This window comes from Rhinatrema bivittatum, chromosome 2 (assembly GCF_901001135.1).
Source record: "Rhinatrema bivittatum chromosome 2, aRhiBiv1.1, whole genome shotgun sequence".
NCBI lineage: Eukaryota > Metazoa > Chordata > Amphibia > Gymnophiona > Rhinatrematidae > Rhinatrema > Rhinatrema bivittatum.
The window spans coordinates 453,734,830-453,806,918 of NC_042616.1; the positions used below are offsets into that span (position 1 = coordinate 453,734,830).

The 72,089-nt window shown below is 46.0% G+C and overlaps 1 long non-coding RNA gene across 1 annotated transcript; it reads left to right on the forward strand.

Annotated features, from left to right (window-relative positions):
- The first annotated feature begins 4,142 nt into the window (after positions 1-4,142).
- On the forward strand, positions 4,143-47,389 carry LOC115084941. The gene is made up of 3 exons (XR_003854680.1): positions 4,143-4,439; positions 46,630-46,683; positions 47,223-47,389. It is a non-coding gene; the product is annotated as an uncharacterized LOC115084941 (long non-coding RNA).
- Positions 47,390-72,089: the final 24,700 nt, after the last annotated feature.

A 72,089-nucleotide genomic window follows, 5' to 3' on the forward strand; every position in this document is an offset into this window, starting at 1 on the left:
GGTGAGGTGCCTTTGGTGCTTTAGTAGATATCACCAGAATAACTGGGCCAGTTGCTTCCAACTGTGGAATTCAGATGTAATACTGAACACTCCTCAATGAAAACGTTGCCCTCTTTGCCAGTGGTGGATTTCATCCTTGGTTCCACTCAGTAGACAGACGTATGACAGTCTAGGGTCTCAGCTGTGGCACAGTGGACCAAGAATTTGAAAAAGGTGCATGCTTAAGTTCAACATGCTCTGAAAAGGGCCGAAGCACATCAGAAGAGACATGCAGAATGATGGCGACAAAAGAACTCCCTCTCTCTACCCAGTCACAGTGGGAGATGAAGTGTGGGCCTCAACAAGTCACCTATGGACAAGAACAACCACTACCAAGCTTGAAGAGAGATTCATGGGGCCTTTCATCTTCCAGAAATGGATAAATCCAGTGACCTTCAGGGTACAACTGCAAACAAGCCTCTGGATTCACCCTGTTTTTCATGTGGCCTGGTCAAAGCCATACAGTGAGAATCCATTCCCAGGTTGATGGATACTTGCAGTCAGTAATGGCGAAAGGATAACAAAAAATAATTATTAAACAGATTTTGAACTCCAAGGAAATTCTGAGGACAACCGCATTATCTACTAGAGTGAAATAGGGTGTAATCCAGAAGACCACAGCTGGAAGCCAGTTCAGAATATAAATGCCAACAATCTACTTAAATAGTTCCACCAAAACCATTTCAATAAACAAGACCCCGAGGCTCCGAGAGGGGCCAGGAGCAGAGGGGATGTATACTGTTAGGATCGGGGCTTGAAGTGGAAAATCAAGTTGCCGTGATACAGAGACAGGAAAAAGCCAGGGGACATTTACCCTCTGGTTGCCAGTCAGACATGCCTCAGAAGATCCCATTGGCTCAGCATAAGGTGTGCTCTGATTGGTAAAAGCATATAAGGAAGAATAACAGAGGCACACCTTTGCTGGTACAACAGATTCCTGGGATAATGACCTTTGGAACTTCTGCTGGTCTGGCCATGGACCCTGAGCTACATCTAGCTCTGCAATCCTGCTCAGTGTTCTTACCCCGCATCCAGTTCTGCAGTCCTCCTCCAGGGTTCCTGCTCCACTCCCTTCCCCCAGTGTTCCTGATCCTGAGCTTCTCCACTGTTTCAGCTGCATGCCTAGACATCTCACAAGTTAGCCTTGGTTTTACTGGCCTTGGCTCAACCTTCACCAGCCATCTAGGCTCTTCAGGCACGCCTTTTCATAATGTGCCATTCACTAGCAACGGAACATACCCTGACACTGCGGGTAAAGATAATCTAAGCCAGCACCGCACAAGTATTTTTCAAACTTGTGGGCTGACTGTGCTAATCTTGTGCATCACAAGATCAACACAGCCAACCTGTGGGTTTTGTAAATATTTGCAGGTATCTGACTAGCTTAGACTGTCTTCAGCCCTACATGGGGAAGAGAAGGAGTAGATCAGATGAATGCAAGGAGGAGGGGGGGAGAATGCGTGTGTGTGTGTGTGTGTGTGAAAGAAGCTGGGAAGGGGTCATGGGTGTTGGGAAGAGCACACAAACAGAGGCTGTGGGAAATGGTGGGGTTGGAGGGAAATTCAGGTCTCAGGCCTGCCATAAAGGTCATGCAATCACTGCTGTACTCAAGGGTGATCATTCCTGTCCCCCTCCCCCCATAGCTATCTGAAGGGGAAAACATCCCCTTCCCCTGAGCTAGGGTGCTATTCCCTCCAACTGCAAAGGGGCTAAGGTCAACTCTGACAAAACTCAGCAGTGACCCGCATAGCCCAGAAGGGTGCAGAAACATTGGCCTGCATAACCAGGAAATGAAGGAAGCGCTGGTGGCAGCTGAATGGTCCCAGGATCAGACATAGCTTCAGAGATGGTAGTGTTAAAAGCTGGTGGGGATGTAGCTGCTGCAGGAAGGGGGAAGAGTGCTTGAGTTCATCGTGGAGAGATGGGGGGTAGGGGGCAAATGTTTGGATCTGTCCTTGGGGTGGGAAAAGAGAAAAAAGGGGACCCCAGAATTCTCCCCTTTCCTAGGGCTGTCCTTTTCCTAGGGACAGCCCTAGGAAAGGGGAGAATTCTGGGGTCCATCCTGGGAAGGGACGGTGGGAATGGGGAGAGTGCCAGGGTCCATTCTGAGGAGAGAGAGTGGGGAAGGGAAATGCTGTAGAATGTTCTGAGGAGCGGGGATGGGAAGGGGATAATCCTAGGGATCAAGCTGGGGGGGAAGGTAAGGAAGAGAAGAATGCTGGTGTCCATTCTGAGGAGGGGGAATGAGAAGGGGCAGAATGCTGGGGTTTGTCATGGGAGGGGAGATTCAAAGCTAGAGAATCTTGAGATTCATCATGGGGAGAGAGCAGGGGAAGGGGGAGAATCCTGGGATTTGCCCAGGGGAAGAAGGTGGGAAGAAGAATGCTGGGGTCTGTGCTGGAGGAATGGGGAGATGCATGGGAACTTGGGAAGGGGAAAGTATTAGGGTCATACCTGAATGAAGGCACAGTTTGTGAGAGCTGTATAACTATTTAGAATTTGAAAGTTCCCGTGTGTGGTGTTGCTGCAAATGATGCTGAATCCACATGGTTTGTGTTAATATTTTACTAAGATGACCTGTGTACTTGGGTAATATATTAAATAAGTACCAGCGAGCTCTACCTACTTTCCACCAATATAAAAATCAAGTGCCAAAAGCCTAAGCCCCAAACATTGTTGCCAGCACAGCACAGGAAAGGTTGTCTCATGTTACAGTGAGCATTAGGCTGACTCGGCTTTCCCCTCCTTGATCTTTACTTAAATGTTTCACATCCCTGGAGTTATTATTGTTATTGTCATACTTCAAAATGTAATGCTGCTGTCAAGTAACAATCTGTCATCCCGGGAGTTGCATTTACAGGGAGCTAGTGACCTGCATATGTTGACATGTAAAGCTCCAAGAGCTCTTAAGAATGATATCATATAATCAGGGATCTATGTTTTATTTATTTATTACTAGGATTTATTACTTGTTCCTCTACCATAATACTCAGAGCAAGGTACAGAGCTATTTAGCAGCATACATCTGTATATTAGAAGATGTAAGGTAGATAGTGCAAGACTTTATTTATATTTATTTTAGATTTGTATTCCTCCTTTCAGCCACTTCAAAGCTGCCTACATTCAGGTACTGAAGGACTTCTAGGATAAAATGGCAGTGCAGTGCATGTAGGATATATTGAATAGGGATGGGGTAAGGAAGCAAAGTGAGGCAGTTCAAATAAGGGAAAAAGTCAGTGTCATAGGACTGGAATGGATTAGGGGGGGCAGGATTTATAGAATGGAAGAGTAATTCATATCTTTTTTTTAATATGCTTTCTTTCTTTCTTTTTCCAACATTTCTTTATTGAATTTTTTTAACATAAGTGACAACAGTCCATACTTATAACAAGAAGAAGAAGTACTTCTTTCTTTCTTTTTAAATGTCTTCAAGCACGTGCAGGACTCAGGCTTAGACAATAGCCTAGGCCTAAAGTTCCACAGAACAGCAGATTCTCAAAGGAAGAAACTCTACTAAAAGATGGCGTACAAATTCCAGAATGCTCTAGAATAAGATGAAAGAAAAACAGTGAGTGGGTTGTTTTAGGCCTCTCTATAAGTGCTATCTAAAATGGTTACCTCCCAAATATGACATTTCAGTTGAATAGAACATCTGAATAAAATGAATTTGACTGTAAATTATTTTGGCACTTTCATATTGCTAGACAAAATAAATCTCCAGAATTTATAAATCTTGAAAATGCAATACAGAAGTGATACTTGTATGTAGGAGGAGAGGACCGTTTATGACTCAGGAATAACAATGAAATAAGAAAAATAATTTTTGTCAAATAACTCCTTTAAGTCATCCATACACCGACTTCCACATCAGAAATCCTTGTGAGGAGTGAAAATTCAAGGCCTGCTGCCAATTTAAGAGACCTATGCGTAAGAAAAGGGAAAAAGAGATTCAGTCTCGACCAGGCAGGCTCCGGCTTTGCTTGAAGCAAGGATTTTTTTTCTTTTTTTTTTTTAAAGCAGCCTCCTCTGCGAAAGAGGAAGAGAGGGGGAAAAAAAAGGAAAATACAGTAGGCGGAACTCATTGACACCCGGGCCTGCCTCTTCCTTCCAAAGGCACGACTGCAGGAACCTCGAGCACCTCATCACCTTCCAAAACAAGCCGCCAGCCAGCACCTCCTCCTCCTCCTCCTCACCCCCCTCCCGATCCCAGCCTTCCCCTTCCCCTCATCCCCCTCCGCGATCAGCCAGTCAGGCCTGACACATTGAGGCTTGATTGTTCTGAGCCCAGCGCGAGAGCAAGATAAAGAAGAGCCCAAATTCCAGCAGGGAAAGCCGATGAGGCAGGGGACGGGATTGCGCCGAGAGCCCCGGTGAGGGCTGGCTCGCTCGCAGGCTGAGAGGTGAGTGACGGCCCCGGAAAGGTTTCTCTAGAACGGGCCGGGATCATTCCAATCATCTCCCCCCCCCCCCCGCTCCCCCTCCTCCCACTTCGCGGAGCCATGGCGTTGTCCTGAGATGATTGTAAATATCTAGATGTTTTGGAAGCGATTGTGTTGTGTTTTGGTGATCAAAGGCTGACTTTTATTATTTTTCTGTTTGTGTGGGAGTGGTAAGGATGGCCCCCGCCGCAGCTTTTTCATCTTTCCTTCTGTGGCAGCAGTGCAGGTTCTGAAAACCAGAACCAAAGGAGAAGTTTTCTGGGGTTTGTAGTTTTTTGTTTTTTTCCCCTGTGCTAAAAGGGGGAGGAGGAGGAGATGGCAGAAGCCACAGAGAAGGAAAGGTTAAGATCGGTTGGGGTAAAGAACTAACAGAGGAAATCGAATCCCGCCTGGAAATATCTTTCCTTCTGTTGTTTTATGGGGATGACCGAATAAGCCTTTTTTTTTTTAAATTTATTTTTCCCTTAAGTTCCCCCCCCCCCCCCCTTTCTTTTGCTATTTAATGTAAAGCCTAAGGCCTTCATCTCATCCCTAGAAAACGGTTGAAGGTTTGGATGGCTAATTTCAAGGGAGGGAAGCGTCATGTACGAGCTGGCTCCGATTTCACAGCTCCTGAGCCACCGTCCACGGCTCTTAAAGGGCCAGGCAGCTCGCTCATTGCAGTGACCACCTAATCGTGCCCCTCCCCGCACCCTCGCTCTTTTGTAATAACCGAAATGAAATGGGGATGCCAAAAAGATGTGGTAAATGTTGGAAAGGCTTTACTCCCATCACAAAAGCATATTCTTTTCAATTATTTTAATTGACTGAGGTGTTTGGAGCATGGTTAATGCTTGATAGCAGGAAAACATGGCTGTTGGGAGAAAATGGAGCAATATCTTCCTGGCTAACGCTTTCCACATGCCATGCGCCCCCCCCCCCCCCCCCCCCATGCGAAAACACCCCAGAATGAGCCTAGATTGTTTGTTTGTTTGCATTTGCTTCGCTCCGTTGCTGCAGTTGTTTTTCAGTATAAACCTGTACTGGATTCTTAGGTTCTCTTAAAGTATGGATTTTCTTGTCTTTGCCTGGAAGGGAGGGGGAGAATCAGCCTAAAACAAACATCCCCTTTTAAGCTTGACCGCGCTTTTCTGGACCCGAGCATTGTTTGTTTTTTTTGTTGTGCGTTTATAGTTCGTTAGATTTCAAGAAATTGCCAGCCAAGCCGTTTTTCTTCTGTCTGCGTGGGGAGCGGGTCCTGGCTAGACGATGTAAAGAGAGAGAGGCAGGGAGCTGGACCTTTGTGTGACAGGTGGCCGTTTGCCTTTTTCCTTGGGAAAATCTTGGGGGGCGTAATCCCGGTGTAGCGCCCCCTCCCCCCCCGCAAAAAAAAAACAAACCCGGGGCACTTGGGCATGTGCCACAGCAAATTATCCCTTGTGATATGCGGGTCACGGCCTAGAAAAGCAGAGGGAGGCCCCAGATGTTTAGTCCAGGAACTCAGCAGTGGTTTCCAGTGATTAGTGTGAGCACTAAGAAGTGACTTTGCCTAAAACCAGAGTAGCCGTGCGAGGGCTCCTTTTTAGTAAGAGGATGCTTCGTAAAATATCTCCGGCCTGGTCCTCTCGTCTTCTTTCCCTGTCAGAAACGCATCCCAGTTTCTCAGGTGTTTAAAAAATATCAACATTTGAGGCGTTCTAATAAAAAGTTAGAAACCTGGAACTTTTTAAATTTTTTTTTTACTTCTAGTTTGTGGGCTAGCACTTTGAGCCGTGGTGAATCTCCATACATACATATGCGGGGATTCTTTTTCTGTTTAAAGAGAACAGGCTGTTTCGTTTTTTTAATTATTCTGGTGGGGCTGGGAACAGGCTGCACATATACCTGGAAAAGCTCCCTGCTGGACAAATGGCAACCCAGGCTTCACTGTTTCCCCCAAGGGCTGGGGAGAAAAGGAAGAGGAACGTGTTCTAATGTGATAATAGCTTCGGGCTACTTACCTAGGGACCGATGCAATACATTGCGCTCAGTCGAGTGCAGTGTTTAACCCGCTATCGGACGCGGGTTAAATATTTATTTATTTAAAAGTCTTTTATACCGATGTTAGTCGAAACATCACCTCGGTTTACATGGAACAAAAGCAACGGAAATTACAAGTAACAGGGGAAGGGTAAGGGGTACAAAAAACCATAAGGAGAGCAGAGAAGCATAGGAACAAACAACAAGTGAACTATAATGTCATAGTCAAATTCAGGTCATGATCCATCACAATTCAATATTCATCAAGGGTGTTGGGGAAAGGCTTGTTTGAATAGCCAGGTTTTGAGCTGGGCTCTGAATTTGGTGATGCAAGGTTCAAGTCTGAGGTGGGTTGGGAGTGAGTTCCAGTGCATAGGTCCAGCAATGGAGAGCACCCGATAGGCGCTAATCCACCCCTAATGCAATAGGATGCAGAGAAAATGAGTTAGCGCTCATCACATGCAAAAGCATTCACTCTGGACCAGGCATTAATAGCTGAGCGCATGTAGAAGAAGTACAGAAAAGCGGAAAAAGCTGCTTTTTGGTGGTACTTCAATGAAAAAAACCTCTGCAGACAGACGAGGATAAACTCTGTGTTTTTCATTACTGGCAGACCGCTGGTTATGAAAACCGAAGCAGAGTTTACCTGCGTCAGTCTTCATAACTGGCAGCTGTCGCGGGGTTGCGTTAGCAAGGAGGCGCTAAGGTCGCACAAGCGTGACCCCCTAATTTGCATATTGCATGGCACCCCCCCCTTTTGCGGGGATCATGCATGTGCTAAGAAAGCAGGCGCTGAAAAAGTCAGCGCCAGTTTTCCGCAAAATTTATTGCATTGGCCCGGCCCCTTAAGCAATGAAACACCGTCGCACTGTAGGTAAATGCCAGCCCCGGGTGCTGACTGCAGCTGCTTGGAAAAGGGGATGAAACGTTACCTGTGGGATTTCTTTCTTTTGTAAAAGGTGGAAAGAATCTGGCAGCAGCACGCGGGTTTCCCTGGGCATGCGTGGAATTGCAGAGCCCTGCATTTGGAAGGCGTATTGGGTGCCCTGGGGGGAGGGAGGAAAACTCCGGCCACAGCAGCACCCTTTGTAAAAGTTCCCCCCCCCCCCCCCCGAGATACAGAGCCTTTGCCTAAAAATAGCAGCACTACCCCCTTACCTGAAACTTCTGGGTGCTATGTTGAGCTCGCGGAGTGACTGCTCGCTTTCGGGCTTCTAGGAATGCATTGGGTTGGCGGGGGTCCTAATCCCTCCTCCTGTTTACACTGGGCCTTTCCGTTGGGTTACGCTTACATTTGTTTCTGCTAAGGTTCCAGTTTTGCTTTCTCTGTTGTGAGGACATAAAAGAAGTTGGAACGCGTACTTGCTAATATCTTTCCTAGATTCAGGATGGCTTTAAATTTAAAGTTTTGTTTCACTCCTTGGCATGCCTTGAAACACGTGCCTAGAGTTGTGACGAAGATCCATACAGCAGCGTCTTTCCCGCGCCCGGTTTTGGAAAGATGGGGTTTGGCACAACATTTTGAAGACTTTTTTTTTTTTTTTTTTAGGTGTACTTGTCTTTTCAGGGAAGAAAGAAATACCAGATTTGAAAAGAGCATCTTGGGGAATTATTTTATTTTTCAGGTTTGCATGCTCCCTGCAGACTTGTAGCTAGCGCTTTACTACTGTGCAGAGATTTCACTCTAGAGCAAGAAGGTTTAGGCAGCCTGGCTTGTATGGTACATGCTGGCAGCCATGGCTTTGGATTGGTTTCCTCACTTTTTCTTTTCTTTTTGCACAGCTTTCTCTGAAACATCCAAGTATTGGACACAAGTTAACACACACACACACTTTTTTTTTTTTTTTTTTAGTAAAGCTGAATTAGCACAAGTTGGAAACTTGTGAGCAGCAGTGCGGATCATCGAGGCTTCAAGCTTCGCTGTGGAAATTTTCGCCTCTTCCACTGCTCCCCAGCCCTGTTGATACTCACGTTTTCCCAATGTAGCCCTTAAAACCACCAAATTTAGCATCCCCTGTCCAGGCCTCCAACTATAAAGGGGAATGAAATATTAAATATTTATTTACTTTTGTATTTTTTTTTTAAGGTAATCAAACTTATATAAATGTTTGTTTATTTATTTAACAGGTTTTATAGACCGTCATTTAGTTACTACTTTCACAACGGTTTACAAACAATAGGAAAATGAATACAACATTTATAATATTAAAAGGCATAAAAACAAATTAACACGGTTGTTAATAATAAAATAACAAGTAAAAAGATAAAACAAATGATAGATAAAAGAACTAATAGATAAAAAGGTAAAAATGTTGAAGCCTTGATTGCTGAAGACCACTCATAGGTTTCAAATTTGCCTCGATTCAGCCTTTTTTTTTTTTAACAGATTTCCTAACAGATTTTCTGAAAGAAATTTCCAGGGGAGTTGAAGAACAAACAAAAAGTGCTCAAATTCATTGTGCCCTGCTTTCCAGGCCAAATGAGCTGTGCGCGAGGGGCTGAATAGTCTCATTGCTCAGGGGGTGAGACTGACACGCCGCGGCCTGTCTTCTCCCTGATTTATGTGGAAACGTGCGGCGTGGCAGGATCCCCTCCGGAGCTCGCCGGTCATTAGGTCACCTACTGATGAATAGTGGGCGGCCAAATCATGTTTTATGGTTGCCATCGGCCCCTGAATTTCTTCTTCACTGTCTCTGGAAGCTTGGCGGGCCACCTACAAGTGAAAACTTGGTGACCGGATTAGTTTTTGGGTTTTTTTGTTTGGTTGTGTTTGTCGTTGGCCGCCTGATTTACTTGATTTCTGCAACACTGGAGGGGGGGGGGGAGTCTTAAAAATTCCTGAGGTTGGAAGAGTGTCTTGGTGTACCGCATATTATGAAAAAAGGTTAAAAAAATAAATACCCCCCCATCTCCCCTTGATTTAAGAAGTAGAAAAAAAGAATTTATGGAGGCCTTTGTTTAAAACAGTACTAAATGCTAGATTTATCAGCATGTCAACTAAACTGTCTCCTCTTTCAATTTCACTGTTAAGTTTCATAAGTCTCCCCTCAGTATGTTCGTTTGTTAATATGGAAGGTATAAAGCTTGTAACCACTCCCCCTGCTTCTTAAAATCCCCTTCCTCCATGCCATCTGTGCAGTATTCACATGTTATATGTATTGCTGTAATACGTGCCTGGGGTCCTGATAAGGAACAGCACACCAGCGTCCCCTTCCCTCTCTCTCTCTCCCCCTCCCGATTTCAGAAGGATGGGCTTGGCAAAACATTTGAAGACCTTTTTTTTTTTTTTTTTTTTTAAAATGTGCTTATCTCCTCGGGAATCAAACAGCAGATATGAAAAGAGCATCTTGATTTATTTATTTCTTACATTGATCTATGACAGTTGAACATTCTCATAAAGAGAGCTTTTACTGACAGTTAAAGCAACATCAATTAAAGTCCCTTGTCTCTCATCCCCTCCCCAAAACAAAGATGTTTATGGGTGCTGTTGCACTCAAAATCCAGTATAACATTTTGAATATGTAATTTAAGCTCATTTCCACTGTTCTGCATGTCACCATGGTGCCAATAAGGTAGCATATATCAGGGATTCTTAACCTGGGCTCCATGGTGCAAAAAATGTATGTTGCTTTCAACAATTTAAAAAGGATCCATGACCCAAAAAGGCTAAGAACCACTGGCATACATATATAACATACAGTTGCTATAGAAAGTCTACACCTCCTTTCAAAAATTTTTGCCATTTGGTTGTCTTATAGCCTGTAAGTAAAATACATAAAATCAGTGTTTGTTCCTTGCATCCACACAAGTGCTAAGAGAAAAATATATTCCTGTATACTTCAGGAAATGAAGTATAAATCTAAAAACAGGGAATAGCTTGGTTGGATAAGTGGCAATTTCCCTTGTATTTCTGTAGCAGTCCTAAACAATTGAAGCTCAGGTGTAACCAGTTGCTTTCAGAAAACCCCACAAGTGCCCGAACTGTACTGATTCATGTGACAGGATACATTCAGCAGTTCTTATTGGTTCTCTCTGCTGGGTAAATGCATTTGAAAGCAAACACCCAACCAAAGACAGTGCCAAGGAGCTGGCAAAATAATTCCAGGTCTAGGGTTGTGGAAAGGCAGAAATCTGAGGATGGGTATAAAAAAATTGCAAAGCACAGATGATTAAGAAATAAAAGGTAATGGCCACCACCAAGAAAGACCCTGCCTAGATCAGGCCAATCCCTCCAAACTGGATGACCAAATAAGGAGGAGATGGATAGAGAGACCAGTGACAACTTTGAAAGAGCTATGGGTTTCCATGGCCAAGACTGAGCAAGGCCTGCACAGGACACCATCATCCCAAGCATTCTTCACATCTGGCCTGTGTGATAGGGTGGCAAGAAGGAAGCCAATTCAAAAGTCCATTTTGAATCCTGTTTGAATATGCAAAGGAACACTGAGGGGATACTGTAGCTATCTGGCAAAATGTTTTGTGATGTGATGGAACTGAAACATAACTTTTTGGACTAAAGGCAAAGTGTTTGGTGCAGACCCAACACAGCTCATCGCCCAGAGAACACCGTTCCTACTGTGACTCATGGTGGTGGCTGCATCATAGTATGGGAAAGTTTCTCATAGGCAGGGACGTGGGGTACTTCTTGGGATAGAAGGGACAATGAATGGGGAAAAGTATGGAAAAGTCCTTGAGGAAAATCTGTCTTCTCCAAGAAAATTGGAAGTTCACCTTCAGCATGGCAATGATTCGAAGCACACAGCCAAAGCTACACTACAGTGGCTAAGGAATAAAAAGGTAAATGTCCTGGAGTGGCCCAGTCGGAGACCCAATCTCATTCCAATCAGAAATTTGTGCCATGACTTGAAGATTGCTGACCCACACTCCCCAGGGAACCTGACAGAGCTGAAACAGCTTTGTTAAAAATGAATGGTCTAATATTGACAAATTTTACTGTGCAAAGTTGGAGACCTATTCCAACAGACTCTCAGCTTTAATTGGTGCCAAAGCTGCGTCCACCAAGATTTGATTCTGGGGGTGGGGTGGATCTTTTATCCAGCTGTTGGATTTCAGTTTTTTGGATACGTATATGCTTTCACCCTCAAAATGCTTTTGGACCTGAAAAATACGAAATGTGGTGTTGAGTGGAGGAAAAGCATATAATGCATGGAAATCTGATGCACAAAGATGACAATGTGAAAAATATATATTCATGGGGAGGTAGACTTTCTATAGCTGCTGTATGTAATGTGAATATAAGGTATGTTTTATATTTACATAATCAAAATGTAGCAATCTAGAAAATCCCTACATTCTGACCCCACGCCTACTTTCACTAGAGAGCTGGGACAGACCTAGATAATAAAAACAATATCTGAATTTTACTCCCTCCCAAAACCCGCCCATGAATAACAGAATGTGCGTAATGCATGGAAAGCCTTCAATACCACTGCTAAAATCCCGTCCCTACTCTCATCCCTTTCTTCGTAGCTGAGGAATATACCAAAACAAATGAAGCAAACTATCCCAAAGTCCACCCAGCACAGAAACAAACCGCCACCTCCTTGTCACTCCTCCCCCTCCCCCCCGGAGCTTCCCGAGGGATGAGGCCCAGGAGAGTCCGCTCTTATCGGGGGGGGGGCGCGCCCTCACCAGGTCAGAGCTGGCTCCTTGGCTGGAAAGCAGACCAGCTGCTGGGGGACATCCTGGTTACAGGGATGGGGCACGCAGAAGAAAGTCTCACTCCTTCCTGTAGTGGGGCTGCTCTTATGTAATTGGGACTATGCCAGAATTGAACTTTTGAAAAATTTTTCTGAAGGTTTCAGTTTTGTTTGACCCTTCCTCCTGCTGCTCCTCCTTTCTCTTCCTCTTCCCCCCCCCCCCCCCCCCCAGTTTTTTCTAGTATGGTATCTGGTTTTTGAGAGGATGTTGCAGGCCATGAGCTGCTGGGAAGTTGTAAAGGCACTGCATGATGTCTGCAGATATTTTAAGGCCAGTTTCTCAACAAAAAGTTCTGGAGAAGATTTGCAGAAACTAGACAGCTAAGAGTTTGGGTCAGATTAGTGCCTGCTCTCAGGCCGATACAGAATGATACGCTCGGCTGAGCGCACCACTTAGCCCCTGTTTGGCCGTGCGCTTTGGGTATGCTATTACCCTTTACACAGTAAGGGGAAATAGTGCGTGGAAAATGTGCTGCCAACCCCACCCCCCCAAAAAAAAAACCTAATAGTGCTCATCACATGCAAATGCATGTTGATGAAGCCTATTAGTTATTCTTCCAGAATACTGAAAGTAAAGGGGTAGACTTTCAAAGGGTTGTGCGCATAAGATACACTCGCAACCCCCGAAAACCTACCCCTGCCTCCCTCTGCATGCGCCGAGCCTATCTAGCATAGGCTCGGCGAGCGCAAGCCCTGGGACACGTGTATGCCCAGGGCTTGCAAAAAGGGGCAGGGCGTGGCCTGAGCCTCCAGGCACAGAGGCCATTTGCCGCTGTGCCTGGGATCGCGGGCCGGCCATTGGCCGGCGCGTGTAACTTCTTCAATAAAGGTAAGGGGGGGGGGGGTTCTAGGTAGGGCTGGGGGGGCGGAAGAAAAGTTCCGGAGCGGCCTCAGAGGGAACGGAGGCAGGCTGCGTGGCTCGTGCACAATTGTGCACCCCCTTGCGCGAGCCGACCCTGGATTTTATAATATGCGTGCAGCTGCTCCCCTCTTTCAACTTTCCTCTCCCAGTTTCTATGGGCTGGATCTGCCCCACTAAAGGAGACTCCTAGTACTGAGATTTCAGATGGAGACTGGATCCCCTCTCTCTGAGTGAGAATTTGGTTTCCTCAGGACCTACCCATATGGCATTGGAATTTGCTGTGCTCACTTTAGAGTTTGACTCCTTTTCAGAGGCCTGTCTACTGTTTTTTACATTGGGCTTTCTCAGACCTGGCATTTGGGACAAAGAAAGTGATGTCGTCTGTGTATGCCTTCGTCTTAATAGCACATGCAGATATCTTCTCTCCCGTGTGAACAGGAATCCCCTGGATGGCCTTATTAATCTGTACCACCCTTAGCGAAGGGTCTATGGCAAGGCACTGAATGGGCAACCTTTCCTAACTCCTGCCTGGATCTCAAAACCTTCTCCCAGCCACCCATTGACAACAGGGTCCCCCATGAGCAGAGTGATACAGGCATGACAACCATTTGACAAAAGTTCCAGGGATACCATAGTGTTTCAAAGTCTCAGAAAGGTAGCTGTGGTCAACCCGGTCAAAAGCCTTTTCCTAATCAAGACTCTGCAAATAAAAGGGAATCCCGTGTTTCTCTCCCAGTGCTACAAGTTCCCGTACACAGGGCAGGTTGTTGGCGGTATACCTGCCTTTTATGGCACATGACTGTGCTGGTCAGATGAGGAATGGGGGTCATTGTGGACAAGTCTGTGCAAAAGAACCTTGGCTAATACTTAGTAGTTTGTTTGTTTATTTTATATACAGTCAATCTAGATGGTGTACAATAAATCATAAATAGATAAGATGTACAAACAAAAATGACTTAATAAAAACTACTCAGTAAAAATATAAACAAAAAATACATTACATTCAACTTTATAAAATAAGACTATTAAATCAATAAAGTAGAAACAAGTAAAACAATATAAAATTTAAAAAAGAGAACAGGCTAGTGAGGGACCCATCAAACAAGGCACTGCTCATCAGAGACATGGGCCTTCAGTTAGTAAAACATTTTGTTTTTCCTTTTTTATATAGCAGTATAGGAAGTGATTTCTGCAGAGACCCTTCCTTCAGGAAGGGGTTGTACATGTTGGCTAGGTCCTTAGCTAACGTAGCTTGGAAGGTCTTGTAGAACTCAGCAGTTGGCCCCATCGCTCCCTAGAGATCTCTTGCAGTTCATGCTGGAGATGGCATCACTGACCTCGTGCTCTGTGACAGGGACCATGAGGGGCGGGGACTCCAGTGCTCACAGTCTGGGAATGGTGAATAAAATGGAAAATGTCATAATGCCTCTGTATCGCTCCATGGTGAGACCTCACCTTGAATACTGTGTACAATTCTGGTCACCGCATCTCAAAAAAGATATAATTGCGATGGAGAAGGTACAGAGAAGGGCGACCAAAATAAGGGGAATAGAACAGCTTTCCTATGAGGAAAGACTAAAGAGGTTAGGACTTTTCAGCTTGGAGAAGAGATGACTGAGGGGGGATATGATAGAGGTGTTTAAAATCATGAGAGGTCTAGAACTGTTAGATGTGAATCGGTTATTTACTCTTTCGGATAGTAGAAAGACTAGGGGGTACTCCATGAAGTTAGCATGTGGCACATTTAAAACTAATCGGAGAAAGTTCTTCTTTACTCAGCGCACAATAAAACTCTGGAATTTGTTGCCAGAGGATGTGGTTAGTGCAGTTAGTATAGCTTTGTTTAAAAAAGGATTGGATAAGTTCTTGGAGGAGAAGTCCATTACCTGCTATTAATTAAGTTGACTTAGAAAATACCCTTGCTAGTAATAGCAGTGGCTAACATGGAATAGACTTAGTTTTTGGGTACTTGCCAGGTACTTGTAGCCTAGATTGGCCTCTGTTGGAAACAGGATGCTGGGCTTGATGGACCCTTGGTCTGACCCAGTATGGCATGTTCTTATGTATCTCCAGGGTTGGTAATATTGCGTCCTATGGTAGTATTCAGTCACACATCCTACCAAAACCTCTGAAGAGTTCTGCATTTTGCCCTCAGAGTCCTGTAGCTGGTGATAAGCTTGCTTTTAACCCTTTTTCTTGAAGGACTCGTACAGCTCTGGACAGGATCCAGGACTTTTTTTCCCCCCCCTCTCCTGTCCATGACCATCGGGGCTCATTCTGTGACTGCGTGTGGTTTCCTCATCTCTGCCTTAGTCTGGAGGTATAACAACCATGTTCATGTTCCCCCCACAGCTCATGTCAGAGTGCATCCTGCTGAGCTGCAGCCATAAAAAGGAGTTACCTTCCTTTTTCTTTTTTTTTTCCCCTTCTTTATTCTCCAAGCACTTTTTTTTTTTAAAGAGACCACAGGCAGTTTGTGGTGTCATCCCCACCACTCCTGAGTGGAGTTACAGAAGAGGGCTTGAGACTTCTGGTTTTCATAAAGCTTTTCCTCATATTTATTTTTGTTTTAGGGTTATGCAGGGGTCATTATTCAAACGCCAGGCTCCTTTCCCAAACTGGGTGATTTTTTTTTTTTTTTTTTTTTAAGAGGTGTTCAACAGGCACTTTATTTACTCTGCAGTGGCCAGAGAAGGCAGAGGATACAGTCTGTACCTGGCTGTGCAGACTGATGCTTGTGCGTATAGGCGGTCAGTGCGGATTTGTGTGCAGCTTGGGTGTCTAGGAAAGTACAGTCGCTACACATCTATTAGATTATAGGGAGCTTTAGGCTGTGAGCCCCGATCCAGACTGCTCTACACACAATCGAAGTCCCCTGCCAAAGATCAGGAGCCTGGACGTTACTAGGAATTGCTTCACTGCCTGGAACAGTTCTTTCCTTCCTCCTTTTGGTTTGAGGGCTGTAGATACTGATCAAGTTCAAACTCTCTCTCCTTCCGCTTCCACATCCATCAGGAGGCATCTCCCCGGACACAGTTCCAGCACGCTCACCACAGTCAGGTTTGTGGAGGGTGAAGAGAATTGCCACCCCCGTTGTATGCATCCTGCCCAACTGACCATGTTGAGAGACCGTCTCTCCACTCCCGATGGCGATCTTTCAGGCTGCACAGCCTGGCCTCTTGCAGGAAGCACATGTCCCATCTTTCTTTCCGCAGGCAGTCAAACACCGCCTCTCGTGTCTGACTTGTCTTTATACTGTTCACATTCCATGTGGCAATGGCAAGGGGGAGTAACTTTGCTGGTGGTGAAGTTGCCGAATTTTATTTCTTCTTCATGTTGCACTTTTATTTGCCTACAGTGTCCTTCTCTGGTAAGGATGGGCACCTCTTAAAGGACACAGAAGGAATGACTATATCCTTGCTCTCAAGTTCAGCAGTGATTTCTATCAGGGGCCTGTGATCCCTGCCAGTACTCTGTGGTGTCCTCTTCAGGAGGTTGTGCTGTCCCCTGCTCAGAGGGCGATGTTTTCTCAGTCTGTGGTGACTCTGAAGCGATCAGAGGAGGAGTTGGGACTTTCAGATGTCAGAGGGGTTATGTTGCTTTCTTCTTTTGATGCCTGAGATTTTTTGTTTTAGGGTTTGCTGGCCTTCCTCTCCCCCCTTTTTTTTTTGTTGCACTTACAAAAGGAAGGGGGTTCAGATCCCGTCAGGCTATCATAAGGAATTTGGAGTATCACCCCAGGAGATACCAGGCTCCACAGTCTCAGGGGTTTCAAATTGTTATATCCGGGGAGTCTCCTTTTTCACCTGCATCAGTGCATTGGGAAGTTTTCTCCTGCCATTTCCCCCACTGTCATCTTCATCTAGCCCTAGCTTACTTATCTCCTGCTCACATGTATCTGGCACTGCAGCCTTTGCTGCTTCTTCTGGCCAAGGTGTAGCCTGGCTCACAGCAGCTTCTTGCACAGGCTGACACTCTGCTTCCTCCTGCTCCATTTGGCAGAGCAGCTGGCCTGCACGGGGGTGGTGTCCCAGCTGAGTTTTTCTTACCTCTCACCGGGGACCTCCTCCTGGGGGTCATTCAGTGTGAGGGGCAGTTGTGATATATGCCTGAGGACAAAGCACATAGACATGGCCCCACCCTCCACCCCACATAGGTTGCATTGTACCTGCTCAGTACACTCCACACTAATGTGGCCAGTCTGTTCACATCTCTCACACTTTACATATTTGCAGGACCAGCTGAAGTGTTTTATCATATGCCCAGGATAGCAACAGGAGCCTCTCTCCCTTCCAGTCATGATGCTGTTAGGCAGGTGCTGTATGCGGCCATCAGCCACTGCTTTCTAGTCTGCAATCCAGAACCCCTCAGAGTCTAGCTCTTTCAGCACTGTGCAGTATCTCTGCCGCTAGGTGCACATCTCACAGGCCTCCATGGCTTCCGTTTTAAAATGCACATTCGCTGTTCTCACTATCAGGCTGTTAAACCACGTTTTCGATGCTCTAGCTTTACCCCTTATTCAGTAAGGGGTAATAGCGCATCGAAAATGCGCGTCCACCCCCCCCCCCCGAAACTAATAGGGCCATCAACATGCAAATGCATGTTGATGGCCCTATTAGTTATTCCCGCACGATTCACTAAGTAAAATGTGCAGCCAAGCCGCACATTTTACTTTCAGAAATTAGCGACTACCCAAAGGTAGGCGTTAATTTCTGCCGGCACCAGGAAAGTGTACAGAAAAGCAGTAAAAACTGTTCATCCTCTGACTTTAATATCATGGTAATTAAGTTGGAGGTCGCAAAGTAAAATAAATTTAAAATTGGCTTGCGGGTTGAAAACCGGATGCTCAGTTTTGCCGGTGTCCGGTTTCCGAACCTGTATGTCAGCGGGTTTGAGAACCGACGCTGGCAAAATTCAGTGTCGGCTGTCAAACTCGCTGACAACCGCCGCTCCGGTCAAAAAAGGAGGTGCTGTGGACGCGCTAGTGTCCATAGCACCTCTTTTTACTGCGGGCCCTCATTTAAATACTGAATTGCTTGCCGGCTCTTCCGTGACTTTTACTGAATCGGCCTGCATGTCCTGTGAAAGGATAGTTGCAGTGAAATCCTTCTATTCCGGGATGTCTTTCACCTTTTTTCTTACCGGTTCCAAAAAGCCAATGGGTGATTCCCAGCTTTGAATGGCACATCATACTGAGAGCTTCCTGAAGTATGAATTAAAGCCTTCTCGTGCTGGGAGGGAAAACTTCTTCCTTTTTTTTTTTTTCTTTTTTTTTTTAAGCTTTTCATTAATAAAACTTTCCCAACATATTCTCTGTCCAGAGGGCCAGCGGTGAGTCCCATATAGTGGAATCTCGCCACACATCTTGCTGTTTTCTAGGCTTACTGTGTTGCTTAAATAGGTCAGAAAATAAAGGTTTACTTGCAGTTTGCTGTCATTCAGATTCCTTCTGGATATTTTGCACACAGTCTTGGCTTTGGCTTTCTTCTGCTTTTGGCTCTTTTCAAGGTGTTTGCTGCAGTTTCAGGCACAGTTTCTGAACTTTGACTTACTACTTTCAAAAGTATTTTCACCATTTTCTAGCAAGCTTACTTCCAGCTCCGTGCACTCAGCAGCAGCCACGCTGGTGGCTTCTGCACCCTGAGCTTCCAGTCCTCATGCCACCAGAACAGCGGGCGGTGCTGCAGGGCAGGAGAGAGGTGCATTGGCAGAGCTGTGTGTGGGGGGGGGGGGGTGACCCAGACCCAGACCCAGTCCCAGTACCAGAATAGCAGTTGGCCCTAGAGCAGGACTTTTTGAATTAAAAAAAAAAATGTTTTATGGATCTCCACACACTTTTTAAAATTTTTGCCATAAAAGAAATGAGCTGCATGCCAAAATCATTCATAAATGTATGAAACATTTTTTATCTAAACTAGATACATGGGGAGGGCAGTTTCCAAAGTTATTTAAAGCATTGCGCTTATAAATGAAGGCTGAGGCCATTTCAATTTCCAGACCAGCTGCAATGGGGAACTGGAAGCAAGTTCAAAAATGTTCCCCCTGTGGGGGGGGGGGGGGGGAAACAGTACCTGCAATCTAATTTTCAAAGGGAAATGGCCCACAGAATTTCCTTTTTAAAAACTCAGGCCATTGGGGGAAAGCCAATACTTTTTTTTTTTTTTTTTGTTACTGCATACTTTTCATCTCTATGCATGAGAATTTCAAAATTAAATCTCTGCATGGACTTTCCCTCCCTCTGCCTAGCTCTGCTCCTATTCCCCCCGCATGCCGTTCACAGCACAGGTGCTTTCAGTGGTGGGGAATGGCAATTTTCAAAGGGGTCTTTTTATGTGGGTAAACGGGCGTTTCTCCACATACCCTCCTTGAAAATGGACTCCCTTTTAGCCTGCTCGTCTCTTTATATTTTATTTTTTGTTATGATTCTTACAAACACAGAAAACTTTGATCACAAAATAATTTTAGATTTTAGAAAAAACAAAATAGCTTGCTTCTCAAAGGGAAGAAGGCTTCCTTGCCTGTCTGTGTACCCCCTGAAATAACTTTAATGTCCTATCCACATCTGGCTATTGTGTGGACCTCCCTCCCCCTCTCTGACCATCATGATACTTGGGGTCCTTTCCTTCTCTCCCCTGATACACACATGCACACACGTAACCAGTGGCAGAGCCATATGGTAGTTGTGGGAAACATTTTCTCAGTGCTGTGAAATCCCTGCTTTCCTCTGTGAAGCAGAGGCTATGAACCTTTCTTCCCCCCCCCCCCCCCCCCCCCCCCCCCCATCCTCAGGAAGTGCAGCAGTGAGGTTTGTAAATCTTGAGGGCTGCAACCAGGCCCTCTTTCCCACTTCCACTAAACATGCATCAGTGCAGTTTGAGACCTCTCTGTCCCTCCTCCTGATCTGCAGCAGTGCGACACTGTTTTGGGGGCCATAATAGACCTCACTGTAACTCTTGGCCTGTGGCAGCAGCTCGGGTAATAGCAGCCTGCTTGTTTTCTTCTCAGCTAAAGTTTCTTGCATCCCATCTGGAGGACCCCCTGGGATGGTCTCGTAGACCCCAGGTTGGGAACCTCTGCTGTAGAGAATTGGAAGAGAATCCATACCCCATGCTTCCACTCTTCATCTGCCCCCGCCACCACTGCTGCAGCTTCTAGTTTTCCCCAGTTCTTGCCTCTCTTCCCCCTCTGGTGACAAGTTTCTTTCTTGAGCAGGGCTGCTTCAGGGGCTGAGTGCGACCAGCTCACGGTCCCAGGCTTTGACAGTCTTTTTGCTGGCTCTGCTCCTCAGAAGGAAGTGCCGCAGTCTCAGTTGGTGAGCAGTGGGATGTTTGTTTTGCATGAGGGCCTGTGTAATGTGCTTTCTAAAGGTCCTGCTACGGTGACTGCTTTCCCGTTGTCTTTCTGGCCTGGGAATAGTAAATTGCTACATGGCTTTGGTGTCACTGGGATGTGCATGCTGGCACTCATCAGGGAGCCTTCTGAGTTTTTTTGCTATGATCTCCCATTGGGAGTGTGTACAAGGCTGCACTGCATGGGTTAGTGTGTGTGATTTATGTACTGTGCTGAGAGACTGCATGATACACTGGGAGAGTGCATGAAACTTCTCCATGGTTGGCTGGCACTGTAAGGCCACTTACCGTCCAAGAGACTTGTACGCTTTATAGCTCATCATTTTCTGCACTTGATGCATTAATAAGGGCTGGGCTGATACCATATCTGGGGCTGGAAAAATATTAGTTCTTGAGTGCTACATGCAGTTTTGGTTTCTAGGATAGCCAAATTTTATGCAAACTAAGCTGATTCTTTGCTCCAAATCCCATGTAAATATATTTCATGAATCTTTAGGCCTGGGGAATGCTGTTAGCAAAACGTGAGTGATGGACTTCACTTGTGAGTGCAGCTGCCTCCCTGCTCCTTCTGATGCCACCCTGGCCGTAGCTCATCAGCACCCTAGCAGAGGGGCTCAGGGTGGCTGTGCTCTCTAATTGTTACAGCTGTGAGCTGGCAGTCCTGGGGCGGTCCCAGTCCCTTCATTCCTTAGGCTTCTTTTCAAATATTAAATCTGTGGGATGAAGGGGGCTGGAGGCTTCCGCAGTGATTTAAGTGCATGCCAGCTTACAGACCTGCTTGCACTTGGCAGATCTTTGCTCCGGAGAGCAGCACCCTGCACATCTCTGCCAGAGCATGGATCAACTTGGCATGTGGAAAAGGGGACGTGAGCACCAAGTGTGGTGGGTGAGAAGGTTTTTACATTTTTTTTTTAAATTCCTTGAATGTATAATTCTTGAATACTTATTTATTGCAGACCTGTAACCCCCTCCCTTAACCTATTTGTAGCACTTGAGGACTGGCATTCTTCATCCCAGAGCCAGGGAAGGACAAACTGAAACCCCCCTCCCCCATGACACCGCCTCTCTTTCAATTTTTGACCTCTCCTGCTTATCCTTGCCCTGCCTGCACAAGAGATTGTTTTTTCAACCAGTCTCTGCTGTTTGGGTAAAATATATAAAACAGACCTGTGGACACTCCACCCTGAACACAGCGGGGGGGGGGGGGGCCCTGGCCTGCGACCGGCATCGTCTGCTCGTACCTGCTGCAGTGTGCCCCCCCCCTCTCCCCCGGGTCACCGCTTTCCACCACAGGCCTGCGCTGCGGGCCCTCCCCAGGACATGTGATCTGAGCTGGGGGCTGGCTCGGTGCCTGCCCATGAAGGCTTTGTGCTGGCTCGCGCGCGTGTGTGTGTGTATGCGCGCGCGCACGCGCGAGACACACACACACGGCCCGTCCGCGTGCATTCTGCGAAGCGGCTCTGTGCGTACGAGATGTGTAATTAGCTCTGCTAAGAGTCGGCTTTGACGTGAGCCGCCTGCACACGGCTCCCAGCTGCCGGGCTGTTGCCATGGAGAGAGGGCTTGTAAAGACTGCACTATACCGAGGCGCCGGGACGAGGGATTGGTTGCTCCTCTTACAGCGGTGCCGGTCACGGGCCAGAGTGAAGGGGGGGGGGGTGCCCCCCCCCCCCCAACTCTGGTTTGGCGCGACGGCACCCGCAGAGGGTCAGGATGGTGCCCTCCTACTTAGCGCGACTGTGCGTGCTCTCTGTGCTATTCTTCTGGCGTCTGAGAGAACCTCGAAAGGGGGTGGGGCAGGGATCCCTGATAAAAACCACAGCCACAATGACAACAAGAATCTGCTGGGAACGTAAACAAACCATGACAGCAGAAATAGACCCTATGGCTCATCTAGCCTGCTCCTCCTCCCAGTTCAGTTTTATAATGCCCATCACTTCCTCAGAAGATCCTCTGTATTTATCCCATGCTTGCTTCAATTCAGATAATGTTTTTGTCTTTCCCACATCCAGGGGCCGAAGAAATACAGTGTAGTCAGCCGAGCGCACTGTATAACCAGCACTCGGACGCGGGTTACATAGGGGGTGGATTAGCGCCTATTTAACTCGTGTCTGAGTGCGGGTTATACAGTGCGCCGAGCGCACTGTATAACCCGCACTCGGACGCGGGTTACATAGGGGGTGGATTAGCGCCTATTTAACTCGTGTCTGAGTGCGGGTTATACAGTGCGCCGAGCGCACTGTATAACCAGCACTCGGACGCGGGTTACATAGGGGGTGGATTAGCGCCTATTTAACTCGTGTCTGAGTGCGGGTTATACAGTGCGCCGAGCGCACTGTATTGCTTCGGCCCCTGGATGTGGGAAAGACAAAAACAGGAGGCGCTAGGGTCGCTTGTGCGACCCCCTAATTTGTTTATAACATGGTGTCCCCCCCCCTTACTGGTGCCATGCGCGCGTTAAGAAAGCGGGCGCTGAAAAGTCAGCACCTGCTTTCTGCGTTTGATTTATCATCGGCCCCCAGTGGGAGGCTGTTCAATGCATCCACCACCCTCTCTGTAAAGATACTTCCTAAGATTGCTCCTTGAGTCTACCCCCTTTCAACCTCCATCTCATGACCACTTGTTCTAGAGCCTTTTTTCCATTGAAAAAACTTGCCTCCTATGTATGGAAACATTTGAAATATTTAAATGTCTCTATCATATCTCCCCTATCTTACCTCTCCTTTAGGGTGTACATGTTTAGATTTTTAAGACTATTTTCATATGCTTTAGTGTGAAGAGCACGGACTATTTTAGTAGCCACTCTGGACCAACTGAATTCTGTTTATATCCTTTTGAAGGTTCAGTATTCCAAGTGAGGTCTTGCCAGGACTTATAAAAAGGGCAAGATCTCCTCCCTTTTTCTGCTGACCGTTCCTCTCCCTATGCAGCCAAGCAACTTTCTGGCTTTTACTGTCACTTTATCCACCTTAAGATCATCAGATAAAATCGCCCCCAGATTCTGCTCTCTTGTGCTTAAAAATGTCACTTCCAATACTGTAACTTTCCCTTGGGTTTTTGCACCCTAAATGTATTACTCTGCATTTTTTTAGCATTTAAAAAAATGCTGCCAGACCCTAGACCATTCCTCTATCTTCACTAGATCCCTCCTCATGTTTTCCACTCCTTTCTGGCTGTCCATCCTGTTTAGATTTTGGTATCATCAGCAAAAAGACAAACCTTTCCCAGCAATCCTTCTGTTATGTCACTCATAAAAATATTGAAAAGAACTGGTCCAAGGACCAATCCCTGAGGCACATTGCTAGTAACAACCCCCTCTTCAGAAAACTGTTTACCATTACCCTTTGCCTCCCATTCAGCCAGTTTCTAACCCAGTCAGTCATTCTAGGATCCATACCAAGGGCACACAATTTACAAGTCTGTGTGCAATCATGTCAGAGGCCTTGCTGAAATCAAAGTGTGAAATCTAGTGCACTCCCTTGATCCAACTCTCTGGTCACCCAATCAAAGAAATTGATAAGATTTACCTCTGGTAAACCATGTTGCCTTAGATCTTGCAATCCATTGGATTCCAAAAATGTTACTCCTGGGAGAATTCTGCGCACAAAAACTTTAAATTGGTCAAAATAACACAATTTACATGTGTCTTTAAGTAGTAACTTTTTTTTTTCTGTATTAATTTAAAATGTAATTTACTTAAAGATGCAGAATCTTTTTAAAATATTTTGAGCAGAAGTTTCCTAGAAATTCACTGTAAGAGTTTCCCTATTCCCCTGGCCACTTTGCCCCCTCAGGCCCCAACTCTTCCATCTGCCAGTATCTCTCCCTTCCACTCTATCGTCAGTCCCAGAGTTTGACCCTGTTCTCAGTACTGCCCCTCACACATGCTCCCTCTTTCTAGTAACACATACACACACCTTCATACAGGCTCTCACTCTCTCGTGCACACACACATCCCCTCATACAGGGTCCCTTTTGCATACACACCCACACACGCTCCCTTTCTCTCTCACACAGGCTACCTGTGTCACGCTCTCTCTCTCACACATACACAATCCCTTCACACAGGCTAGCACCCTCACATACACATGATCCCTTTTTCATAGACACCAGCTCCCAATGTCTCACACGCATATACACTCCTTCACAATTTCCTCATATAGGCTCCCTCTCTGGCACCCCCTTGCTCTCACACACACCTCTCTATACACATTCACTCTCACCGGGGCCTTCACCTTTGCCATGAACGGCGCACGCTCTGTTCACAGCATGCTGGGGTCTCCTCTACCATTTTCTGTGCAGAATTTGGCAGTTCCTTCAGGACTAAAAAATTGCACTATCTTGTTAGCAGCAATTCAATTAGTTTTCTTACCACATAGGTCAGCCCGTACTTTACGCCTGGGGAGAATGCTGCAAACTTTATATTGCTTAAAATGTAAAATACGCATCAGTCTGTCAGTAACTACTTTTTCTGCTTTACATTATAAATTATTACTCAAAGGTGCAAAGTTTTAAATACTTTGAGCAGAATTTCCCTAGAAGTACTGTGACCCTTCCGTCGCTCTTCCTACTCCTCTGGCCAGACTTCTTTCATTCTTCCCTCTTAGGCCCCAACTCCTCTGCTCTCCACTCTCTCTCCCCTCCCCTCTCACCTCCAGTTTCAATTCCTTCCACGCTATTTCAGGATGTCACACAGGCTCCCTCTCTTATGCACATATATACCCCGTCACACAGGATACCTCTGACCTCTCATTCAGGGTTCCCCTCTCTGTTGCGCATACACAGGCTCCCTCTGAGGCACGCACAGACATGTACGTGCTACACAGGCTCCAACTCTTTTGCCACACACAGGCTCCTTCACAGTACACTTCCTCTCTATCACAAGGGCTCACGAGCTCAGCTTTCTTGCCTCACGCTAGGTCTTCTCGACTGCTGGGCCTGATCTTTGCTGCAAGTGGGATGGCCTCGCCTTTCAGCCCACTGGGTCCTCCCTTTTCTTCAATCATGAGTGGGATAGACTCCACTTGCAGCCCGCCAGGCATTTTCAAACTTTGTGCTCCGCAAGTAGTACAGAATTCCCTCCAAGAGTAATAGTGGCCAGCTGCTGCCCCCCCCCCCCCTCCCGTTTTATGAATAGGAACCACATCTGCTCCTTTCCAGTCTGGAGGATATGGTTAGCCAGCGGAGTTGCCAGGACACATCCTAGAACCCTTGGATGTATAACATCTGGTCTCATTGCCTTTATCTATATTAAGTTTTTTTGTTAGGTGCTCAGGAGCACCCTCTTTTTTGAAAACTGGTTGAGGTTTACCTCACTTCCAATTGTATTTTTGTTCATTTTATGAGACCCTACTCCAGGCTTTTCCACAGTGAACACAGATTAAATTTTGTTAAGCAATTTTGCTTTTTTCCTCATCCGCCTCTACATAATCCCCCCCCTTCACCTTTGAGTCTCTATTTGCCAATTTTGTACTTCCTTCTATCACTGACACATCTGAAAAAATGTCCCTTGTTTTACTGTATTTGCTAGTTTTTCTGCTATTTCTAACCCTTTTTTTTTTTTTGAAGAAAAATATCAAATATGGTAAAACGGGGGACGGCACTTTTTTTTTTGTAGATAGGTTAGTGATAGAAGGAAGTGCAAAAAAATGGCAATGTGAGACTTGGAGGTGAAGGGGAGGAATAGTTAGAGGTATTTACCTCTTTGTGCTAACCAATATCAGTTTTCCTTTGACTGTTCTCCCACTCCAGCTTTCACACAGCTATACACTGTGCTGCACCATCTCTTTGCTTGTCTCCTCCAGTCTTCTGTTCCGTGTGTGTGTTCAGTTTTTTTTATTTTTTTAAGCCTACTTTGAGTGGGAATGCAGATTTATGAGCTTGAGGTGTGTCCCCTAATAACTTTTTTGTGATGTGGTGAAGCTAGGACACAGATTTTTCAGTACCTGTCGGGGGGGGGGGGGGGGGCGCATCAGGACTGGTGGAAGCTTTATACAGATCAACGCGGCTGTTTGTGGCCTGGAAAGCTGGCTCCTTTGGTTCTGGCTGGAACTTAATTTCCCCCCTCGCTTGCCATTTTCCTCTTCTTGGTTTCAGTGTCTTGCTTGGAGGTGACTTCAGTGGGGGCTGGAAGGGAGCGCCCTGTCTCCTGTGCGGTGCCTTGTGCCGCTATAGCAGAGGTTCTGTTATTTCAGGAGAGAGACATTTTGAGAAATGGAAGGGAATTGGCCTTGGACTTGCTCAGAGCGTTCTGCTTGTCCCCGGCTCAGGTAGTTGCAGCTGCCAGTGGTACCTTGCACTGCAGGGAAGATGGTAGGGCACGGTTCCTGGAATCTTCATTGGGGCGCTGTCATTTCACCACGAGAGGGCAACGAGTGGAGCTGGCCAAGCAGGTTCAGGCTGTGAATCCATGTGGCCAGCAATTCCGTAGGGGCTGACTTCCTAAACTTTGAAAATCCTCCTGGTATCCTGTGTGTATGTGAAAGGCTCCTGGACTTTAGAATATAGGTTGGAAGCACTTTAGGCACAGAACGGGCACGTCTTAAAAAAAAAAAATACTCTTAAGAAGAAAACTTGTGATTTCTGATTCCTGTCTTCCCATGTGTAGGGCCACACATGATTCCATAGGACAGCGTTGAGAGAGAAATCATGGCTCCATCCAGTCATTAAGAGAGCTTTTTGACTTTATATCTCACTTGTGTTTGTGGTTAAAGGCAACCCTCCGGCATTAGACCAAAACCCAAATTGGCATGTGCCAGTGCTTCCGTAATCTCTTTGCCACCCTCATGCTTTCCACCCCCCCCCCTCACCGCCAGCAGATTGGCGCCCGACAGAGGCATATGGGAGGCTGTGCTCGGAAATAGCATTTTTGAGCTGTCTTTCTGAAACTGTACCAGCCATTCAGTTTTGAAGCACAGGCCCTCAAATATTTCCTGCCAGGCATTGATCAACGGGGAGGCACACAGTGGGTGCAGATGTGACTGCAGTTGCATATCATTTTGTGAGCATGCGAGTGGTGGTCTGTAGGGTTGGTTAAAGGTGGGTGCTTTTTTTTTTTTTTTTCCCCCAGGAAATATCCCTCAAGCCAAAAGGGGAGCAAACTTACCATATGATGATGAGCCCTGCTGTACTCAATTAATGTCTTGTCTATCTGGTTTGCACTGCACAGAGAATGTGTAAGATGCCTCCATAAGAGCATGCACATGCTGCGTCGTGTGGCCTGTCCTGCTGGGCTAATGCTATGCCTCAGGCCATTCTGAGGGGGGGTTCACAGCAGATCTGGCCCTAGCGCTTCTATTCCAAAGGGTTTTTTTTTTTTGTTTGTAATAAAAGGGCAGGTCATTATTTTATCTTCTTTCTTCTTCCAGACCTAGGGGAATGCTGGTGCTTTTGAAAGGCATTTTTATAAACTTGGAAACTGAAATCCCTCATCCCCAGCATGTGTGGTTACAGTGCAAGCCTCCCCAGCACTGATCTTGCTGGTGTGTCAAGGTCCTTTTCTGAATAGGCTGCCTCTCATGATCCATGCCTGTGCAATTATTTTGGCACCTAGGCTGGGGACTGACAGCAGTCCCCAGCCTAGGTGAGTGCCATATCACAATGGTGGTTTCTATCTCCTGGGAGCTGGATGGAGACCACCAGCTCAGGTGTGCATAGGCTTACTGAACCACCTTCTTCCACAATCATGGCTTTATTGCCCTGAGCTGGATTTGAGCCATTTTACATGCTTGGTACTTAGAAGTGGGGGATGTTCGCTGGTCACATAAAGTTAGTTAATTAATTATGTTTTACTATTTATGATAATGCTGTTGTGCTATTTATTGCTGGTTAATTGTATTGATGGGCTGCGGCCATTTATTGTCCAACAATAAACTGTTATCGGAAGAAGTTGTGTGAGACTGCAATGAATTGGGAAGGGTGGGTGGGGGTTAGACGCAGCCTTTCCACTGCCCACATTGTGGTCAGCGGGAGGGTCAGGGGCTGTGGCATCTACATGAAAGAGACTCCTTTAGGCTCCACTAGGGAGGAAGCCGGTGCACTGCATGGGAGCTGGGTTGGCTTGGTGTGTTTAGATGAAGAGCTAGTTTAACGAGGCGGAACCTCTGTGCCCGAAAACTTGTTCCATTGGCCTCCAGCTGCTCTGCCACCAGATCCTTGAACGTTTGCCTCCAAAATGTTGGGGCCTTTTCTGCCAAGCATTTTTCTCCACAGACAGACAAAATTGGAAAAATCTGTTGGTACACCAGGCCCTTAAAAAGGGCTCTTAGATTGTGTTATATTTTAATCCGAGGGGACTGAGTAGCAGTGTTGCAGAGAAACAGCAGTGTGCAATGGATTCTGGTTGCAGCTCGTTGTTTTGTGTTTATAGTATGCTCAACCTGCCAGTGCTGCATCTGTGTCTGCTTTTCTCTGAGGTGCCGTCACCTGATCAGATAAATCTCTTCTTCTATGTGTTGGAGTCCCTACTGCCTGCTTGGCCGATCCTTAGCTAGTCTGACGGTGTGATCGGTGTCCACATGACCCACCTTCCTCTGGATCATCCCTCCCTCTTCTCTTCTTGGTAGAGCTGCTCTGGCTTCGTGCAGCGTGCCAGGGATTTCCCTGTCAGCTGGCGCTGTAGTGCCAAAGAGCTGAGCCACACAGACTGCCAGCATCCAAAGGAACTTAGCATTAATTATGTATATGCCTCATTCTGTCTCCTTTGTATATTCTTTCCCAGATCCCTCCTTGCAACTGTGTATATACACTGGTTCCTCTAGGTAACACAATAGGTGATAAGGCATTGGAAGCCTTATTCCCACTGTGTGCTTTTAACAGCAGTGAAATTCTGCTGTAACAAATTATCTTGTATATAACATCCTTCCCTATCCTCCAACACCCGAAAAAAAAAAAAGACTAGGACCGGTCTAGTGGTTAGAGAAACAGACTGAGAACCAGGGAAGCCAGGGTTCAAATCCTGCTTCTGCCACTGAAGTGCCTTGTGATCTTTGGGTGGCTCGCTGCACCCTCTACAGCCTTTGGTATTCACTATCAGGTCGATCCAGTAAGGCCGCGGTAAAAACAGTGAGGTAGTGTCAGGCGCACCCTTCCTCCCCGCACGCACAGTTCTCTTCACTAACTCCCCGATACTCTCCTCTAATCGCATGCAAATGCATGCCGCGGCTGTGAAGCGTTAGGGAAGGGTTATGCCCGCGCAACCCATTTTACTGTATAGGCGCTGTAACAGCGCCTATACAGTAACCTGGGTGCGCTGGTACCTGTCATTTCAAATGACATTTGAAATGACAGGCACCAGGAAGTGTAAAAAAGTTTAAAAAGTGTAAAAAACAAAAAACCTGTGTGTTATATAAAAAAATAAAACAATTTTAAATACCTGTCGGAGGGCCGTGGGTCCAGGCGGCCGGTGGGCGGCGGGCAGCCATCAGCGGCATCCGGTAGTCCCTTCTCCCTTCCTCCCTCCCTCCCCTGCCTGGATGAGCGAGATCCGGGGAGCCAGCAGCGGCAGCATGTTCGATCGGGCAGGCAGGTAGGTGGCAAAGTAAAGATGGCCGCCTGCACGGGAAAATCGTGCAATTGGCCGCTGAAGACGTGATGTCACACCCCGTGACGCCAAAAGTCGTGACGTCACGTCTTCAGCGGCCAATTGCACGATTTTCCCGTGCAGGCGGCCATCTTTACTTTGCCACCTACCTGCCTGCCCGATCGAACATGCTGCCGCTGCTGGCTCCCCGGATCCCGCCGCTCCCGGATCCTGCTGCCGACCCGCCCGTGCGATTTTGGCGCTCATCCAGGCAGGGGAGGGAGGGAGGAAGGGAGAAGGGACTACCGGATGCTGCTGATGGCTGCCCGCCGCCCACCGGCCGCCTGGACCCACGGCCCTCCGACAGGTATTTAAAATTGTTTTATTTTTTTATATAACACACAGGTTTTTGTTTTTTACACTTACCATAGCAGGCCCGAGCCTTGCTACTTTTTCGTTTGTTTTTTTTTGCCCTGGTCCCGTCAGGTCTCCTGCAGCCCCGTCTGGTCCGGACGGGGCTGCAGGAGACCGGACGGGACCAGGGCGGGTAAGCAATGTTTTTACCCTACACTACACTACACTAACTCCTACTAGGGGGAGGCGGTAAACTAGCAGGTTAAGGCCGCGGCAGAACAGCGGGTTACGGAGGAGATAATATCAGCGCCCGTTACAGTATCGCAGGGGAATAGCTAATTCCTTCATTATACAGCTTTTTCGTTCATTTACATGCCGGGTGCGGAAAGGGTTATGCGTCTGTTTTCAGAAGCGATACGGACGCGTGAAACTGGAGACTATCGCCGAATTGCCTTGCGTGCCCGAATTGTGCGCTACGAGCACGTTACAGACGGGCAATCCTCGAGCGGACGATACTGGATCGACCTGTTAAATTGTTAGCTCTCGGAGGCAGTGAAATTCTACACTGCCTGATTTTTTTTTTTTTTTTTTAACTCTCCTTGAGCTCAGATTTGGAAATGTGAGCAATTAAATAGAAATCCAGTTCTGAGTTTGGTAGTCGGCTGCTTTTTAGAAAGGGTGACAACCAGAGGTTTATACACCTGGATGCCGAGGTGGTGTCATGCCCCTTATGGATAGAAAACAAACTATACTTATGTGACTGTACAGTTGGTCTGTATTATTCTGTGCAAGTTGGTGTCTTAAATCCCCCCCCCCCCTTTTTTTTTGAATTCTTTATTTATGAATTTTCAACTTACAATAAGTATCATTCAATTTACGTTATTCAAAATCTTTTGAATATTCTTTAGGTATACAAGATAACACAATATAAATCCAAAATAAGTTATTTAAACAGGCATAATAACCATCATATAACCAGTTACTAAACAAAAAGGGGAGCACTGAGCAAATCAATAATATTTTAAACTGGTACTCCAAAAATTACAGGAAATTGTAGATATTACATTATGACCAACTAATACTTAGGTTTCAGTTTTACTTCCCTCACTCTGATTCCTTCGCTCCTCCAGGTACTTTTCTAGATCTAATGGATCATAATATACATATCTGGCTCCAGCAACCCGCATGACACACTTACATGGAAACCTAATCATAATCTGTATTCCCCCCCCTTTTTTTGTATTTATTTCGCCTATAGAAGTATATGGATTTGGGAGTATTTGATTTTTTTTTTCTTTTCTGGAGGAATGATGGTGCTCGAATTATCCAAAAGTATCAATTTAAAATGAATGGGTAAAATGCAATGAATGAGACCATTTTTTGTTTGTTGTGACACCCCCCCCCCCCCCCCCCCCCAAAAAAAATGGAGGGTGCCCACAAATTACATTTGTTTCATTCATTTCCCATTCAAGTCTATGGCTGATTGAAAAGTGCTGCAGTGAGACTGTTAACTCTAGCAACCAAGAAATTCCTGAGTGAAGTAGTTTATTTACAGCAGTTTCTAAGCTGCCCTGCTCCTGATGCTACCTTGGGGTCTTGCTGCCGCTCAGCCTTACTGCCATACCCCATACATACATTGCAGGGGGGTGGGTTATTCATGCTGCCACTCTGCCTTGCTTCCGTATCCCTTATGCTACATCTTGAGGATCTTGCTGCCATCCATGTCCCTGATGCTACACCTTGTGTTTTGCTGTCATTCTGCCTTGCTGCTATATCCCTTGTGGCACAGCTTGGGGGTCTTGCTGCTATAGCCCAGACTCTATACTTTGACATGTTCTTGCCACTGTTGATGGTTGGTTGCCTTGCACCTCTCATGGTGTCTGGGGAGCTACTTTTTTGTATTGCTTTGTTCCTTTTTATTGATGCCTTGGTGGTGTGTGTGTGTGTGGTTGTGTTGTGGTTTTTTTTTTTTTCCTGCCACTTTTGCTGCTTCATTCTCCTGTCTTAGGATGTTCATGCTGCTCTTGGTGCCAGTTTCCTAGCGTGTAGCCAGATGGACTCAGGACCAATGGATATTGTGCTCTTCTGCTAGCAGATGGGAGACTGAGTCAGATTTCAAAGCTGACGTCACTCTAGATATACCCCTGCAGTAACCTCAGCTCTTCAGTATCTCTCAGTCTCCTAAGCAGATGCGGACACTATCCCACACACTAGAATAGTGTTAAGAATTACAGCAAAGAAGAAACAAAATTTACCTTAAGGAAGATTGAGCCCCACTCTCCTGTGGTGGTACCTAAGGGTCCCTCCCCCAGTCGAATTCCTGAGGTAATTTCTGATATCTCTCAGAGGTGTGCCTTGGTCTATTAGCTGGTTCCCGGTGTGGACTTAGCCCCCAGTGTGGCTGAAAGGCAGTGGGTGCAGAAACAAGCACGGCGGTGAAGATGATTCCCTCTCCCCCCCGCAGCTGAAGACTGTCCGGCACGCGATCGGTAAGCGCCGAGACCAGGTAAGAGAAAATCTTTATACTCAGGTCTCCGGTCTCTAGGGCTCGAATTACTGTACCGAATCCATCCCTGGCGAGGTTAGAAGGGAGCACCGATCGGGTTGGGCTAGGCCCTGATCCGGTGCATGGGTCCACATACGTGGAGACCCTCTAGGGGCGCCATCTTCCCTTCTTGCCGGCAGGATGCACGGGGCAGGCCGGGCGGCTGAGGCGTCCAATATAAACACGCGCACAACTGAGCACACAGCCGCGTTTTCAACTGCACGCACGCAAACACATTAGGACAATGGCACCGGCACCCAAGAAGGCCAGAAGGCACTCTCTTTGCATAGCCTGCCACATAAGAGTTGCGCAGCCTGAATTGGAGTCCTGCCTTTGTCAACATTGCGAAGAAGCCCAGGGGACCAAAGCCTGGTCCCTTCCTGTTAGGAGATGGTTCCGGAACTACTGACGATAGCTTCCCAGACCTATGCATTTCCGAGATGGCTTCCCCACAGGGGGGCACCTTTGGAACCTCTACTCAGACTCCTCCTGAGATTAACATGGATCCAGGGAACTTCTCCTGGTTGGAATTCTTCCAAGGGCTGCAATTCTTCGTTCAGGTGCAATCAGCCCTGGCTGTGTCCGAGGCTCAACTTCTGCCAGAAGCTCTAGATCCTCCGGCCTGGCTCGGATGCCTCAAGACATGCCTCGCCTAACCAAGAACTTCCCTGACAGGGACCTAGACACCTCAGAGGATGAGTGTGACTCACTGGAAGAAGGAGAAATCCCTCCAGGCCTGGAACCATACCGAACCATGCTTCGCTTCTTCCACAAGGACGAATTACCAGCCCTGGTTTCCCAGACGCTGAAGATGTTGGGTATTCCAGGCACGGACCCTATGGTGGAGCCAAAGAAGAATCCCATCTTGGTGTCCCTTCGTAAGGCCTCATGCTACTTTCCAATGATGGAAGCCATCCAGGAACTGATTGACCTGGAATGGGATGCCCCAGAGGCCAGCTTCAAAGGGGGCCGGGCCCTGGAAGCCCTAATCGCTCTAGAACCAGCGACCAAGGAACGCCTGCATTTCCTGAAAGTGGACGCCATGGTCTGTGCCGTCTCAAAGCGAATGATTCCCGTTGAGGGAGGGGCTGCATTGAAGGACACTCAGGACAGATGATTGGAATCCATTCTTAAGCAGGCATTCGCAACAGCAATGACACTGCAGATTGCTTCCTGCTGCGCACTGGTGGCACGTTCCTGCTTGCTCCTCTCGAGAGAGGCAAATAACTCCGGAACATATACCGGTGAGATGATGGAACTGGCAGCAGCCTTCCTCACGGATGCAAGCTCAAACCTGGTGCGCATCTCAGCCAGAAGACAACTATGGCTACGGAATTGGTCTGTGGACGTGACATTTGAAGTGAATCTCACAAGAATGCCCTTTAAAGGATCTCTCTTGTTCGGAAGCGAATTGGAGAAGTTAGCCAGCAAATGGGGCGAATCCCCAGTGCCTCTGCTACCAGAAGATAGGAGTAAAAGATCTCAGCGTCCCTCCCCCAGAAGAACCAAGGGCAGAAGATCGCAGCACTTTAGACCCTACAGGAACTCGCAGTTTTAGGCACCTCGTCCCCCCTGGAAGGTCCCAGCCCTTTCAGAACAGACAGACCAAGAGGGGAGCAGGCCTGGGGACAGGCTCCAGCTGTGCTCCACAATGAGAATGGGCCGACCCATCCATAGGAAGAGGAATAGGTGGTCGACGTGCCCTCTTCTACCAAAGATGGGTCGAGATAACGTCTGACAAATGGGTTCAAAACATCATTCGAGAAGGTTACTCTCTGGAGTTCCGCAGCATCCCTCGAGACAAATTTATGATGTCACCCTGCCACTCCCACTCCAAGAGAATGGCAGTAGAATCCACTCTAACAAGACTACTCAGTCTGAAGGCAATAACTCCAGTCCCCACGCCCCAATAAAATACATGGTGCTATTCCATCTATTTTATCCTTCCCAAAAAGGAAGGATCATTCCGCCCCATCTTGAATCTCAAGAACGTCAACAGTCACCTGCGGACAATACACTTTCCCATGGAAACTCTGCGCTCCATAATAATGGCAGTACAACCAGGAGAGTTCCTAACCTCCCTGGACCTTTCCAAAGTGTACCTTCACATCCCAGTCCATCAGGATCACCAGCACTTCCTGCGCTTTGCGATACTGGGTCACCATTACCAGTTCCAAGCGCTACCCTTTGGCCTAGCAACCGCCCTCAGAACCTTCACCAAAATCATGGTGGTCATGATGGTGACACTGAGGAAGGAAGGGATCTTGGTACACCCTTACCTGGACGATTGGCTAATCAGGGCAAAGATTTTGGAAGACCGCAGACAGGTGACCAGCAGAGTCAAGAGCCTACTGCAGGAACTCGGTTGGGTCGTGAACACGGGCAAGAGCAGTCTGCAGCCCTCTCAATCACTAGAGTACCTGGGGGCCCGTTTCGACACAAAACAGAACAGTTTTCCTCCCTCCTGCGAGGAGAAGGAAGCTGATGGAAAAATTTCGACGATTAATGACCAATGCACGCCCCAAGGTATGGGACTATCTTCAAGTCCTCTGCCTCATGGCATCAACCATGGAGGTTGCCCCATGGGCAAGGGCCCATATGTGACCGCTCCAGTGCTCCTTATTGTCGTGATGAAATCCACTGTCCCAGGGCTACTCAATTCACCTCCAACTACCAGCAGAGGTACGTTCTCAGCTCCAGTGGTGGCTACTGGAAGACCACCTAAGCAGAAGAGTAAGCCTGTCCCCACCAAACTGGACCTTGCTCACCCCGGATGCGAGCCTGCAAGGGTGGGGAGCCCACTGTCAGGAACTGACGGCCCAGGAATAGTGGAACAAGGAAGAGGCGGAATGGAACATAAACCACCTGGAAGCTCGAGCAGTCAGACTAGCGTGCCTGCGATTCAGCCACAGACTGAGGCAAAGAGATTCGAGTAATGTCGGACAAAGCGACAACGGTTGCTTACATCAACCGCCACAGAGGAACCAGGAGCTAGCAGGTGTCTCTAGAGATAGACCCTCTCATGGTATGGGTGGAGATAACCTACAAGGGATCTCGGCCTCCCACATTGCAGGAAAAGACGTCTCAGCAGAGAGCCTGGACCCGGGGGAATGGGCACTGTCAACCACAGCCTTCCAACTGATAGTAAATCGCTGGGGCCTCCCAGCCATGGACCTACGGGCCACCCATTTCTGTGCCCAAGCCCCCAGGTTCTTCATCTGCAGACGAGAGCCACAATCTTAAGAAATCGACGCTCTCGTCCAGACTTGCCAGAGGAAAACTTACTGTACACCTTCCCCCCCCCCCCCCCCCCCCCCCCCCCCCATGGCCACTTCTGGGCAGTGTCATCCGCAAGATAGAACATCACAGGGGACTAGTTCTACTAGTGGCCCCGGATTGGCCAAGACTACCGTGGTACGCAGACATGGAAAGACTCCTTGCGGGGAACCCTCTGTACCTTCTCTGACAGGGCCTGATTCTCCACGAAGATCTGTCTCGATTCTCTCTTATGGTCTGGCCCTTGACAGGATTCTCCTGAAGAAGTGTGGTTACTCAAAAGCCATGATTGACACCCTGCTCTGGGCATACAAGTTCTCCACATCCCTGTTATACATACGAATCTGGAGAGTATTCGAAGCCTGGTGTGAGGAGGACAGCCAAGATTCCCATGATTCTGGAGTTCCTACAGGACAGTATGAAGAAGGGGTTGTCATTCAACTCCCTCAAGGTTCAAGTAGCCACACTGACCTGCTTCAGAGCTGACGTGGACGGTATCCAGCTATCAACCCATCCGGACTTGTCCCGCTTCCTGAAAGGGGTTAAACAATTCAGACCACCCCTAAAGTGGCCGGTGCCTCTATGGAATCTCAATCTAGTATTAGACTTCCTAACTGGGACTTCCTTCAGACCATCACGCAGTCTGTCACTTCGCCTCTTAACATTGAAGACGGCATTCCTGGTGGCAATATGTTTAGATCATCACATTTCTGAACTATAGGCACTATCTTGTCGGGAACCGTTCCTTTAGGTTCCCAACAGGATAGTGCCTGGAACCATACAGCTGCGCACTGTCCCCTCCTTCCTACCGAAAGTGGTGTCATAGTTTCACTTAAACCAAACCATCTCGCTACCATCTCAGGTTGAACATAAGGACTTGGAAGACTTATGCCTTCTTCGCCATCTAAATGTCGGCAGACTCCTAGTGCGATACCTGGAAAGGTTGGAACCGGTGCGCAAAACGGACCACTTGTTCGTTCTTCACAGCGGGAAGAAACAAGGAGAAGCAACCTCGCGGGCAACCATAGCCCGCTGGATCAAAGAAGTAATCAAGGCAGCCTACATAGAGGGTAGGAAAGCCCTTACCACTATAGGTTAAGGCTTATTCTATGAGGGCCCAGGCAGTCTCTTGGGCAGAAACCAAGCTGCTGTTGCCTGCCGAGATCTGTCAGGCGGTGACATGGTCCTCCATGCACACCGTCTCCAGGTTCTACCACTTGGATTTTCAAGCCTGAGAAGACGCAGCCTTTGCAAGTGGGCCACGGGCAGCCTCCCACCCCGTCTGGGTGTAGCTTTTGTACATCCCATTGGTCCTGAGTCCATCTGGCTACATGCTAGGAAATGGAGGATTTACGGTACTTACCTGATAATTTCGTTTTCCTTTTCCTTAGTGTAGACAGATGGACTCAGCATCCCACCCAGAGCTGCCCCAGAGAAGGAGAACCCTGGATAGCAAACCTCGAGACTAAGCAAATACTGGTAAGCCGCGGCCTACCCACAGTTTGTCCGGTGTGTGCGTTAATTGGTTGAGGGCACTGGCGGTCTTCAGTTTGGAAATTAGTTGAACCAGTTCAAGTTCAATAAAGTTGTTTTGTTTTTTTTTTTTTTAATTTATTTAAGCAAGATATAATCACAATGATTTTTCGAAGAGAGTACTGAAGAGCTGAGGTTACTGCAGGGGTATATCTAGAGTGACGTCAGCTTTGAAATCTGACTCAGTCTCCCATCTGCTAGCAGAAGAGCACATAACCCACTGGTCCTGAGTCCATCTGTCTACACTAAGGAAAACAAAATTATCAGGTAAGTAATTTCTCCATTTGCCCCCCTCATGCAGTCTTTGGAGGTTCATGCCACTGTTGGTGCCCTCTTTTGAAGCCTTGGGATGTTCTTGCCACTCTTCGTGCTGCTTTGCTTATTTCATGGTTCCTTGAACTCCTGCCCCTTTAATCCTTAGCCTTTCATGCCACTTTTAATGTTACTTTGTCTTGGTACCTTGGAGTTCTTCCCCCTTCTGTTGATATCCACCCACAAGCTTCCTTAGAATTGAGAGAACCCCAGTTTTGAAGCTCAAAATAGGCTGCATTGCCTCACCCATTGATTTTAATGGGAAACAAAAAAAAAAAATAATGGAATGAATAAATGGAAATATCTTTTCATGTGAAACAAACCAAATGGGTGGCGGCGACCCATGAAGCAAATAAATGAACTGAAATTTAAAATTGTGCCTCTGCACATCCCTAGTCTGTCAGTTGATTGAGACTGTTTGTTTTTTATGAGCATTCTTGGCTTTTTACTCCTTGGTCCAGATGCACTAAGGATTTTATTCCCATTATGTGTTTATGGAGGGAATGCTTGGTACATCTGGCTCTTTGAAAGGAATTGGATCTTGACAAAAAAAAAAAAGTTTAACAACCAAATCCAGTTTCACAGTCTTCCTAGGTTCCTCAATGCATCGTATTACCGGCTCTTGGCTAAATAAAAGTGAATTCATGTATGCTCTTTGAGGTTGTGAGACTCAAAAAGTATGACATCCCCCAAGATCCTGTGAAAAACCAGTCTTGTGGTGGTTGAATGCTGTGAAAATAACTCTTAATGGAATGTAAATCATATCTGAGACATATGACCAGATTTATGTATCTTTCACCTAAAACCTAGAATATTTTTCTCTTGCTGAGTCCTGGTCACATTGTCAGGTCTGTAGTCTTTTTTTTGTGAAGGTGCTTTTTAATAGCTTGGTTGTAATTGCGGGGGTGGCTGGGTTCCTGGCTGGAATGTGAGTACTTAAAGGTAAAGGTATGCTGTGAATGCACTCCTACCTCATGGGGAGCTTTGGAAAGACAATCTGAATGATAAAAGCCAGTTTGCCTTGTCCCCTTAACCTTCAGGGGGTGGCTGCCCCAGGGGCTGTGATTGGGGGAGAAGGGGAGGAAGCAGTATAAAGTGTTTTTATTCAGATTATCTATCCAAAGCTCTCCATGGTGCAAAAGTGCATTCATAGCACGTTTTATCTTTTTTTTTTTTCAAGCACTGTAGGCAAGAAAAACAAACTATCTAGCACCAAAGGAACACCGGGCTGCCTCATCTCCTCCTGAACGGTTATAAGCTCTTGGGCAGTCACTTGCCTCTGTCAGTGAAAAGGCAAAGTCCAAGCCCCCCCCCCCCCCCCAAAAAAAAAAAAATTGGACTTGAAAAACAAGCACTGATAGTTTTAATGGCTGTATTACTCTTTGTGAAATGGCCATTTAAGTTAATTTTGAGGTTTCCCTTAGTTTCCCAGTTTTATGTTTTATAGGGGCTCTGTGGAAGAGATTTGATTTGTTATTTAGTAGTGCTGGAGGAGTGCTGCCTCTGCTTCTCCTTTGTCTGTCTGTTTCTCCTCCCCCCCTCTCTCTCTCCCTTGCCAAGATCTTTGAGGGTTGGCTTGTAGGAAGTGGAAGTGTAGATGAGGTCCATTTTGCGGCTGAGAATGATTAGCTTTTCTTTTTGTTTGCATGATTTAGCAAACATGACTTTTTTTTTTTTTTTTTTTGAGCACGTGGGAGGTTCCAGGATTGCTCTTGTATCTTTGTTTGGTATGCACCCTGCAGAATATCTAGGCATGCCCACAGTATTGGCACCAAGATTTGTGTAGGAAGGGTGCTGAGCAGGTCTCCCTGCGACCAGTGCTTGTCCCGTCTTAAAGCTGTGGCTGGCACCAGTGCACAAATGCTGTTTTCTAGTGGGGAGGGCCTCCCTCTGTGTTAAGTAAAAGGGGTGTTCAGCAAACCTGTTTGAATTGAGGAAACTTTATTGACTTGACAGTTTTGTACATGTGTTCCAAAGTAATACATATAGAGGTGAAAAAATAAAGCAAAGAAGAAAATACATAATTATAAGTGGTAAGAGCAGTAAAATAAAATTAGAACAGAGAAGACAATTCTTGAGCTCTAGTTATGGTCCATATTGTCATTGGTCAGATTACATTTCTGGCTTAGTGGCAAGATTCTACATATTTTGTTCCTGTAGTTTCTTATTTATTTTTTTGCCTTTTCCCCTGGGGGTTTTTTTTTTTTTTTTTTTTTTTTTGTATCTTTTTGTGGGATTTTTTTTTCTTTGCTTCTCAGCTTTGGGGAAATGTGCATCTCTGGCTTCTTGGTGTTTCCAGTTCAGTTTTTTGTCTTCATATTTCTAATTTTCGGCCACTTATTCGTGTGTGTGTGTGTGTGTGTGACCAAGGTGAGGTTTTCTAGTGTAAAGAGATCGATAGCATTACAGCTTGTTCTGTTTTCCAATCTACTTCCCTCTAGGAGGTGAAATGATCAAGATATTGATGATCTAGGGCCCATTGCAATATTTGCAGTGTTGTCCTTGCATAGGTGGGGAGTTAGTACTAGTTTAATGTGGCCGGTTTGCTACATAAGTGTATTTTGTTTGCAAGGTTTCCTGTTACTTCACGCGGTGCCTGGTAGTGGAGTAGGTTTTATAATACCGAGGTGAGATCAGAACGTATGGTGGTTTTTTTTTTTTTTGTATGGTGGCTTGGGAGGGGGGACAACATCCTAGTTTTGCTCTGCACTCAATCAGGCAGATTCTGTGGACCTGGGGTGTCTGCAGAACTAGGGGTGCGGGGTTTCTGTTCTGTCCCAGCTGGACACAGTCTGTATTTGACGGTATCAGCACGTGGGAATCTTGTGTAAGCTAGGTCCTGAGTAAGCAGCTGATGGCTTGTTACTTGGCAGGTGGTGGTATTTTTGTGACAGAAGCAGTTTTATTCTGGAGACAAACTGGGAATGACAGCTGCTTTGATGGGGTTGCTGCTTCCAGTCATTGATGAATTGGGAGTAGAGGGAGAAATTTTAAAGTCGCGGTTTTTGTGTTTTTTTAACATTCCTCCTCCTGCCTATATGGTACTTCGTTGCACTAAACATACATTCTGGTAATTTTTAAATTCTACTTTTATTTTTTTGTGTTTTTTACTTTTTTGGACACCGCCCAGGTGACGCATTTCTGGCTTTGTGGGGGTAGAGGGAGCTCTCCTTTTAGGACTTGGATGAGGTGCTGTTCCTTTGGCTGGCAGGCATTGGCCAGATTTGTGGCAGTTGTGTCTCTCTCTCTCCCCGGGACCAAGTGTGTGTCATTCAGTGCCCGAGTAGCTAAACTGCCTTTTTCTCTTGTTTTTGTGTCGGGGGGTGGTGGGGAAGCATAGTGACTCGGGCCTCTTAGCCTTGACCATTGCATTCCTATTGCTTTATTTATAGCATGCCTGACAACAAATCTCTAAGCACTGTACAGGCATGGCATTTCAATGTACAGAATACAAAATTCAGCCATTTTTAAATAATGACGTGTATAACGGTTTTAAACCTAATCAAAAACACAAGACAGTACTCACAAAATCTATAAATGTCTCACTAAAGTGACATAATCAAACACCACCAAGAACTTTCTTAAACACAGACAATCACGAGACCACCACATACAACTTGTCAGATGAGCAAAAAATCTACAACCAAAATTAGCCAGAGGTATATGATACCAGATTATTTGGCGAAGAAGTAACAATTACATAATACAGTTGGCCTATTAGAACATGCAGATCTTAATGATTTGTTTTAAAATTCGCTCACATCATGAATGTGCTTGGCCTTAATGGGCAAAGTATTCCACAGCAGGGGTGAACCACAGGAAAATGCACGCTGTCTACTCTGAGCCAGTTGAGCTGCTTTCAGAGATGGGGGGGGGGGGGGGGGGGAGCCTGAGAGGATCTTGTTTGTCTAGCAGGTGACAAGAACGTCAACAGAACTCTGGTATGAAGGCCAAGACATGTACATAGCTTTAAAAGCAAATAAGACCTTAAACTGAATCCGCCAGCTCCAACATAGGCTGTGCAACAAAGGAGTGATGTGTTCTTGCACGCTGCTGCCTGTAAGAAGTCTGGCAGCACTGTTTTCTATGAGCTGTGATTTACAGATTTAGCAGGAAGGACAGCTAACAGAGCATTACAATAGTCAAGGCGAGAAAGTACAGTTTGGCTGGACTATTGCCAATAAGTCTGATTTTATTTAAATCAGACTGAATCTAAGAGTGCAGCAGAGTAAGAAAAAGTCTTCCTGGAAACATTAGAAACATGTTTTTCATGTGTAGGCAAAGAACCAAATATTACTCCAAGGCTCTTCATGTATCTTAGTTGGTGTCAGTTATTCCATCGATGAGTAAAGACGTTTTAATTTTTGATCATTTGATTTCCCTGTCCAGAGCACTTCATTCTTATTGGCTTTTATTTACAGTTTATTTGCTATTGGCCACTGATGGATGGACTCAAGTCCTTGATTTACAGACCCAAAGTCCAGGAGTAGGCTAAAGGTTAGAGCAGTTGAGTGGGCTGGGAAGCCAGGGTTCAAATCCTGCTGTCGCTCCTTGTCACCTTGGGCAAGTCAATTCATCTTCCATTGCTTTTAGGTACCAATTTAAGAGCCTATCTACTAAAGGTTTTCTCCCATTTTGTGTCTATGGGGAAAAATGCTTATTAAATGAGGGCATCTGGGGCAAGGAAATACTTACTGTACTTGACTGTAACTCATGTTGAGCTACCAATGAAAAGGCTTGAGAAAAAGGCAGAATATATTGATACCCAATGAATGTGACAGGTTAAATAGTGAGATCACCAAACCCTGAAGAACTCCAAAATAAAAAAAATCCCCTAAAATCAACTGTTGGTGATTTTCCAAAAATGACCTTCACCAGATCAGGGTCTGATCTCGGTTCCAAGCAGTTTGAGATAATGTAAAAAGTGTAGCTTCCATATAAATGGCTATAATGCAAATTTGAGAGAGACAATTTAAGATATTACATAGACTGTATATAACCTGAGGGAAGTTGTTTTAGCATGAAGTTCTGGGAGGAGGATTTATGTGGCTGGTGCAAAATTAAAACTGGCACATTTAAAGCCCATGTTTATAGAACTGCATGAACAGGGAATTCTGGAGCTCAGTCTCAACACTGGGAAAACGTTTTCAGTGGTTGAACTATTCAGAATTAGCAAATCTGTGGTAGTTTTGTTTGTTTTTTTTTTTTTTGTCACCATGCATATAGCATATAAATCTTGCACGGCAGTCCCCTGCTGTGGAGAGCAGGACCCTGGGCTGCTGCATCCTGCAAGGTTCAGTGGAGAGGAAGAAAGGGGGAACACAGAAATGCAAACCCTCTTCTCCCCCCCCCCCCCAAAAAAAACCCCCCAAATATCAAAACTAAAAAACCAGAACATTTGATTAAAAGAGAAAATTCCCCCTGATGCATGAATCCTTTTTTTTTTTTTGCACACTCTCCTTCCCCTTGCGGAGCCCGTCCTGGAGCAGTTTTGTATCCTCTGTGAGAAAAAAGCTGGGCTCAGAAGTTGCAGAGGCAAACCTGGGGGCAGGTGGAGGAGGGCAAGGAGCTTCATGCGAGTAAAGCTGGAGTTATGGCTCGTTGAGTTTTTTGGTGGAATTCTTGAGGATTGATGGCATCTGACCGGCAGCTGGGCCTTGCTGATGTCACACTTCCTGCTCAATAACTTTGCAGGGACCAAAGTGAGCCAAGGCCCAGCTTTCCCCTTCTGTTTACCAGTACTCCAGGGTTTGTAGCACTGCATAGGGGTGGAAAAAAATCCTGGGCACCTGGTGTCTATGGCAAACTCTGCTGGTGGGCTGCACAAATGAGGAGCTGGCAGGAGAAGGGAAGGGAAAGCACAGAACGACAAATATATGAAAGAAGAGCGAGTATGTATGGGGGTGGTGGGGATAACAGAACTTCTAAGATCTCCCCCCCCCCCCCCCCCCCCTGCTTATACACTTTTTTGACTGGTGTCCAAAAATTTTAGTTTTGGAATTTTTTTTTTAATTTTGAGTTATCTTATTTTTATTTTATTTTTTAATCTAATTTTTCCAGCCTGGATAATACTCCTTGCAGGATGCCTAAGGATGGGAGTGTGAAATCTAGGACCAGCCCCAAAGCATTTCCTGCTGGCTTGGCATGAGTGGTTAGACTGGCAGGCAGGCTTGATACACTCAAATGCTATAATATCAGACTTCAGCTTTTGGCCCCGCAGCCTCCCACTGTTCCTTTATCATACGTCCCAGTTCATCTGGACTTTGGGCTAGGTGAGTCGGGGAAGAGACAAAATAAAGGAAAATCCCTGGGTAGCTGTAAACGAAGGCACATGGTGCTATTCCAGCCCTGTCCTTGGCAGGGGAGCCATGCATCAAGGGTGGCTGCTCCTGCAATCGTGAGCCCTTTAACCTGGCTACCTGGGCATTGCTGTTGCATGATAACAAGATTCCCTGCCCCCCACACAAAGCTGACCCTGGGACCCGAAGACCTGAGGTAGGAGTTGGAACATAACTTCCTCTGCATGGCAGCACACAGCACTGCATGGGATTGATCTTACTTTTAACCTAATATATTTAACTCCCTTTTTTTTTTTTTTTTTTTCTCCACACAAAAAAAATGTTTTGTGTGTAGAAAATTTGTAAATGCTCCTTCGCCTGAGTTAATTTTCCAGCAGCTTATGATTTTACATGTGTTGGTGTGTTGGGAGGTTATGGTCATTAGCACAGTAAACACCCGCCCCAGGGTAATGCCTCTCATCTTGGGGTGTGGCTAAATGAGAGAACTTTTAAAACTGGATTATCTCCTTAGGAATTAAGTAAAAACTCAGACTACAAGAAGGGCCCATGGTGACACTTTAACTGCCAGCCGTTACAACTGTTTAATGGTGCTATTGTTTTGAAGCTCCTGGTAAAAGGTGGCGTGGATTAACCTACCCTGCAGTGGCCCTGAGTGTAGCCTACCGAGCTGTGGCACGTGGAGGAGATTCTTGTGAGAATATATATATATATTTTTTTTATTAAAACCAAACAAATCAAGAAGGGGGGGGAAAAAAACCAACCTGGAACCATTCTTGACTGCTTAATTGGGTCCCACAGAGCCCCATTAATAAAGAGAATCGTTTTCCCCCAGCTGTTTTATACTCCTTGTGAAATTATAAATAAACTCCCATAAATTCTGGGGAATAGCTTGGTGGTGACTAGCGGAGCAACCTCAATTTACTGATTCCCTGGGGTTCCATGAAGGCCCTTGCTCACTTAAACAGTGAGGGAGATGGACAGATGCAGCGGCAACGTGCATCCTGGTCCCTCACCATGGGCTACACCTGACAGGTGGCCTGTGCCTGCTTTTCAGCTTCGGCCTTTTGGGATATAAATGACAAATGACTCTGTGCATACAATGAAGTGAAAACCTCATGTGGATTTTTTTCACTCTTCCTCCTACCTCCTGCCTTTCTGTCTCCTGAGTGATGGGTGCCCCCCTGGGGCCTGCTTGCAGTTATGAAGCCTGAACAAGGGAGCTGTTCCTCTGTCCCCAACCCCCAGGTTTCTGCTTGGAGTTAGTATCTTGCTGCGTTTGGCAGCCAGTAGGTGGTCACTTTGTGCTGAGTACGTGGTGCTCTGCCTCTTCCCTCCTCCACCACACACACACACACACATGAGGAGGCTGTGCTGGCATTGCTTGTCCCACCTTGGCTGAGGCAAGATAAGAGCACAGGAGTCGAGCTTGGACCCCTGCATGGCACTGCAGAGGTGCAGACCCTGTGGCCATCAGATGGGTCTCTGTTAAAATGAGTGTGTATATATCCCTCATCACTTTATTGGTACTGTGAGTGTTTTTCCGTTGCCACTTTAACTGTGCCATACTCTGCCCTTGTGTGAGTGAAGGAAACATCTGGTGTTAGTTGTGAGTGGCCTTGCCTTCGGTGCAGCTGATGACGGTTTGATCCCCTAGGACCAGCTCATGCAAAGGAGGGAGCCATATGGTACTGGTCAGAGCCAGAACCCTACAGATTAATTGCTCTGCTCTCTCCCCACAATGCATGTGCTTTATTGCATTTTGGTTTTAATGTTCTAGAATATTCTTAGCCACTTAGATTATTCCATTCCCTAAACTTCCACATCTGGTTTTACCTTTTTTCCTACCAAGAAGTAATGCCTGAGACACACTCCTAATTGAAAGAGGAATTAAAAACAACTTGAGACATATGAAATTAGAATTTAGATGGTACTACTTCTTAATATACATGCTTTAATGTTGGTATAATTAGGGTTTTTTTTTTCTATTTTACTGCGGCTCACATACTTGCTTTCTTTCAGATCAATACTGCTATTTAATTAGTATATAGGATCAGGTGGTAGGCTCTCTCAGTATAAGAGCGCTGCTTACTGAGGCAGGAGCGGTATCTGCTTTACCTCGCTCTCCAGAACCTCTCCAGAACTGTTATGTGGCAGCGACTCTGCCAGCTGCTCTGAGGCCTCTGGTTAGCTAGAGAGCCAGAACTTAATGAAGCCATCACAGGACACTCCACCATCCGTTTTTCTGTTCTGGGTCACGCAGCACCTTTTAGCTGCTTGATGTAGAGATGCTGTTACTCAAATGCAGTGTTGCTGGATGACGTAAAATTGTATTAACATTTTTTTAAAAGACCAAAATGCAAATTTTTCTGGCTTTGTTTCCCAGATGGCCGGTTTGATCTTTCCCCGCATCTAAACCTGTATGAGAACCAAAAGCATGGTAAAGTATATACTTTTATACGGAGCAGACACTTGGGCAGTGGCATGGCAGTCCAAAGGATACCTGTATATTGTGGCTGCTGCTAGTCATCCCCATTCCCCCCCCCCCCCCCCCCCCCAATTTTATTTATGTTTAATAAAAATTCAGAGCCTCACTTTAAGCACGGCGTGGAGTAGATGCTGAGTGGTTAGAGCAGTGGGCTGAGAACCAAGGAGGCCAGTGTTCAAATCTCACTTCTTCCATTGACTCTCCTTATGATCTTGGGCAAGTCATTTCACCCTCCTCTGGTAAAGACATACAGGCCGATACAGTAAAGTGCGGCCGCGGTTACCCTGCTTCTAACCCGCTTTCTACTCACAATTTGGCCGCGTTAGTCCAACCCGCGATTCACTATCCCTTTTAACCCATCCTTACCGCTTCTTTAAATCAACGGGAAACCCTTTCCACCCGCGGCATGTATATGAGATGTAAACGATCGGATTAGCTATTCCCTCCTATACAGTAACGTGCGCCCCAATTATCACACTTTTAACCTGCAGTTTTGCTGGACGTCAGAGGTCAAGGCGTGCGCCCATTCACCATAGCCGGCGAGGGCTGCTGGAAGCCGCCTCACGATCCGCCCCGGGCTGCTCTCGCTCTCGCCGCCGGCTGCCCCCGGGAGGATGGGAGAGAGGACTGGGGCTGCCCCGGAGACCGGCACCCATGGACGCGGCCAGGGCAGGTGAGCGGGGGCTGGGGGATGGGATTAGTTGCGATCTGAAGAGTGGCTTTCCCGGTGCGTTGGATTTTAGGTTTTCTTTTGCTTAAAGTTGGGATCCACTTCCTGGTACCTGTCATTTCAAAGCGCCTATACGGTAAAATGGATTGCGCTTCATGGATGCGCGTTGGACGCAGCTTGCATTTGCATGCCATTTAAATACAGTATCGAGCGGTATGTGATCCAGACTGTGTGTGCGGCAAACGCGGGTGCGCCCGGCACTAACGCACCTCTTTCTACCGTACCTTACTGTATCGGCCTGTTAGATTGTAAGCTTTCTGGAGAAGGGACCTACCAATTGTACCTGAATTTGTAACTCACATTGAGCTCAGATTTGAAAAGCAATAAATCTAAACCAAACAACTCTGAATGCGGTCCTGTTTAATTTTATTTAAATGTAATTCGGTCCCAAAACTGGACTTTTTGTGGGTTGTTTTTTTTTTTTGCTTTATAGTCATTGCACAGGTTTTTAAAATGTTGTTTGACTGGAGTTCTCCAATCCTCTATTGTATTCGTCCCCCAAAATCCAGATCTGAACCTCCACAGGAACAATCAGTAGTTGTGACTGATAGGTTTCCCTCTTTCTGTGGGTTGTATGGGGATTTGCTATCCTCCAAACAAAATCCTGCCGTGCTCTACTCACCTGGCAGAGGCAGTATACACTTTTTTAAAACTCTTCCTTGTTCTCTAAGCTACCACAACAGAGCCAAACAACCAGAGAAGAAATGCATATGCATCACCTCTGGATCTCCGTCCAGAGAAAACACTTGGCTGATTCTTTTGATCACCTGCAGGGCTGACTTGGATAGATCCAAACTGAAACGATTCTAGTTTGCAGGCTTTCTAGGAGGGTCTCACCTCCACCATATTCGTTCTTTTTAGTATATGAAAAACATTTTGGGGTGTGTGCATCCAGCACAATTTGATTTCGTAGTTTGCATGTTTTTGTGAGATAATCAGATTGTCTCTGGTGTAATTTTAATCTAAATCATAGTGTGTAGCAGAAGAAGTTTTTTACGGCTAATGGATATCGCAGTGCAAAATCAAGTAAATGGAAAGAAAAGTTGGGCATATAAACCCGCAAACAAACATTTCACCAGGCAAGTTATCAGTCTACATATTGGCAATTTATGATGGTCTGTTCCACAGGTCTGGAACAGAATTGTTGCCCAATCCACGGCAGTCACTGATGGGCTCTTGGTTTGTTTATTGCACGCTGACGCATTTTCTTTCTACTTTTGTGTGATCAAATGATGCTGCTGCTTTCCTTAGTAAGGATGTTGCACCGGACTTCTAATTTTTCCCATGCTGATGTCCCCTCCCCTCTCATATACTGTATATGTGCTCTCTGTGCTCGGCAAACACAGCTAGCACAATGGGCAGCCAAGAAAGATACAAAAATGAAGTAATATGGTCTCTGGTGATGACACTCTTAATTGTGATGCACTAAAACGGAATGCCTTAACTGAACTAACTTTACATTACAGGGCAGATATGCCATCTCTGAATTGCGGCCCCTGAGAGAAGTTGCTCTGTTTTAATATAATTTTGAACATAACATTTTAACTTGTCTAAGAATATACTGCTACTATTCTGCACCATATAGTTTACGTATGCAACACATAGTAAACCTTTTTGATTTGATTTTTTTTTTCCTGCAGATGAAACCTCCCAGAACAAATAATGAACTGTAAAATTCCCCTAGAACAAATATTTGGCCTTAGAACTTGCATTCAGGTACAAACTTAGATTGTGAGCCCTCTGGGGATAGGGAAATACCTACTGTACCGGGATGTAATCTGCTTTAAATTGGCTGAAAGGCAGAATATAAATGAAATACAAGTTTTCTGAATTGTATTTTGTAAGAGGAATCTCCTATTCAGCTTATTTTCTTTACACATTCTCCATGGCCCACAAAGGACCTTATTTCCTTTCAGTAGATCCAAAATCAGCTGTCTTAAACCTGTGGGCCTGACTCGGCAAGACTTGTCTTGTTCCATTCTGTGTCTATGGGCAAAGACCTAAGTGCATCACACCCTCTGTATTACAAGCAGTCCTAAAGAAAAATAATGGCCTCACCACTCATTCACTTTCCAGTCAGAACATCTTAGTTATTCCAGACATATGTCTGCATTTTTTCTTCCTTACCCAGTAAACATATACGGGCGGATTTTAAAAGCCCTGCTCGCGTAAATCCGCCCGGATTTACGCGAGCAGGGCCTTGCGCGCTGGTGCGCGCAGAACCCCGGGACGTGCGTAGGTCCCGGGGTTTTTGGATGGGGGCGTTTCGGGGGCGGGTCCAAGGGCGAATCCGGGGGTCGTGGTTTCGGGCCGGGGCGTTCCGGGGGCGTGGCCGCGCCCTCCGGAACCGCCCCCGGGTCGGGTCTCTGTGCGCCAGCAGCCCGCCTGCGCGCGTGGATTTACGCCTCCCTCTGGGAGGCGTAAATCCATGGATAAAGGTAGGGGGGGTTTAGGTAGAGGAAGGGAGGGGGAAGGTGAGGGGAGGGCGAAAGAGTTCCCTCCGAGGCCGCTTCGATTTCGGAGCGACCTCGGAGGGAACGGAGGCAGGCTGTGCGGCTCGGCGCGCACCGGCTGCCCAAAATCGGCAGCCTTGCGCGCGCCGATCCAGGATTTTAGAGGATATGCGCGGCTATGCGCGTATCTTATAAAATCCAGCGTACTTTTGTTTGCGCCTGCTGCGCAAACAAAAGTACGCGATCGCGCAGTTTAAAAAAAAATCTACCCCATATTTGTTTGGGGTTTCTTTTTTTTTATAAATCATTGTAAGGTCCATCTAGTCTGCCCATTCCTGATGCAACATTACATATTTAAAAAGGAACACTTTAATTTAACTAATATGCTTACTGAACCTCCGATATAAGAACTTATAATAGTTTTTCTATTTGACTTTCGCCCATCACTGAACACTGTTTCTAAAAAATTATTAAGCTATAGGAAAAGATGAGAGAAAATGGAATACAAATGTGGTCTAAAGGATTATTAGAATAGCACTGGTGCATCATGCAAAATCATTTGAATATCATATTTTACTATTCTGCAAGATGAATCTTAGCTGCAAAACCAACCACGCCCAACCCCTATCTTCATACACTTTGAAAGGAAATTAAAAGTATATTTGAATATTTGGAATTTTTTAATACATTTCAATTTGCATTATCTGGCTGAAATGTGAAAAAAGATGCCCTCACCCTGTACACATGACATCATGAGCTGGAAGACTCTGTTAAATGTTTTTAACTTTAAAAAAAATAAACCCCCAACTATTCTAAAAGTAGATACAAGTGTGACTTTGTTCCCAAAATGTGACCCTCAAGTCTGTAAGAATGTGATCCTTAACATCTAAAAAGAACTGGCCCTTGATCCTTGTTATATGAGATATAAAACTATTTATTTCAAATCAGCTAATAGAATAACATCCAATAACTAAAAACTCATATGCACAGGGGCGGATTGGGCATCACCTGATGGGCTGGTTGACTTGGTCACATGATAAAGGGCAGTAGCTTGACCTCTATTGTGTCCCCGTGCTCTGGTGAATGGCCTAGAAGAGCCACCGCCAGAACCCAGCCAGCAGGGCCCAAACAGGAAAAGAGGCTGCAGACTGGCACCAGCACCCAGGCCAACAGCAGCCAAAGAAAAAATGAGGCCCGCGGTGGCTGACGGTGTGTGTGAAGGAGGAGGAGCCTGCTTGTTTGTGTGTAAGGAAGGAGAAAGTTTATAAGAACATGCCATACTGGGTCAGACCAAGGGTCCATCAAACCCAGCATCCTGTTTCCAACAGTGGCCAATCCAGGCCATAAGAACCTGGCAAGTACCCAAACACTAAACAGATCCCATAGTACTGATGCTAGTAATAGCAGTGGCTATTTTCTAAGTCAACTTAATTAATAGCAGGTAATGGACTTCTCCTCCAAGAACTTATCCAAATCTTTTTTTTAAACCCAGCTACACTAACTGCACTAACCACATCCTCTGGCAACAAATTCCAGAGTTTAATTGTGTGTTGAGTGAAAAAGAACTTTCTCTGATTAGTTTTAAACGTGCTAAATGCTAACTTCATGGAGTGCCCCCTAGTCCTTCTATTATCTGAAAGAGTAAATAACAGATTCACATCTACCCGTTCTAGACCTCTCATGATTTTAAACACCTCTAACACATCCCCCCTTAGCCATCTCTTATCCAAGCTGAACAGTCCTAACATCTTTAGCCTTTCGTCATAGGGGAGCTGTTCCACCTCCTTTCTCCTAATCCACGACATTTTAATTGTTGGGGGGTGGTTGATGTCTCCCAAATTCCCTCTCCCCCCCCCCCCCCAAAAATTTCAAAACATTACATTTTAAAGTTAGTTTTTATTTATTGGCTTTTCTAGTCATCAGTTGTGTTTAAATATATTTTCTTTTTTAGAGTATGGCGTTAACTTTTTTTTAAATATTTCTTGGTTTCATTGTTTTGTATATGGTGTCTGGCTTGTGGTTTCTAGTTCAGTTTTTGTCTGCACTTTTCTGTTTATGATCTCTTTATTCTGTATTTGGTAAGGGTCTGTATGTGGGAACAAGATGAGGTATTCTGTTATGGTGTTTTTGTGTAGGGCTCTATAGCAGCTTGGCTAGTTCTATTTTCCTAATAGGAAGTGTATTGATGTTTTAGGGCTTGCAGTGTTGCCTTTTCATAAGTAGGGTTGTTACTGATGAGTGCTGGCAGTTAGTGCTTCTTTTGTATGGGAGGTTTACTATATTGTAATTGTAATCTAGTTTATTCATGGATTTGAGTGCCAAGGCCCACACCCACTGTTACAATAGGCCTAATACTATACGAGTTCAGAGTGTCTGTCTTTTTTGCAGGGCTTTCTGGTTGGCACCACAGCAATGCATGCAAACTATAGTATACATTTTGATATTTTTCCTTCAAAGAAAACTATAATTTGTCCTCTTTTTCATGTAAAATTATTAAAAATGTATACTTTGTAATTGTGCGTGCATGTGTATCTAGAGTGAGGCTGGGGGTTTCAAGGCTGTAAGCTTTGCTTAGGGTGCCTGATACTCTGGCATCATTCCTGACTGCTCTGTCTCCATGTCATGAGAGAGCAGAACTTTGATTTGGAGCTATGTTGTGGGCCAGACTCTCTCCTCAGTCTTGGCTGCAGCAGGGTTGCTTATAATGTTGGCCACGGCTTAATTTTTTTTTTTTTTTTTTTTTTTTTTTAAACCCTGGCAGAAACGGGCAGTATGCGATCACTTCTAGTCCCAACTTCCCCCAGGAGTAGGTAGGCCTAGGGAGCCATAAAAGCAGCAGACTGAGGCACACAGTCAATGAGAATGTACCGGAGTAGGGGGAGGCCCTGAGAAGTGAAGGCAAGCTACAGTCACAGAAAGGGAGGGGGGTGCCTGTGCAGTATTAGTGAGGCTTCTGTCTGACTTGGCAGGACTGAATGAGAAGGGCAGCTGGATGTGAAACAATGAGTCTCCTGGAGATTGAGGGTGCCAAGAAGGGATGAGAATGGGGAAAGGGGAGGGGCTGCTGAAGGCTGAAGAAGGGCTGGTAACTATCATCAACTTTTAAATAAAGAAGCAGCAATACTGTGTGTGTGTGTGTGTGTGGTGTGTGGGGGGGGGGGGGGGGGGGGGGGGGGGGGATAGTCACTGAGTACAAGAGAAGCAGTGCCACAGCTACAGGCCGATTCAGTAAAGGGCGCTCCGTGTTGCGCGCCCACTCTCCTGACACGTGCCCAGCCACCTCTCCTATATTTAAATGAGGGGTCACGCTGAAAGGAGGCACTAGGGGCGATTATACACGCCCCTAGCGCCTCCTTGGTCCAGGAGAAGTGGTTCAGGGAACAGACGCTCAATTTTCCCAGTGTCGGTTTTCCGAACCCGCTAACAGTGATCGGTTAGGAAAATGGACGCCGGTAAAACTGAGCGTCCGTTCTCCTAACCGGATTGACCGGCACACTTTTTTTTTTTTTTGCATTTTTGGTTCCGCTGACTTAATATCGTTAGGATTTTAAAATGGGGGAGGTGTTAATTATGAGCGTAAAATGTGCGGGTTGGTCGCTCATTTTACTTTCTGAATTCTGGGTGACTGTCTAATAGCCTCATTAACATGCATGTGATGAGCACTATTAGTTTTTCAGGGGGTTTGGCCGTGTGTTTTCGAGACGCTAAACCCCTTATGGTATAAGGGGTAATAGACTCCCCTCAAACACACGGCCAAACCCCTGTTAAACAGTGCGCACGGCCCAGCGCACTTTACAGAATCCGCCCGCAAATGTGTGTGCCTGAGTCACTGGCGGGCAGTGTGGTGCTCTCGTTACTTAGCAACTGGCTCAAGAGCGGATTGGCCAGACCACAAATCCAGGATAGGAGATGTAACCAAACTTGTTGGGTGGCGGGCGGGCGGGTAGTTGACTGCATGGATGGAAGGGGGACTACAGCTCAGTTTGCTCACCCGTGGTCTAAGATGTGCTCTAATTAGGAAAAATGTGACATTTTAAGTTGGAGATTTTTAATTTTTGCTTTCCATTCTGCTAGCTCCAGGTTACATGATGTACCTCTCAACAGCTTGATGTGCTTTTAGGAGCTGCTGAAGCATATGCACAAAGCACATGAGTGAGTCATATACCCTGTGGGCTAGTTTTGAACAAATCCTCTGGGCTGATATTTGCCTGTAATCTGCCCCTGCATATGCATTCTTTTTTTTTTTAATTTCCCAAAAAACAATATTTCAAAACAGCAGAGAGATTAAACAGCCAATAACTATTATGGATTCAAAATAAAATCATCAGCTTTCCATATCTGAACATTTTGATTTCCAGTCAACCTGAGATTGTTTAGGGGGGTGTGTGCACAAACTTTCTCTCTCCCCAGCATGCTCCTTCAAAACGGCGCTCTGTCACATATGGTTTGTCCACCTTTCTCACACACACATGCTCGTGCTCTCTGCCGCATGCTCTTTCTCACCCACTGTTTTACATAAGCTCTCACACCGGCAGCTGCAGTCCAATGTCAAACCGATGACTCTGCACTGCCTGCAAGAAGTTTCTCCTCTCAATCTCCTTCCCATGCTGCTCTGCTCTTACTCCTGTCATACCGGACTGTGAACAAAGCACATGAGTCTCTGCATCTGTGCTCTCTAGTGCCTCCTGGCTTCTAAGTATGACATGGACCTAGCAGTGAAGGGGAGATGAGTGGAGAGATGTGCCTTAGTAGCCCTATTGCAACCTGTGTCCTTCTGTAAGTCTGTCTTGCCTCCTGTCTGGCATGCCACAGGGCCCAGTACGATGGCAGCCAGCCCAGTCTTTCTGCTGCCTTCAGGACTGTGGCACTTTATCCATCCATCTAGTGCTTCCACCTGCCTTGCCCAGGCCAGCACCAGTATCCTCCTGTCTATTCCCTCCCCCCCCATTCCCTTCATCTCTTCCAAGCCTCCGCCAGCATCCCCTTCTCTGGCCGCCTCCTTCTCTTCCAGGCCACCAGTATTCCTCCCTTGCGCCTCACACCCAGTGTAGTCATCCTGTGTTCCTGTCTCCCTTCCAGTCAATAACCAGTATTTTTCCTCTCCCTCTCCCTGACACCAGCCATCAACATCCTCCTCTCTCCCCCTCACCCAGTGACAGGATACCACTAACATTACTCCATCCCCAGACAACATCAACATCATCTCTCGAGCGGTTTCCTACCAGTTGGTGGCCCCTGTTGCACTGCTCTGTCTCTAGTCCAAAGCGGCTTCCTGTGGCAGCAGTGGCCCATGTTGGATCCTCTTCTTGCTCCCTTTCTCAGCAGGACTGCCAGCAGCGTGCTGGCACGGACCGGATCGGCCAGGGCCCTTTTTTTCTGCAGGCAGCGCGCCTCACTGCATGCCCTGCCTCTTTGGTCTGCATGTGCACAGCTGTTTGCGATCGCGCTGTGCCTGCTGTAAGTGTTTCGGAAAGCCCTAAGCGCTGGCTCTGGGAGGGAGGGAAGCTGCGGCAGCCACATTAGGCCTTGTTCTGTAGTGGAAGTCTCCACAGTGTGACCGGCAGCAGTGCTTTTGGCCATAGTCTAGCTATTTCCCATATCCACCTCCCCAACTTGACTTTGTACCATTCTCCAGATCAAATATATAAGCAACTATTGCAAACTTCATGTTGAGACTTTTGCATTTCTGTCAGAACTCAGCATCTTGGCATATCTCGGTATCTAACTTAGTATATTCAATTTACTGCTATTAGCAGCAAGGGTTTTCTTGTGTACCTCCCAAGAATCTCCTACATTATTAAACTTACAGACTGCACAATGTGTCTTCCCTCTTATGTTAGTTTTTAGGTCTTCTGATCTTAGTTTTTAACCAATCAACACCGATCAAACACCCTTGTTACCAAAAAAAAAAAAAGTTTATCCGAACAAACAGCAGAAAAACAACACTTCTTCTAGTATTCTTGGCTTTCTCCTTGGTCTGTTTATGTGCCTTTTCTGTGCTGATTCCTCAGCTGCACAAACATATGTAGAAAATTCAAGTGGAAAAGGTGCCCAGCAATAGTAGCTGCACCATGTAAATACCGATTAACACCAGTTTTTTTTTCTGAAAAACAAACATCTAAGATTAGAAGCCCTAGTTAGTTTATAATGCAGAGTATACCATCACTACACCCATATTTGATCTCTAATTTGCGTTTTTAAACCCCTCCAAATTCTTACACAAAGGGCTAGATTTTAAAAGCCCTGCGCGCGTAAATTCGGGAGGATTTACGCGCACAGGGCACTCGTGCACCTATTTTGCATAGGCCGCCGGCGCGCACAAAGGCCCGGGACGCGCGTAAGTCCCAGGGCTTTGTAAAAGGGGCGGGAGGGGGCGTGTCCGGGGTCAGGGGGCGAGGCAACGGTTCGGGGGAGGGGGGGCAGTCCCGAGTCCCCCGGCACTGCGGCTTGTGCCGGGGATGCGAGGTAACTTGCCCAACAAAGGTAGCGGGGGGGGGGGATTTAGGTAGGGCCGGGGGGAGGGGGTTGGGTTAGGTAGGGGAAGGGAGGGAATGGAGGCAGGCTGTGCGGCTCGGCGCGCACAGGCTGCCGATTTTTGTGAAGCCTTGTGCGCGCTGACCCCGGATTTTATAAGATACGCGTGGCTATGCGCGTATCTTATAAAATCCGGCGTACTTTTGTTTGCGCCGGTTGCGCGAACAAAAGTGTGCGCGCGCGCGTGTACTTTTTAAAGATCTACCTCAAAGCCTGGCTTGTTAACGAAGCTCAGTGACTCTCATTTGAAGTCAAGAGAAATGCTGAGCAATTGCTGCATGAAATGTTGGTGGTTCTACCTGTTTGCAGCACCCTGCAGATGAACCATCCAGGTTGTTTTTCTTGTTTTCTACAGTTGTATTTTCATATCCAGCAGTTCTCTTCAATCCTCTGCAACAGGTTGATTGATCTGGAAGGTCGTGTTTTTGGTCACAGTCACTTTGGCGCACAGGGTCAGTGAGCTTCAGGAATTGGTGATGTACCCACCATACACGAAGTTCTTCCATGTTATGAATGTTCTGTGTATGCACCCTAAATTCCTGCCTAAGGTGGTGATGGATTTCCATCTTAACCAGTCAATCGTCCTGCCCACCTCCTTCCCCCCCCCCCCCCCCCCCCCCCCAAGCCTCATTTGTACCAGGGTGAACAGGCTCTGCACAGCTTGGATTGCAAGAGAGCCTTGGCTTTCTACCTGGAGAGGACAGCAGGCCCCCGGCAGTCCACGCAACTCTTCATCTCGTTTGATAAGAACAGATTAGGGGTTGCAGTTGCCAAGCAAAACCCTGTCTGGCTGGCGGATTGCACCTCCTGCCTCGCACAAGCGGGGCTGCAGCTTGGGGCCCATGTCAAGGCTCATTCTGTCAGAGCCATGGCTGCTTTGGTGGCCCACCTGAGAGTGGCCCTCGTGACTGAGATCTGCAAGGCTGCGACGTGGAGTTTCCTCCACACTTTCGCTGTTCACTACTGTTTGGACAGGGACGACCGACACGATAGCAGCTTTGGCCAGTCTGTCTTCCGGAATCTTTCAGCTGTGAATCCCAACTCTTCCTGCCTAGGGACCTTTTTTTTCGGGTTCAGGCTGTTTCCCACTGTTACCAACAGCACCTGTATTGTTGTGGCCGTTGGCACCTGGTTGGGTGCCTGTTGGTCTTGCTTGTTCGGGAACAGCCTATAGCTAGGGATTCACCCATGTGTGAGGACTACCATCTTGCTTGTCCTAGGAGAAAGCAGAGTTGCTTACCTGTAACAGGTGTTCTCCTGGGACAGCAGGATTTTAGTCCTCACAAAACCTGCCCTCCACCCCACGGAGTTGGGTTTCTCTTATTTTTGTTTTTATTTTTTCGTAATTCTGTGTTACGAGACTGGAGAGGGACCCTGTGTAGTGGCATGCTGGACATGCTCAGTGTGCTAGTCAAAGTATTTCAGGTCACAGGTGCGCAATGGCTCGAAAGGATTTAGAAACTTTCAGGCCGATACAGTAAAGTGCGGCCACGGTTACCCTGCTTCTAACCCGCTTTCTACTCACAATTTGGCCGCGTTAGTCCAACCCACGATTCACTATCCCTTTTAACCCATCCTTCCCTTATACATGTCCGCGGCATGTATATGGTATGTAAACGATCGGATTAGCTATTCCCTCCCATACAGTAATGTGCGCCCCGATTATTGCCTTTTTAACCTGCAGTTTTGCCGCGTGTTTAACCTGCTAATTTACCGCCTACCCTTACCCCTGCGTTAGTGTGGAGTGTCAGGCAAGCCCCGGCAGAGAGAGACAGCAATAGGCAGGCTCCGGTCAAAATCGACTCGATATGTTGTTAAAGCAAATGTGAATAAAGTGTAAAAAAAGTAAACTTACTGCATGTGAATGACAAACAGTCCTCTCTCCCCTCCTCCCGAGGCGCGCACCGCGGCTCCCCTGCCTCCCGGGGGCAACCGGCGGCGAAAGCCGCTACCAGCAGCCCCCGCCGGCGAAGGTGGATGAATGCACGCCTGTACGTGCAATTTGGGCACTCAAGGCAGCGAAGGCACATGACCGAACGTGTGCGCTCATGTGCCTTCGCTGCCTTGAGTGCCCAAATTGCACGTACAGGCGTGCATTCATCCACCTTCGCCGGCGGGGGCTGCTGGTAGCGGCTTTCGCCGCCGGTTGCCCCCGGGAGGCAGGGGAGCCGCGGTGCGCGCCTCGGGAGGAGGGGAGAGAGGACTGTTTGTCATTCACATGCAGTAAGTTTACTTTTTTTGCACTTTATTCACATTTGCTTTAATAACATGTTGAGTCTATTTTCGCTGTGCGCCTTCCTGCGGGAGGTGGGGAGAGAGAACTGGCAATCCCCGATGCCAGAGCGTAGGAGAACCATCCACTTCCTGGTACCTGTCATTTCAAATTTCATTTGAAATGACAGGTACCAGCGCACCCAGGATACTGTATAGGCGCTGTATAGCGCTCTATACAGTAAAATGGATTGCTCAGGCCTACCACTTCATGGACGCGCTTTGGACGCGGCTAGCATTTGCGTCTAATTTAAATACTGTATCGAGTGGTATGTGATCCGAACTGTGCGCCCGGCACTGTCGCACTCTTTCTAACGCATCCTTACTGTATCGGCCTGTTTGACATAAGTTTTCTGTGCCAGGCTCCATCTGATGTCACCCATGTGTGAGGACAAACATCCTGCGGACCAAGGAGAAACACCTGTTACAGGTAAGCAACTCTGCTTTCTCTCGTGCCTTCTATAATGCATAACTATCTCCAGGACTTCATTTATTCTCATGTCATCTTCTATATATTTAGTTAAGGGGTAGTTCACAGTTCCTGGGAGAACTGCAAGTTCGTTTTCAAATGGAGTGTACACTTTTATTTGCATATTTTGGGGCCTGGCAAACATCAAGACAGGTACTTGTGGATTCTGCAACTGCTTTTCTAGCAGGTGCAAAATACAGGTGGGGATTTCAACATGTGGGAAGTACATGCAGGAATCTACATCTTCCAGGCCTGCCCCTTCATGCCATAGTTAAAAGTACTGGCTCTGTGAAAGGACATTTGTGCTGCTAGCTGCGGGGGGTGGGAGTTTCAGCTCAGGGAAGTTACCTGGGCAAATGTGTCTGAAAATTGCCCTCTAAAGCCATAGGCTGTTGGTAAACCACTTTGATTTGCATTTAAAGATAAATGACTTATCTGTACATATCTGTAAGGTTTCTGCTTAGACTTACTGTTGCGATGCTTTCTCTGCATGCCTTTTTTACTTTTATCACAGAAAACCTCTGGAAGGTTTTTTATGTTGCGTAAAGCATGACAGGACTCCATATTGCTGGTTTAAAAAAAAAATAATTTTTTTTTTGATGGTGTTAAAACGTTTCTCGTATACTTCACAGTTCCCCCACAACAAATCTGCCTGCAGACCCAAAACCCTCACGTGAGCCAACTTAAAAGTAATTCCTCCTAAGTCTTTCAGGTACTCTCAGACTTCCTGCAGTTGGTCTAGTTGTAATCAAGAATGTTGCTTACACCCCAAACGCATATACAGATTCTTGTTTTGCTTTTTTAAAATTATGGGATAAATAAAATCTCTGCATGTAGTGACTTAGCCAGAATTACAGTGTATAAAACTCAGTCTCCTGCACATGCATGTCACTAAGTTAATTTTGCTTTTGGAAAAAAAAAAATTCAGTATAACCTTTTAGTTCTTCAGGAACTCCAAATGTTTTGGTTTTATTCACAGCTGGATAGAACAATCTGAAGCGAGTGTTCATATTTCGTAGTTGCTCTTCCATTGCCAGAAATGCGTTCCTTTTCTGAGCTGTGGTGACTTTAGATTTGTGACCATCAAAATGCCTTTCCTTCCCATAATGCGGGCACTTTGACCTTTTTTTTTTTTTTTTTTCCCTCAGGATTTTTAGAATTGTGTAAGACCCAAGACTGGTCTTGGGTAATTGTGTTGCTGTTATGGAAATATACTTTATGTGCTCTTTCAATATCCGTCTCTTATATGCTGAATTTCCATTGGCTTTGGCAAAATATTTCCATAAACGTCACTGGATCATTCATCGCTTTCTGTTTCCTCTGGAATCTTAAGTTCTCAGATTTTGTTTCTCTGACTTATTATTTTGCATCTTCAACAGGGCCAGCTTTTCCCTGAGGCAAACTAGACAGTTGCCTAGAGTGCTAAAACTTTAGGTGGTGGCAGAATCTCAGAAACCTCTGGGTGCCATCCACCCAATTTTAAGGAAGGACCAGTGCTTCCAGGCCTGCCTCATGCCCACCAACAGTCTCCCTCCACATCTTTCACCTCTTTTGATTGGACAGGAACATTATCCTCCTTGCCATGGGGGGTCAGGCCCTAGGTGGCTAGCAATCGTGACAGAAGCCACTACTGCTTTTCTTCCCTCCCCCCCCTCGTCTCCCATTTCAGCTTATAGGTAAACCGGGGGGGGGGGGGGGGGGGCGGCATGCAAGGCTATAAGTTTGCCTAGGGTGCCTGATAAACCTGTGCTTTGCAGGTCAGCAGTGATTTTGACAATGAGATTGCCGCAGTATCTTCCAAAAAGAAAGTCCTTCCCTCCAATTTGGCACCTTTTTGGTTTAAAAAAAAAAAAAAAAAAAGAGAAAATTGTACCATAAGAGAAGCTGCCTTCATTTTTTCGTTTTTTTTAGTTGCACCAGGATTTGCTGTCATTCATGTCGTCTAAGAATTGTGGCTCCTTCACGGTTCTGGTAAGGGAGGGTTCAGTTAATTTGCCAGCATGGTGATTGATGTACGGGCACTGTGTGATGACATGAAAGCCATGTCTGTCTTGCGCGATTTTACCACTGACCATGACGGTTCTCCCCTGGGATAAGTATTTTGAAAAAGGCAGCAGTTTCACTTGCAGGATTTACTGATTTTTGGCTTGCTCCTTAGATAGCAGCTCTCTCGCCCATCTATTTGGCAGCAAATTGTCTAGCGCTCCCCTCTGTCTAGCTATTTTTCTAAAGCCTTCCGCCTCGCTCGTGCACTGCTACTTACTGTTAGATTTAATTTGCGTCAGCAGCTTTTGAAGAACAAGCCAGCATTTTAAATGGGGTGCGGAGAAAAGAGGAGACTTGAAATGTCCCTTGTAAGTAGCAGGGACTTGCATTAGACTGCTGCAGACAGCAAAAGCATGCCACTGGGCAAAGTGCTGACACTGGGCAGAACAGTATTCCTCATGATGCTTTGCGTGCTAGTCTGGCCAGGCAGTGGGGTTGATGGGTGCAATGTTAAGTACTGTCATGGCTTTTCCCCTCGCTGCTGATTTTTGTAACCTGGCAGCAAGCCCCTTCAATCTATAAGGTGACAAACAGCTTTGTGTGTGTGTGTGTGTGTGTGTGTGTGTGTGTGTAAACAGTGTGCCATTTTAGGGTGACTAACTGCTGCCAGAGGCTTTTGGAAAAGGACCTGCTTTGCTGCTGGTCTTTCTCCTAAGCAGGGCTATGTTACTCCTAGAGGAATTCTGCAGGTTTTATATTGTGTTGTGAACAAATTGTCATGGTCTTTGAGTAACTTCCTTTAGAATGCAATACAGGAAAAAGGTAGGACTTAAAGATGTAGGACTTAATCTTTTGTGTGTGTGTGTATGTGTGTGCGCAGACTTTTTCCCATTAAAGCCTGGTCCCTCCAGACTGTTCTCTCCTCCCCAGCTCTATCCCCTCTATGGCCTAAATCCCTTTCCCATGCTTGATCTATCCAACCTCTGTCACACTTAACTGCGCTTGCTACATCCCCCATCAGCTTTCTGCCTGCCTCATCACACTCAAACCTTCCTCACTTCCTTTTTGTCTCTCTCCCTGTGCTTCCTAAAAAGCCCCAAAGCTTGAACCTCTCCCCAGTTTATCTCTGTCCCATTCCCTCTTCCCTGGGCTTGACTCCTGGAGGGGCTGAGGTGGGGCAGACAGATTTTCCCTTTCCTCCACGTCAGCCCAGTAGGGCCCCCTCCCTCCACCGAGTTTGCTGTCTACCTCGTTTGTTCATGCTCCTCCAGACCCCACCCCCACTGCCTGTTCTTTTTTTTGTTTGGACTGCACAGGCCAAGGCCAATGCAGACTTGTCTCTTCTGACCTGGGTGGGTCAACACTGACTCTCCCAACTCTTTTTGGTCTGCATAGGCTGGCCTGCCACTGCTCCTTTCTCATCTCTAGTTGACGTAGACACTATTCCTTTCTCCCTTTTGGTCCATTAAGGCCTCCTCTGCCGGTGCTACTTCTGCTTTCTGGTTCCTGTACCCGATTTATGAGAGACACATGCAGAATTCTGCCCAGGAGTGCTGTGTCCACTGAAGAAGATTTTGATAGCTGTTTAGGAGAAAATTCCAGGATATGTTTCAGGGTATCCGTAGAGTCTTTCCTTTTGAGAGCTGGAATCATCTATCCAGTAGTGGACCAGTCTGGGGCCTAGTCCAATATATACACCTATTAACCTCACAAGGGCAGGAACCACTGCAAAAAGTGAAAAAAATGTGAGGGTCCTGCAGAACCAGCAATTGTCTAGTAGGACTCGCAGCTCATCAGCAGGGAGTCCTTCCAATTCAGCCACTCAGCCTCCACATTCTGCTACTAACACGTCGTTCCTTCTGCAAGATCCAGGTATTGAGATTTAATCCCAGGTCCTTATAGATCCAAGAGGAAATTTTCTGTTTGTCAAATAGCTGCTAATTAAAAGGCCTAACATTTCTCTCAGCATCCCTCTAAAGCCATTGATACTGGCAACTGGTTTAATAAAAAGGCAGTTCATGCAAAATCATTGATTCCTTTTTTTGGGGGGGTGGGGGGATGGGGTGGGTTTGTTGACTTTAAAGACTTCTTTCTCCTTAAAATTGTTTTTGAATCTTAAAAAGCTTCTCCTCCTGCCCCATAATTATAAGTAACATAGTAGTGATGGCAGGAAAAAAACCCCCCCCCAAATGGTCCATCCGATCTGCCCATCAAGCTTCTTATGGTAGTAACTGCTGCTCAGTGCAGCTTACTCCCAAGCCTTATGTTAAGGGTAGTAATAGCATTCAAACCCATAACAGTTACTGCTAGCAACGTTTTTACAGGATGAGCAGCCTTCCTGATAATTCAGACAGTGCTGCTTGAACGCGCTTTGCTTTTGGACTTGCCTGCGCTTTCCCCTAACGTTTGCATATCGGCACCCTGGACTGTAAAAGTCGGGGCCCAGCATTGGATGTCGTCCGAATCCAATTCCCCTCCCCTGCCGTCGATGCAGAGAGTAGTGATGCAGTTGCCTTAAGGGTAGCCATCCCTTTACAGTAGTAATCCCTTACAGTAAATCTCTGGCACTGCTATGCTGTTTCTCATCAGTGCTCCTTGCAGATAGCAATAGAGAAAGGAGAGCTTGAATCTTAGTGGTCAAATCCCAAAAAAGAAAAGCAGCAGAGCCAAGGCTCTGGGCAAGTTGGCTACTTTGAGCGATCTACACAGTCCTTCTGCTTTGAAAGCCGCTTGAAGAAAAAACATAGTAATGCCGCCTGTTGTCTCTCTTAATGTTAGCCATACCCCAGTACCTCCTGTGCCATTTTAAAAAGGATGCTTTTTTTTTTTGGAGCACCTCTTGGAGGTGATGCGCTCTAATCGGGGATGGGTTTGTAGTGGAGGGGGAGGGGGGAACGCAGCCCTGTTGGTGCATGAATGGGACTGAAGAGGTCGGTGTTGAATAAATGATGCTGAGGGAGTGGGTCTCTCCTTCCTTATCAGCTCTGTGCAAAGAGTCTGACTTGACCTGAGAAGAGGGGGGAAGGTTGGGGAAACCAACTTCCTTGTTAAATATTTTTAAAGCATCTCCTTAACTGTTCCTCCCCCCCCCCTTCCCCCACCAATTTCTATCCAAGCAGTGCCACGAATGAGTTCAAACATAGGATATCTGATTGGTCTTTGAATACGATGTCCCGAGTGACATATCATCTGATACACAGCATGAACCAATGAGATACAAAAAAAAAAAGTGTGTGAGGTAATGGTGACCTTGCTCTATGGCTGCTTCCAGGAGATGAGGAGGAGTATTGGAGGACTGGTTAAAGACACTAGGGGTTTGAAAATTCTGTGCAACTTACCCACCAAGGTCAAAATGCGCTTGCTATGTACCCCGATGCCCACCCCCTCCTACTCAGGTGTAGTCTTCTCTTCTCTTCCCTCCGCTCCATCCATCCTCTTAGTATATGCAGGCGCAGTTCTTTCTCTCTTCATAGTTCTCCCCTTCTGGCAAGCCCCAAGGTCACTTCCTGCTGCTGGTGGATGGTTTTCTTTTTGAAGTCCTGATGGCTCAGATGTGGCCCTTGCTCACTGGTTCTTATAAATGCACATTTATTTCACAGAATAAAGATGGGAAGGGTGCCATGAAAAAAAAAAAATAATAGTTCGGGTTTAAGAACTAGTTAAATGGATTAGATAGAGATGCTAGGAAACGCCTGCCAAAATTAAGAGGGGAAAAAAAAAATGCTGTTCTCATGATCCTGGACATCTTCCCACCTGCACACTTCAGTGTTAATGATCAGTGATGATGAGAAAATATTCATAATTTTAAGGCTTAATTATGTTGCTAATGATGGTCATATTGTGTGTACTTATCAGTGTTCCCAGCTGTTTACTGTACACTAAATCCCCTCCACCCTTTAACTGTTACAGTAATTACTGTAATTACCCTTTCCCCGGTATTCCATGGGGGTGGGTAAGAGGGATCCCTGCTTTTTCCCTGGAAGATGCCTGTATTTTCCAGCAGAGGCTTCAGCTTCTCACAGAGCTGAACCTGGTCCTCTTGTCACATGCTGCCAAGTAGCCTTCAGTTTACTAGGAGTGGATTAGGCCTCTCCCACCCTGACCATGAAACAGTTGTCCATTTATGCAAATGGTGTAACTTCTGGTGAATATTAACACTTCTGATGACCCCCAGCACAATACAAAGCTTTACCTTTACTAGACAATTTCTGCTTGTGCAGTAGCTAGAAATGTAGCACTCAAAGTTGCATTAATGGCTGGATTCCACAAAACCCGAATTCTACTAGTACTGCTTTTGTTCGGATGGGAATGGGGGGAACTTGGAAAAGGATCTTATGAACAGAGGTATGGTCAAGTTCTAGTGGTGTGCTATTCATTAATGCTTGCATGGGATTCTGGTAAGGAGCAGTGCAGAAGTGCTCTGGCCATTCGTTTGTAATGATGGGAATGGCAGAATAGGAAGAACTTTTGAAAACTTTAAATACCAGTTTTTTTGTGGGTTTTTTTTTTTTTTTCCCTGAAATTAAAAAAAAAAATTTCCATATGAAAACAGAAATATCAGGTGGAAAATTGCATGGTGCCAGTTCTCCTGGCACTGGCTCAGGAGGAGCTTCCTCTGCTGTGGCAGGTGTGGCCGGGGGAGGCTGTTACTGCTGCAGCTTGGCCCAAGGAGAGAGGTGGCAGCGGCTGCTGCTGGCCAGGGGAGAAAAGTGCGGAGGTGGGAAAGGAGAATGGGTAGAAGCCAGAGAGGGAGGGGGAAGAGCTGGGAGTGGGTGAGGGGGTGGAAGAGGCTAGAGGGAGAGTAAAAACAAAAGATGAAGAAAATGAAGTAAGAAAAAAAAAAAGAGAAATTATAGTGAGAACAAAAATGGACCCCCCCCCCCCCATTCCATACAACTTAAGTTTGTCCCTGGCTCCTAAAAAGCTTTTTAACTTGCACCTAAACTTTTTAGAAATTTCTCCACACTTGAGTTTATTGATTTTTTTTTTTTTTTTTTTTTTTTTTTTTGTTTAATTGCCAACTTATTTTGGTGTGGTTATTTATTTTTGCTAGTACTGCTGCTTGGAAGGCAGTGTGCTGCTTCTGATGCAAAAGTTAAAACTAGTGCATTCCTTACTTTAGTAAGGGGGATGATCTGCTGGTGATCGTCTTTTTTTCAGAAGTGGTCCCTTTATTTTAAATCAACTGGGAGCTATGGGACTGGATGGGGGGCATTCAGTCTCTCCCTCCTCTTGCTGCTGCTGCAAGAGTTTGCAGTTAGGTATAAGGTTCTTAGACCCAGTTACGGTATATCTTTAAGACTGGGTGGGAGAGGAAGAACTGGAACACTGCAGCACTTTTTTATTCCTAAAAATCCAATTTAATTGGGAGCTGTTTTTTAAAAGGGACTGCTTTTTCAAAACTGGTCCAGGTGGGGATTCTTCTTGCTTGCACTCCTGCTTGTGACACATTTAATATTGGCCTCAAATAGAGGCACTTGGGTTTTAATCTCTCCCTTAATATCCTCTTTCAGGTTAGGTTTCCCCTCATCTGTCTTCTGGAAGAGACTGCCCCAGATACATGGCTGTGCCCTGGGACAGTCTCTGATTGGTCATCAGTTTAAGATGTGCAGGCAGTGGCTGCCGCTGGATTGGGCTGGGGGGAATGGGGAAAGACTGACAGGGAGGGGCAGGAGGCTCTGAACTAGTTGCGTGCCCTAGGTGTAGTGAGGGCCGTGGCACGTGTAGTTGTGCCCTTTTAACTTTAGGGGGCTTTACTAATTGAAGCCATTTCTATTCCTGCAATTTTTGTGTTTTTATGATTTTGTATAAACCCTTAAAAATTCTTTGGTATGTCTGCGAAAGAGGTGTAACCTCCCTCCCTCCAGTCCACTTGCAGATGATCTTGGGGTTCCTCAAGTGAGACTCCTCAGCCTGTTCCTCGTCCTAGGGTGGTAACTTTTGTGCACCCGCATGTCTATGGGTGCAAGCCAGCAAATAGCCATTGCCATTTTATAACATGTGCAGTATGATATAAAATAGACTGTAGGTGCGTATATGGACGTGTACCTGTGTGCACAAATGCCAGCTATACCGTGAAAGTGTGTCTGTGTGTGTGTGTGTGTGTGTGGGTGTTTAAAAACCACACGTGCCAATGGAATACCTTTTTTCCCAGTTCACCCAGTTAATGATCGGACTTCCTAATAAAATAGGATACTCAACTGGATGGGCGTTCCCCCCCCCCCCCCCCCCCCCAATTCTGGTATGTATGCCTTGTTTATCAGTTTTTAACTTACTATTTGCTTTTTGTCATCATTTTCTGGGATAAGGCCTCCTAATACCAAAGACTAGCAGAAATGGCTGGGTGGTGATGGGGACCATCTCATTTGATGGCCACTGGCCAAATAGAGGGCAGTGCCTGTGTCGGCAGAGCTCCCTTATGTGGCATAAAAAGCTTGACGGATTGCAGTACCATGGGCTAAGGAATCCATCCACTGCCCTCCCACCTTCTGGTACCAGCTGGCAGGGCAGCCCTGCAGGTTACAGGCACGAAAGGGGAGGGAGTCAATTCCTACTGATTGAGTCCAGAGAAATTAGTCACTTACAATTGTGGTAGGTTTCCAGAAATTGTAGGCAAACCTAAAACAGTATGATTGAAGGCAATTTTTATTAATTTTTTTTTTTTATCCTATAGAGTTCGTGTATCCTGAGCTGTTAAACTCCGCAGATGGTGCTGTTAAATCTCATTTTTCTAATTGAAGTATAAGGTTTAAGAGTGTGTTGGGCAGCAGATTTACTAAAACGAATGAATGAACTTGTCAATACTGTAATTTGTTGTTTTAAATGAGTGCTGCATCTGGTGGTTTTGCAGCGTTTCTAGTTGGCGTTAATGCTCTCCATAAATCGTCATGCTGTCGCCTCTTCCGCACACAGAGCACAAGTGGGTGCTTTGAGCCTCGTGGTGGGGTGGGGTGGAGGCAACGTGGTTCGTGAGGGGATTCGTGCAGGCAGCAGCGTTAGCAAAGGATTGTTTTGCCTCCACTGGCATGCCTGCTGCAAAACCGTAATCTTCAGTTGTTGTGAAATAAGGAGTTTGTTAGAACTACTGCTAATTATTCACACAAACATTCCTCACATTATGCTACTTTTTTTTTTCTGCCAAGGTTGCACTTGTGTGGTAAAAAGGTGATTTAAAATGGCCCCCCCTCTTCTTTTTTTTTTTTTTATAAACCTTTGCACTTTGGTAGTACCTCAGGGGTTCTTTAAACAGACATAGCTCTATTGGTTGACATAACCCCCATCTCTAACCCCTGTATAGTGCTGGTATATGCAGTGCACAGTTGTATTTTTCAGCTGTGGTACTTTTTCATTTTAGAGGAAAAAAAAAAAAATTAGAACAGGGGTTTTCCAACTCACTCTCAGGGCATGCCCAGCCTGTCAGGTTTTCAGGATATCAGCAATGCATGTGCATGAGAGAGGTTGATTTTACATGCACTGCCTCCATTGTATGCAAATCTATTTCATGCATATTTGTGAATACCAGACTTAGCTGGATGTGTTCTGAGAACTGGGTTGGAAACCCCTTTAGTTAAAGCACTCTGATACAAAATTGGTGAGTGCTTGATAAGTCAAGGTGCATTGGGGCCAGTGCCTCTTATAATATGAGTCTCTGCTTGCTTATGTGCCTTGACAGAATCGCTCTTGCATTCCTCCTGTGTACATAGGTATGTAGAAGGTTTCCCGTAGTGCACCAGTCTCAAGGTGCTGTATCTTCATTTCAGTGCATTGTAAATTTTGGAAATTGGCAAAGCCGTCTCAAAGTAATATGGCCTGCTGCTGTACTGTATGTACCACTTTGTCCTGGGGGTTCTCTTATGTTATTGCTCTTTCAGCTTTTACTCATGGAGCTGTTTGTCTAATATAATTGCAGGTTTTTTTTTTTTGTTTTTTTTTAAATCTTTGCTAGTGTTGCCAAGCACTCTTAGAAGCCGTCTATCACTTTAGGAACGTCAATTATACATCCAAACTACTAACTGGTGCTGCGGCCTTGTAGTTTCCATGGCAACTGGCATGGAACCAGCTCTGGTATCAGTTGGGGGTTGGAGGATTCCAGGTACTAGGTCCTATAAACGAGATGAGTGAGCCAAAATTTTGTAATCTAGAGAATTGCCTTCTCTTTTTTTTTAAATTTTATTGAATATAGGTTTTATTCTCCCTGAACATGAATGTAGGGAGAGGTTTCCTTTTAAAGAAAGCCAGATCTTCTGCATGCTTTGTAATCTTCCAGGATATGCATATAATGAGCATCAATTTTCTCCATACTATTGTGGGGCTACCCTGATGGCTCACCGGCAGTGCTCTGTGTTGCCCTGAAGGAGACCCGGGTTCGATTCCCGACCTGGCCTTGACAGAATATATCATAGAGACAGGCTTTTGGTCGCCTGGGGCAGGAGAGGGAGTCCTAGCTATTGTACAGTGTTGGCACCAAATTTGTTGGATTCGGGCTGTACCTGGCTCTGAAGGAAGCTGCGGTTTGTAGCCCCTAGCCAAGATCTGTTACTGTGATGGCTAGGATAGGGGGAGGGGGAGCACCCTGGGTAGTTGCCAGAGAAGATTTTGTAGTGGTCCTTCCTTACTAGCAGCCTGTACTAATTGAGCTGGAAGCCCGAAGGCGTGTTAGGAATGCCCCCAATCTAATAAAAATGTTAGTCAAATCGGAGTTCTGTTTTTTTTTTTTTTTTTTTTTTTTTTTTTCATGAGATTCCTTGAAACTTTCTCTGCAGTTCTCCTTCATCCCTCTCAGCAGTCCTGGTTGCAGGCATCCCACTAATGACCCATTTAGATCTTATTGGTCTGTGTTGGCTATGATGTCACAAGTGACATTGTAAACACATTGATCAGCAAGCTTGAGCTAAGGTTTCCTTTCTTCCAAGTGGTGGCAGTCTTTAAGAGAGCCTCATGGGTTTACAGGTGGATGACCTAGAGAAAGCTTTAAAAATAAGTAGGTCGGTGTAATGAGTAGCTGCTTGTTGCACGTGCTTTTGAAGACCTGGCCAGTGGCGCGCACAGAGCATACTAGGTTGTTGCTGGAGAGTGCTGTTCTGCGTGAACAGCAGTGGTAAGTAAGGTCCTCTATGTGCTAGATAGGAGTGGCCTTTTAAGAAAACTGTTCCATTTCACACAGTGTGCAGTATTTCAGTTCTATACTGGAAAAGTTAGGAATTCTTGAAGCAAATTTTTTTTTGGGGGGGGGGGGGGGGGGCTTGGCATTTTTTCCTTCAATGGACCACTGGGATCCAGTGCCATGAAACTTACAAAAGGAACTATTTAACTTTTGTTGCTGCTGTCATCTTAAAGCTGTTGAGCAGTGAACCTCGCTTCTGGATATGGAGCTTTTACTACTTTAATACTATGTGTGTGTGTAAAAAAAATGTGTTAGCCGCACACTCCACTGATCATAGTGGCGTACAAAGTAATATATGAAATCATTTGAAAACAAGTATAATATGCAAATAAACATCATAAATATAAACATTAAATAGAAATTCCCCAAGCATCTCTTCACTTATTTGGCAACCCCTGTATCATTATTAAATAACAGAATATTATAAAGCCATGAAATTACATAATTTCTACCTTATTTAAAAATTTAACCTATATAGAATTTATTGTACCCATCTAATTTTGAAAGCTCTGTCTTTTTTTCTTTTTAATTTTAATATCTGTAATGATTCTAAGGTAGACTGCATTGGGTTCCATAGTTTTGGCCTGGCGACTTTAATTGCTCTATCGCGAATTATTCCTAGGTGCACTTGGTAACTTGAGGGAATATCTAGTAGCCTGGTATTTGCAGATCTTAAAGAACGTGCAGGGGTGTACAGATGTAAATTGGTACCAAGCCAAACCATTTCAGGGTTATAAACTATTTTGTGTAATTAAGGAATCCACTTCAGAGTATTACTGATATGAACTTATAGAAATGACAGCAGAAGACAACCAAATGGCCCATCCAGTCTGCCCAGCAAGTTTTGCACTTTTTTTTTTCTCATTCTTATCTGTTACTCTTGGCTCTTAGTAACCTTTTGTTTCTATTTCCCTTCCACTGCCTCTGTGAAATATCTAGCTTAGTTAGTTAGGGGTAGTAACCGCAATAAGCAAGCTATACCCATGCTTATTTGTTTACCCAGACTAAATAATTCAGACCTTGTTGGTTGTTGTCTGTATATAGATCTACTTTTCTTCATTCCCCCTGCCGTTGAAGCAGAGAGTTATGCTGGATATGCATTGAAAGTGAAGTACCAGGCTTATTTGGTTTGGGGTAGTAACTGCCGTAACAAGCCAGCTACTCCCCGCTTTTTGTGAATGCAAATCTTTTTCCACGTTACCTCTTGCCGTTGAAGCTTAGAGCAATGTTGGAGTCTCATTAACCGTGTGTATGTTTATTGAATAAGGGTATTATCTCCAAGCAGTAACCGTCATTCCCGCGAGCCACCCACTCTTCATTCACGTCCTCTAGACTTTATGGATCCACAGTGTTTATCCCACGTCCCTTTGAAGTCCTTCACAGATCTGGTCTTCACCACTTCCTCCGGAAGGGCATTCCAGGCATCCACCACCCTCTCCGTGAAGAAATACTTCCTGACATTGGTTCTGAGTCTTCCTCCCTGGAGCTTCAAATCGTGACCTCTGGTTCTGCTGATTTTTTTCCGACGGAAAAGGTTAAGGAGGCCAATGCAATTCCTTAAGAATTGGTCTACTATGATCATATTTAGAACAACCTATAAGAATTCTAGCTGCTAAATTTTGTAGTATTTGTAATTGAAATTCCTTATTAGGAATTCTAATGACTGAATCCCATAAACATCAACATTTGTAAAGTTAAAATGAAAATCATGGTCCCTCTTAAAAGTAAAATGTTCTCCCATAGATACCGAGC